Here is a 72,089-nt window from a genome sequence, read left to right as displayed (position 1 = left end):
ACAATCATACATTTGAATGCACAATTGCATTAGGAGCCACACAATCTATATGTTAAGGATATCCTTGGAGCATTTTGCACTATACAAAGGCAAGGTATGGAATATTCCTAGGGAAGGGGAGGCCCTTACCCTCATGCTTTCATTATATGTGTATATATATTGACCATACATTAGTGGTCACTTGTACCCAGATAATTCCAATGCTCAAGATATATGTGCATGTAGTGGTCATCAATGCACAAATACATTCAACAATGGTGATGACATGTGCACATATAGGCTATCCACACACATGTGAGGACCGTATATGTATCTTCCAAAATATTCTATTCCTTCAGTATATATTTGCACCTTTATGGACAACTGCTATTGATTTAAAAATCATAAATGGTAAACATTTTTTATTTTTTATTTTTTTTAATTATTTTTTGCCACAAAAAGAAACCTGTACTTTTATTCATAAAGATGTGAAAATACATTTTTCATATACACACATGATGTGTGCATTCCTCAAGGATCTACCCAGGTCCTTTTGTGGCAGAAAATAGTAAAGAAAATACTATCATAAGTATGCTTACAATCTCCAATATATATATATATATATATATATGTGTGTGTGTGTGTGTGTGTGTGTCTATATATATGTATATATATATGTATATATATATATATATATATATAGTACAATTAAGTTGAACGTCAACTTCTCGGAGTTGTAACTTTGGCATATGATCTCTGTTTGGTGTTCACGATAACCCATTAGAAAGGTATGTCTGAGGAGAGCAACTTTCGAATACAAATGTAGTTAAGACTCACGTTTTCCCATTTCCCTAAAAACACCATTCATGGCCTTAAAATCGACCCAAAAGTTCAAGATTTGAAAACTGCCAAAAATATAAAACTGCCACAGTAGGAAACTATGTTGTGAGCCAAGTGGAATAGGTGGGTGGCCACCAATATCCACCTGGATTAGCAATGTAGACTCTTATGGTGCATGGAAGTGATAAATATATTGGGTAGTTGATCTAGGTGGATATTGGTGGGCACCCGTCTATTCCACTTGACTCACAAAATAGTCCTATCTTTCAGCACATTTTCCTATATTGCCAATTTTCTATTTTTGGAAGTTTTGAGGTCCTAAACTCTCAAAGCTGTTTTGAGGCCCTAAATATTGTTTTTGGGAAAAAGGGAAAGCATGAGTTTTTTACTATGTTTGTATTCAAAAGTTGTCCTCCTTGGATAAACCCTTCTAATAGCCTATCATGCACACCAAACAAAGATTGTATGCCAAAGTTGCAACCGTGTGAAGTTGACGTTCCAACTTATCCCATCGAGGCCCATTAGCCTTTGGCGCTTCATCTCCTAGGATCAGAGTTTTTGATATTTATGGGTTTTCATTGTTTCTACATGATAAAAAGGCCTTTGAGCCTCATTGTAAGACATTTCGAAATTCTTGTAGCCATCACATCTCTTCTCAAAGATAAGCTACCACCATCAGGCTAGTTTTCTTTCATTCTTCACGTAAATTGTTTCAACATTTCTATTTATTAAATGAAGTTCATTTTCATTGTATCTCTGTGTTTGGTTTTAAACTTGTATTTTATTTCATTCTCTTCTTAAATACAGATCAATAGCATGTGGATAAACATATCTCATATTGCAACATGGAATGTGGATACTGGCATTTGATATACACTATATGTATATACATTTGATATACACACCTGCATATACATTTGGATGGCACATGTGCATATGTGGGTGTTGTTTGCTTCCATAATGGATTTCTTGGTGATGGTACTTGTGTAAATTCAACTTGCACACATGTCAGTTGAAAGTTGCTTGGGGACTAATATTTTCTAATATGTTAAGCCTGCATCGTTTAGATGCATTGGTGCTAATTTGTAAAATAAGATGGATATCGCATATGATAAGTTTGTTATATTGAATTTTGCAAGTTACGATAAAACACTATGAGATTATCTACTATGTAGTATTTATTTATGATTAAAATGTAATATTACAAATTTATTATTCAGAATAATAAAATGTATGAATAATTTATGAAAAAGTTATAACTATAAAATGATTATATTATTTACATAATGATAAGATATATTTTGGAAAAATTGTTATGGAAAAATTTAATCAAAATGTAAAAAATATGTTTTGTTCTTTTCTTCTTACAGATAAAATGCAAATACAAATAAGATCTTAGGTCCATCTTAACTCTAGATTTATAAAGCGCCAAGAGGGATCAAATCTCTCAAGGTGCAAACCTCTTTTTTGAGTGCAAAGCTTGAGGAAAGGTTTGCACCTCAAGAAATTTTGACCTCTCAGCGCTTGATATATCCAGAGTTATGATGGATCTAGGCTAGTTTCAAATACACACATACATATATAATATTTAATTTCATTTTTTATTTGTTTATTTTATTTTTATTTGACCAAGTCGAAATGTTTACATAACATTACAACATCTCTTCCATATTAGGCTGGAGAGCACCTCTTGGCGCAAAAAATGACTGAGTGTGGAGTTAAATAGGTAGTCTGCCTTGAATGGCTATTATAGGGTCTTCTACTTCCTTTGATCAACACATAATATCCCACTTCTTTTCTCTACTCATTTATGGAATGATAAATCAATATCTAGGAATCAAACTCCTTCCTTTACTTGTGGCTTAGTATTTAATATGAAGTAATCATTATCTAGGGCTAGGGTTGCAATTTTGCATACCATAAGTTCCAATTACAATCAAGTTTTTTAGATGTTCCAGGATATTGAACTTGAAATTCCAAATGCGATTAGCTCCACAAATGTGGGTAGTGGGAGTTGACATGGCAACCGGTTAGTAGTGTGGTGGTTAAAGTATATGTCAACTTGCAGAAATCATAATCTCCCTACATGGAATTCAATTGAGGTGATATTTGGTTTGGCCCATTAGAAAGCTCTTCACGAGTAAACAATGTCAAAAGTATTAGGAACTTCATTCACAAAATTTTGATCCCAAAATGATTATTTAATGACTAAGAAAATTTTAGGACCCTAAACCACCAAAATAGGATTTACCCTTAAAATGCGCCCTATAGGTCTGTGACTCAAATTTTCCACACAAAAAGTACCAAAATATATGATGAATTATGTGATGATATATTTTATATGAGGTGTATGGTGAAACATTGCCCAAAAAAGAGTCATTGCAAATAAGTGTTGTAATGGAAGATAATTGTGTGAGAAGCTTGATGCATGATCACATATGCAATGGTTGCTAACAATTAAGAGAAATATCATGATAAGTTATTTTTGGCATGGCTAAGAGAGGCTTTGATGATGCAAAAAGACTCAATAAATGCATGATTGTGGTGTCTTCAAGAGATGGTAATGGATAAGTGCTTGGATTGGCATTCGTCTCTAATGGTTTAACATATTTCAAAAATGATTTGTTGTGTTTGTGCAATGGAATTAGCACATTTTCATATTCATGTTATTATTGCAAAATGTAAACAAATTCACTATCAAAAGTAGCATATATAACCTTTGGTTTAGACATGTAAGGAATGGTTAACAATTAGATTAGCTTATCACTTGAAATGTTGTTGATAGTCTACACCATGTAAGGGAGGTTGTTCCCTATTACAGAGTTGTCAACATTTGAGAGTGACGTAATCATGAAACCTAGGTGGAATTAATAACTTTAGTTTAGATAAAGAATGAACATAATACTTCTAGATTGTGACGCGGAAAGAGTCTTTAAACTTTAGGGAAGCGTTTTTTTTTTTTCTTTTGTAAGTCAGGCACATATTATCTTACTATTCAAATGGAAGATGAACAAAATTAATTGTTTCTACTAGTCTACCACTTGGGAAACCAGACCAATAGAAGAGCAATAAAGTCTTTAATAAAACATACTGCTTGAACTTAAAAACAAAACTAATAAAATATTTTAGTCTTTGCCTATTTGCCTCACCACTATATAACAAATAGTTGTCCATGACTACATTTTAAAGTCTGTTGCCAACCAAATACCTGACACAAAAGAACAAAAGATTCATTTAATGAGATGATGAATCAAGTTATATAGTGTTAGGGTGGAGGTCCTCTTCATTAGAGGCAGGAAATTCTAAATCTTCCAACTTTTTTGCTATGATAGAAACTCTTTTCATATGTTCTTTATCTCTCTCTACTTTTCATCAATGCATAACAAATTTTTCTATTGAGCTTCTACGCATTCCATAGAGAACTTTTCCATCATCTTCTTCAATTTCCAGTAGGATGTCTATGTTTTGTATACATTGTGTGCAAGGTTTTGGTGTTCCTGGGACCCAATGTTCCACTTTAGCCTCCACATTTCAATCAATTATAAACTAACATTTTATCCTTGCTTTTTTCTCAACCTCCTATAATTTTTCCTATATTTTTGGAGGTATGAAAAGAACATAAATAATTGCAAAGCACTCAGTGTAACATTGAGCCCTTAAGTTGGAGGGAAGGGAAGTAGATCCACCTCCCCTACGACTAGTCTTTGTCATGGGTAAAATAAACAATGATCGAGAATAAATATGAGAAAATTTTTGAGGGGGAGGAGTAGCTTCATAGGAGAGAGAATAACTTAGAAGGAACTTGTTGGAACATAGGTGGAGCCAATGTTAAAATAGAGAGAAATCTTGATTTGCTAGAGAATTAACTTGATTAACTCAAGTATGCTTATCAAATAAAGAAATTGGTCTTCAATTGATAAAGGCATCAACCCCTAAGAGCAAAGAAAACAACCACCAGTAAAAAGAAAACTAATAATATGGTATAAGATAGGAATAAAGCATGCGAAAGTAAGCTCCAAGTAGGAAATAGGAATTGTGACATCGAAACTAAAAAGCAAAAATAAGACAAGATTCATAAAAATGAGACAAAAAGGATTAGGAGCAACCTGTGAAAAGAAACACCAAGAGTGACACACTTGATCCCTCGAACCTGTAGCCAACTCAAAGCCAAGGAGAGACCTAAATTTTAGAATTGTAGAGTTAGATAACCACTCAAGCCTTGAGAAAAGGAGAAATTCTCTACTAGAATCCAAATCTAGCTCAAACTCGTCACTATGCCAAAATATAAATCTACCATACCAGAGGGGCTCGACAATCTGAATATAACAACAAAGCTGAGAACTTATGAGGTTTTGTGGATTTGTAAGCATTCAAAAATAAAGACAGAGAGTGCTAATGTCCCAGAATCTTATTGGTATCCACATTATTTGCTTCCTCAATGTTCTGAAGATGTCAATACCCTTCCCATGATGAATCGTGAGGGTGCTCTATTGCTTCACGATTCCTACACAATTTCTAGTTAATGCCAAGGTTTTCACTGTCCAATTCCACTACCATACATGAATTGTTCATCTCCAAAAAACTATGCCTTTCGTGGATTGATGTAACTTGTTGTATCTATCCTTGGAGACAATTTTTGGCTAGGAAAATTGATGTGACCCAGCCCACACTCCAATGTATAACTTAACACTTGAGTCTATCTGACACTATTGATTAATCTAGATTTGGTTTATTATTAGACTTTTAATCACCATTTAATCAATGGATATTTTATGTGGTGGTTGCAATCATTTATTACGGAGTGTAAATGTGACAACTAACCTGTCCTGCCTTGGTCCTTGTTTCCCGCTCGTTCACTTCGGCAAAACCCTTTGGCATTTTGTCATTTCGACATTTTTGTTCTGCTATGTGAGCTCCGCGAGGGTTTCTATGGTGTTGGTATGTTTTGGTTCTGTTTGCGAATGAATGTTGGATTACAGGCTTGCCTGGGCTATTGGCGACCTTGTTCTTTACTGTGTGGTCCTGTCACATGTTCTAGAGGTTGGTTTTTTTTTTTTTCGTTTCGTGGGCACAACTTGTTATTTTGTCTGCTCGAACATGGAACCGACCACTGGTTGGTTTGGTCTGGCTTCCAACTGTTACTGTCCTGCTGCCTTTACTTTGCTACGACTCTGCTGCTAATTTTTTTTTGTTATTGTCTTCGTGCGCTCAGGTTACAGGCACGGTCGCTCACTCTGCTATGACTTCCCAGGTAACTCATCTTTCCATGCTTTACTTCTGTTTTCAACTGGTTCCAATGCTAACCAAGGGTTTGCTCCTTCATCTCAGGTAACTCCCGTGTTCTGTGGCTCACTAGTCTGCGGTTTCTTTATACAAACACATTCCCAGGTAAGGTTTTGTTCTCCCCTTTCCTGAACTATATCTCTGTTCGTTTTCTCTTATGCGAAGTCCGACTAACAGTTGCTTGTTCTGGCTTCGCAGGTCAAGGCTTGACCTTGGACGTGGGTGGCTCCAATTCTTCGGTTCTCAAACCCTCTGGTTTTTTCGTGGTAGGCTCTGTCACCGTAGTCTTTAGATTGTCACGAGGCTTTATAGTTTCTGTTGGTTGGTTGCGCTTCAACGTTCATTTGATTGGCTCTTACTTGCGTCGTTATACGACCTGGGCTCACCTTTGTTTACAATGTTGGTTTGGTAATTCATGTTCATTGAACTTTTTAGTTGGACACGAGGGTTTCACGATGTCAAACCCTTGATTAGGGTCTACTCTATCTCTTGGTCATTGTTTCTTCTATTTATTCTGACAATGTAATACTAGACTTTTATGTAATAACAATCATTTATTTTTCTGTTTCGTTGGAAATGAAAAGAAAGGGTTTTTAACAGACTGTAATGAATTACCTCTGTTTGGGATTTGTTCAACCGATATTCAGATTCTGATTTCTCGTTCAACTGGTTTGCTGTGTTGATTTTCTTCTAGCCACGAGCTTGTTCACTGTTTGTCCGTTATGGTCTTGGAAACTTGTATGCGTTCAACAGTACTCTGATTCTTAAGAGAGGAAAAACGTAAGGTTGTATGCCTGCACTTTGTTTTTCATTACTGAATTGTTTAATGATCGAGAAACATAGATACACAGTATGAAGACAATATTACAGATGGATGGATGATAAATTTGCTCTTTGTCCTTCTTCTTATTACTTGTATGCAAAAAATGCTTAACCTTGTCAATGATTTTTGATGTTATATTTATGTTCTCGATCTATAGGGACTTGAACTGTGTAGTTACTTTTTCAGTTGTAAGTCTTATAGTTACATAACTATTCAAGTATTCGGTTTTGCCTATACGACAAGATTTTACATTGGACACATTTGTCTTTTTATTTTAAAATGATAGAACAATTATTAACTTATTGTTGATTAAAAATAAACAAATAAATGACCCTAACCGACCAAACTATCCTTGACTAATACTGAGATTAAAAATAAAAACAAAGTCCTACATCCTACTTTGACAAACTATTCATAAAGAAAAATAATGTGCTAATATAACTCTCCACCCTGGTAGAGACCAACACTCGGTCATGGTGCCATAGCTGGATGCTCCTGCATAAAAAATGTGGCAAGACAACAAGTTGATGGGTTTGTTGAGAAAGATGGTTGCTAAGGGTTTCAAAATCCTTGCTTAGGTAAATAAAGCCCCACCTTTCATAGGTCTAATCAGAGTGCTAGCATCCAACTGTGACAAAACAATCAACAACTCGAAAGATGGGGGATAGAAGACTTAAGAAAATGTCAGATAATATTTATATTCAATCTGAAGATATAAATCATCTGATAGAACTAGAAAGCATAAAGAAGATCTTCAATAGCTCAACAATAGCACACCTCTCAATTGTATGGAATCAGGGCAATAATCTCAAGATTCAGATGAACAATATAAGTAATTTGTTTATATTATCTACTTAATGATTACTATAATTTGCAAAGAAAAGTAAAAAAAAATGATTCTTAACCTAACATCGCTTATGTTCCACACAATTGCAAAATGTACATAAGATTAGATTATCAAAACACAAGAAAATACTCACACAATAAACAAATTTGTCATATGCTAAGACTATAAACTTGTGATTAAACTTTATTTGAAAATAAAATGCACAAAAACTCAAACTTCTTATTTAGGCGCTTCAATGGTTTACAAAATGGGGAAATAATATTATTTTTTTACTCATTTTTAAAATTATCAAAAATTTGATCATAAATACATAATAAAAACTCAAACTTCTTATTTATCAATTTCCAACCATTAAAATATATAAAATAACAAAGCTGCATAGCTAGTGTTTCCTGCCGCTTAGTTCAATTATTGAATTTTGAAATCTATTAACTAACTATTGTATTTGAACAAGGGCTACTTTGTAGATATTCTTACTTATTTTAAGTATCCTTAAATTAGAGTAAGGAACAAATAAGACATACATGAATGAATGAATAAAGTGTTTTTAGTAGCCATAAAATACTGTTAATGACCTAAGACTTAGTACTTGAAAGTTGAAACCGAAATTCTAGAACCATACTTCCAAACAAATAAATGTTTCTAGCCAAAGTGGTAAAAAAATATTGATATGGAAGGTTGAAACCAAAATTCTAGAACCATACTTCCAAACCAAAAAATGTTTCTACCAAAAGTAGTAAAAGAAATGTTGTTATCTTACATTGGAAATCTGCTAACTAAAACTCCTAACATATACATATATAAATAACCTCTCATCAAATTCTATTTTTACACAATATTACATTTTTTCGAATACATTTGAATATGCTCAAGATAAACATCATAAATATATATGAATATACTATTAACGTTGTAATGTTTTATGTAAAAAAGACACAATTACCTTATTAATTTTAGGTGATATCATTTTTAACAAAATTATGATATATATTTTTTTAATAATGTGTTTTTGAATGCACAATAATTTAAATATATTTCAATTATTTTTTATATAATTTTAAGCAAAATTCACTATTGACAATTTGACCATGACTTAAATAACTAGATTCCAATGTATGGTAAAAAATATAAAAAAATTACTTGCATTAATTACCTTATGACATTTCAAAATGAATAAAGTATTTGTCATTTAAACAATATAAAATTATAATTTAACTAACCATTATATCAAAGACTTTGAAAATAAATATGATTAAAAAATTTTGGGGTGAAAAATGGGTATTTCAAAGTGTATTTCAAGAACCAATAGATTAAAAGTTATGTAATCTAAGCACTATAAAATAATAATTTAGCTAACTATTACATTTTTTAATAATTTCTATATTTCTCAAAATGAAATGCTTCGACAAGACCTTTCAGTTGCAAGTCTCTTCTGAAATCTTTTGATCAGAGAGTAGGAAGAAGTTGCAAGTCTCTTCTGAAATTTCTTGATCAGAGAGTAGGAAGAAGCATCGGATCGTGATCCAGCTGACGTCGTAGCTACCAACAACAAGGCCCTCTGTCTGATATATTCAAGAGATTTGCTAGGTTTCATTAAAGTACTAGAGAATTCTCTTGAAACAGTACCTGTCATTGCATTGAAAACAGTACCTGCCATTGCATTTGAAGTTTCAGAAAAGTTAAAGCTCTAGTAATATCAACTAAGGCTGTACGCTGCCATTAATCAGTGGATGGTAACAATGTATAGCAATGTACAGCTGGTGGCTGTACACTGATTACCAGCTGTACATTGTTATTAATCAGTCGATGGTAGCAGTGTATGGTTGTACACTGTTATTAATCTGTTGTCAACGTACAGTGTTATTAAACGGTCAAAGTACATATTATCACATTATACCAAAAAATCGCATTATAGATAACTCCTTATACCATGAAATAGTCTATAACGCGACTTTTTGAAAGTCTTTCCGGCGGGTTTTTCCGGTCAAAATCCGGGAGGAATTTATTGGAATCGTAAGTTTGATAGCTAGTTTCTGCACAATGAAAGCGTCCCAGGGGTTTTCGAGGGTGCTGAATCCAAATATGCAATTAAAAAACCATTTTAACTGCAACAAATCAAGATTTAACCTCAATTTCTTACGCCGGATTCTGTCACCGGAATCTCCAAAAAATCGCATTATAGACAACTCCTTATACCATGAAATAGTCTATAACGCGACTTTTTGAAAGTCTTTCCGGCGGGTTTTTCCGGTCGAAATCCGGGAGGAATTTATTGGAATCGTAAATTTGATAGCTAGTTTCTGCACAATGAAAGCGTCCCAGGGGTTTTCGAGGGTGCTGAATCCAAATATGCAGTTAAAAAACCATTTTAACTGCAACAAATCAAGATTTAACCTCAATTTCTTCCGCCGGATTCCGTCACCGGAATCTCCAAAAAATCGCATTATAGACAACTCCTTATACCATGAAATAGTTTATAACGCGACTTTTTGAAAGTCTTTCCGGCGGGTTTTTTCGGTCGAAATCTGGGAGGAATTTATTGGAATCGTAAGTTTGATAGCTAGTTTCTGCACAATGAAAGCGTCCCAGGGGTTTTCGAGGGTGCTGAATCCAAATATGCAGTTAAAAAACCATTTTAACTGCAACAAATCAAGATTTAACCTCAATTTCTTCCGCCGGATTCTGTCACCGGAATCTCCAAAAAATCGCATTATAGACAACTCCTTATACCATGAAATAGTCTATAACGCGACTTTTTGAAAGTCTTTCCGGCGGGTTTTTCCGGTCGAAATCCGGGAGGAATTTAATGGAATCGTAAGTTTGATAGCTAGTTTCTGCACAATGACAGCGTCCCAGGGGTTTTCGAGGGTGCTGAATCCAAATATGCAGTTAAAAACCCATTTTAACTGCAACAAATCAAGATTTAACCTCAATTTCTTCCGCCGGATTCCGTCACTGGAATCTCCAAAAAATCGCATTATAGACAACTCCTTATACCATGAAATAGTCTATAACGCGACTTTTTGAAAGTCTTTCCGGCGGGTTTTTCCGGTCGAAATCCGGGAGGAATTTATTGGAATCGTAAGTTTGATAGCTAGTTTCTGCACAATGAAAGCGTCCCAGGGGTTTTCGAGGGTGCTGAATCCAAATATGCAGTTAAAAAACCATTTTAAGTGCAACAAATCAAGATTTAACCTCAATTTCTTCCGCCGGATTCCGTCACCGGAATCTCCAAAAAATCGCATTATAGACAACTCCTTATACCATATAAACCATTACACCATATACACTATGATTGGTAAAAAGAATAGTTTGAAAAAAAAATTAAAAAAAAATATTTTTTTTTTCAAAAATATCAATATTAATATTTTTAAATACTTTATTATCAACAGAAAATAATAATAAAAATTAACAAATCCCAATACTTTACCATGTCTAGATTAAAATATGTTCAACGGTTTCTCGTCCTTCGGTGGCAAGAAGCCTATGGTTTTCTCAATAATGATATGTGCGTTTGAGTTTCAAATTTATCATGGTATTTAAGATAAATACTAATTATTATTTAATATAAATACCAATATAGTATTTAGTATTTACATACACCAACTCAACTATTAATTCCATTACTGAAAATGATAGGAATATCATATTTTATTTTGAACCGCCACGATGGTACCACGCGTGTCGTAAGTAGATCGACGGTTAATATTAAAGTAAGCCTGTCGATCCGTGCCGAAGTTGTCGACCAATGGAATAACATATTGATTTCGTACAGATACGACAGTGGCCTTTTCTATTTTGAAAACGCAAGTTTATCGCGGACGAGTCCAATTTAAAGAATTTGATCTCTCCAGCCTCTGGCGTCCAAGGCAGCTGAGAAAAAGATCGCTGAGAAGAAAAACTCTGTATCAGAAAAAACCTGCTCCCAAGGCCGAGAAGAAGCTGCCCAAGGAAGGGGGAGAGAAGAAAGGAAAGAAGAAGCATAAGAAGAGCGTGGAAACCTACAAGATCTATATCTTCAAGGTTCTCAAGCAGGTCCACCCTGACATTGGCATTTCCAGCAAATCCATGGGAATCATGAACTCTTTCATCAATGATATCTTTGAGAAATTGGCCGGTGAGGCATCGAGACTCGCTCGCATTAACAAGAAGCCCACCATTGCCTCTCGGCAGATTCAGACTGTAGTGAGGCTTGCTCTTCCAGGTGAGCTCGCCCAGCACACCGTCTCTGAGGGAACCAAGGCCGTCACAAAGTTCACCAGCAGTTGATTTAGGTACTTTTCTAAGTTAAATTTCATGGTGTCTTTTGACACCATCACTGCTCTGGGATTTTAAAGATTGCCTTTAATTTTTGGTATTTCGGTGGACTTTAAATGCATGGCTCTGGTATGGTTTGGTTTTGTCGTGTTGAAAGTTTATTTTCCAGCTAATCTTTTGATCAACTTTCTTATTATTTTGTGGGCTATGGCTGTAAAAGTTTTGATGCACTGGTTCTACTTGTTTTATATTTACCAGTAACGAATGTTTTCTTGTGAATTAATTCGGTCCCTTAGATTCTTGGTTCTGAATTCATGTTTTGGTTAATTTTCTGGTTCTGTTTCTTTTTTTTTTTTTTCTACAACGTGGAATATTGCAGTCATGAAGTTTTGAACCTTCTCATTCATATATTAAGTATAGTAAAAAGTTTGGATGGATATTATAAAACAATGGTATGACCTACTGTTGGTTTTGATTTCAGATTTTTAATTTATGTGATATGGCAACTTCGTTTACAGCTGGGTAATAGATTGTATTATTGTTTTAGCATTTGAATTTTAAATAACGAATAAGTGAAGTTTTCGACCGTTTGATTGATCCAGATATTGACAGCTAGAAGAGAAGTTTTTGTGCGTTAGGATTATGGAGCTAAGAGAAGTGGTGGTGTCACAAACATCATTGTAGGATTTTAATAACCTTTAGGATAAATTAAATGAGTTTTTGATCTATTTTTACAATAGGTTACATTGGAAATGAAAATCATGGATAAAATTATGGGTTTTCATAAACTTGGAGCCTAAAAATCATTGGTGACTTGATTGAGTCAAGTTTATTTGAATTTCCCTAACAATCCCACCTCTTAAGTATCTCTTAACAACTTAAGTGACTTGATTAAGTCAAGTTTACTTAAACTTCCCTAACGATCCTACCACTTAACTTGATTGGGGGAGATTAACATAATCTTAATTATTCATCAACCATCAACAATATCAATCATCAACCTTTTCACTTAAGATTTCACAAACCCACTCAAGCTGGAATATCAATACATTTGCCATTTTCGTACCTATCCATGTGGTTCATTCTACAATTTGATGTCTCCATGTGCCACTGCACTAAATCTATATTTGATTGAAGTTTAAAGGCAAGTTTAAACTTTGCTCTTGTGCAACATGTATGTTTGAATGATAGGCTTTACAATTTTTTTGGGGAAATATGCTTTCCTTGGACTATAACCTTTATAATGCTTATGCACCATTGGTTCATTCTACAATTTGATGTGTCCATGTGCCATTGCACTGAATGTATATTTGATTGAAGTTTAAAGGCCTTCTAACAATCTTTGCTCTTGTGCAACATGTATGTTTGAATGATAGGTTTTACTAATTTTTTTTGGGAAATATGCTTTCCTTGGACTAAAACCTTTACAATGTTTATGCACCATTGATGTTATCATATCATTGTGGCTCTCATCACATGTCCGCTTCTTTGCTATTTGCAAACATCATTGACACCATCTCTAAGTTTTTGTCCATATTATCATTCTCTTGCTACATTTCTAGCTTTGTTAATCCATATTTTGACTTGGCCATCCAATACGATTTGCATTCACTAGTCCAAGAACCTCTCATTAATGTAATTATCAATTTAGTAGGCATTATTCTACTTTATCATGGCTACTAGCTCGCTAGTTGTTTTCAACCTTTCTTAACTCTTGCATAACCATTCTAGCATTTTTCTTTTCCTACACTCATGCCTCAAACACTCGATTTGTGGATCATGTGGCAATTTTGATATTAATTGTTAGGATCACAAAACTAAGAGAAATGGTGGTGTTTAAGAACACCATTGCTTGGGATCCTAATAGCCACTATGACAAATTAACAAGGAGTTTTTTTTACCTTTAAATAAGCTACATTGGAAATGGAGTTTTTTTTACCTTTAAATAAGCTACATTGGAAATGGAGTTTTTTTTTACCTTTAAATAAGCTACATTGGAGATGGAGTTTTTTTTACCTTTAAATAAGCTACATTGGAGATGGAGTTTTTTTTCCCTTTAAATAAGCTACATTAGAGATGCAGATCATGAATAAAATCATGGGTTCTCTTAAGCTTGGAGACCAAAAAACATAAGTACTTGATTGAACCACTCAAACATTCCTCTTATGGATTGGTAATTGAGAGAAATGGTGGCGTTTAAGAACACCATTGCTTGGGATCCTAATAGGCACTAAGACAAATTAACATGGAGTTTTTTGGTTTTTGAATAAGTTACATTGGAGATAAAAACCAAGGATAAAACCATGGGTTTTTGTAAACTTGGAGCCCAAAACTATAGATAACTTGATTGAGTCAAGTTTACTTGAACCACTCAAACAATCCTCTTATATGATATTGCCTAATATGACATTTGGTTTCAAAACATTTATTTTGCATTTGATTTCTAAACTTTTATTCCCTATATTTTGATTTTGATTTGAGCTTTTAATAATTTTTTATCTTTTAAATATTTTGTTTTATTTTAACTTTGAAACTTTCAATATTATTTATTTATTTTTAAATATCTTGTTTTTCATATTTTTTTAAAGATCTTGTTTTTCTTTATTTGGGATTGGAATTTGGGAATTCAACTTTAGATGCTATACTTGTAATATGTAGGTTGATGGAACTCAACTTGATTCAAGAATTGTTTTCTAAAAGTATTTAATTATGTTTTATGTTATGGGTTGAGTTTGTGTTTGATTTCAGTAATAATGTAAACATTAAGGAGAGGGTGTAGAGTATTAATGTTATGTGTTGAGTTTGTGTTTGATTTCAGTATTAATGTAAACATTAAGGAGAGGGTGTAGGGGTTAATGTTTAGATTTGGTTTATGTTTGTAAACCAAATTTAGTTATTTGTACATTAATATAAACATTAACTCCAACACCTTTTTGTTTAACATTTCAATACACCTTTTTCCTTAATGTATATGCTATGGAAACCAATATTAAAATCGAATAGAAATTAAACACATAATATGAAATACAATTAAACATTTTTAGAAAACAGTTCTTGAATCAGTTTGAACTCCATAAGTTATTGAAGTGCTTTGAGTTGAATTCCTGAAGTCACTCCTGAAATCCATGGGTCATTGATATCCATCAAATTGTTGATGTGCTTTGAGTTGAATTCCTGAAATCACTCTTGAAATCCATGGATCATGGGTTATCCAAAAATCTGACTTTTGAATTAATTAAACAACTATACATATTGAGGTTTGAGGTTTTACCTAATCTCTTACTTTTTAATAAAAAGTTTGAAAAATTTCATATTTCATTTAATTATTTTTAATAAAAATTTGAGAGATCTCATCTTTCATTTAATTCATTATAATCTCAAAATCTGGTATTCCTTCACAAAAATATATATATATATATATATATGTTTTTTTCTCCTTAAAAGATCACTCACGACTATCGCTTGACAATCAAATATGCCTCATTGATTGCTCCAATGAAATTTGTAAATACCATAACATTCTCCTTAACCAAGAATTCATTTCAAGTTTCCCTCAAATTTCTCCTTATTGGCCAGCTCAAATTTCTCCTTATTGGCCACCTTAATCTGATCATAAGTATGAAACGTTTCAAGTCAAACCGTCAAATCAAAAAACAACTGAAACATTTGGTGTGGGTAGTCGGAGGGCCATAAGAGAATTGGTAAAACATTTTGCTCAGGATTTTTGAAACTTCATCTTTCTTCGAAGACTGAAGTTTTCGAGTCTCGACCTTGACTTCATAGATTTTTCATTGGCTGTGGTCATATTTGAACATATAAGGTCATAATCTGTAGAAAGGAACATATAAGGTCATATTGTCACGAGGTCAAAACACTTAACTACCAATATTTTATTAAAATTGGAATGAATATAATAATGTTTGTGTTTTAGTAGCTTTGAGACTTGACTCATTTCAAATCGGTACAAATATAATAACGGTATAAATATAATAAGTTTAACTTATTTTAAATTGGTATAAATATAATTAATATGGATCCATAAAGATTTAATATGAGTGGAAAGGGTTTAAATTTCTTTGTGTGTAAATTTGTTTAAAGTGTTAAATATAATGCGTTATTTTTATTGTTTAAATTGTATTTTTGAATGTTAAATAAAGTATATAAGACCAAATAAAAATTTTACCCATAAAAATTTATTTTTTATTTTTATTATATAGATATATATGAAGTTAATACATAAATTAGTTAATATAGACATTATTTTTCTATTTAATACATAATTTTTAATTTTTAATTTTATTTTAAAAGAGTATGGACAGACAAATGAACTTACACATCCCTTCATACTGGGATGTAAAATGAACCTCTAAGCTCAATAATTTTTTTTTTAAATTATTATGAAGTTCAACTTATTTTAAATTTATATTTTTAAATTGCTGTGAATTTCAACTTATTTCAAATTTATAAGAAATGGTAGGAGAGCCATCTCTACAAACATAAATCAAATTTAACTCTTTGATTATTACATTAATGTGAACATTAACTCCATCATCTATATGATTCATTAATTTGGTTTTAACACTCTTATTTTATGTATTTGAGTTACTTTTTATTTATATATTTGAGTTAATTTTTTGTTTAGGTTAAATATAATTCAGAGCGACATTTTATTTTTTCTCCAATTCCTTTGAAACCAAGTTTCCTCTTCTTTATTATAATAACCAAGTTTCCTCTGTAGTTCGTGTTTTCTTCTTTATTATGCCGAGGGTAATGTGACCCAGATTTAGAAGATTTCATTTCAAATGTGTTTTTATTTTAAATTTCATTTTATTTTACATAGATTGAGATTTGTCGTAGAGTTTGTAGTTTGCTATTATGTTGGGGTTATAATGTTAATTCTCTTATAAGATGAGATTAAGTGATCAAATTTCGTTTTGTTTTCTGAATTTTTCACATGAGATTAAGTAATCAAATTTCGTTTTGTTTTCTGAATTTTTCATTGTTGGGATTTTTGGTTTCTATTTAAGAACTTTTATTCATGGCATAACTTCTCATACCTTGTATATACATGGCTTTGGAACAGAAAGACAACACCGCGCGTAGCAAAGCAAGTATGAGTAAAGCCAACTGTCAGTTGTTTATGCTGTGGAAGGAGCACTGGTTAATTCTTGTTGTTCTACACCTATGACTGCTGTTAGAAAGGTTGGTTCCTGAAACTCTATTTGCATCATGATTTGATTTGGAACAACATTCTTTTACAATTTTTATTGGCTTGGGCCCTTTGTAATGTAGCTGAACATGCCTTTTTTTTTTATGTCATTATGTTAATAGGCCATTATATTTTAGAGTTACATGGAGCTTCTATATTGAAGGGATACATTTAATCATCATTTATTTTTTAATTGTAAAAATTAATATAGATTATCTATATATAATGTTAGAAAGAATTTAGTTTGAGTTAGATTGTTTTGGTAAACAATTTGTTTCCCTAAACTCTGTTGGTTTAAGTCTATAGAGACATGTTATAACTATCCATTAGTAGCATATATGAATAGTTGTATTGGGTGTCATAGTGTCAACCAATATATAAAAGTTATGGATTCTCTATAGATTATCATTTTTCTTTTTAAACAAAAATGAAAATAATTTATATTAAAATATACTCCTGGACGTAACAAGTACTCAAGAAATGAGTTACAATATGTTATAATTCTTGTGAGCCCGGTGATTAACTTCGACTAATGGCACATTTAGACAAAAAAAAAAACTAAGAATCAAGCTCTTTCCAATAAGAGCATATAAGACAAAGTTCCAAAATTGAGTCGTATGTTATTTATGCCTACTTATACCTATTGCTTTAAGAGAGCAAAAGTATATTTTAACAAATTGTTCGCAAAAAAACACAAAAACAAAGAATTTTTATAAATTATTTCTATTGGTTTGGTGATGCATAGAGTATCATTACTATCTATGTTTATTAGCCATTTAATTTATATGATTGTTTTAACTTTTTTTTTCCCTTTTGCACATATATTGTTGAACTAGTTATATAGTGATATATAATAATAAAAAGAAAAAAATATTTATATAAAATAATAAATTTTCGGTGGACCGGTTTTGCATCAGCGGTAGGAACTCTGGTATTAATAGTTATGATTGCCCTAATATTAATTATGGTATTAATACTTATATTACTAATAACCTAATTAAGAATTATAATGGTAATATAAATCATCACATTAATTTGAATAATAATTGTAACATTATTAGTTACGATAGTCATAATAATAGTTATTGCATTAATAATAATAATAATTTTAATTTTAATATTAATAATAACAATAATGATAGTATTAATGATATCAACAAAAGATTCTCTAGCTTGAAATATAATAAGAAAAAGCGGACTGCTGGTATTACCCCTTCTTCTCCTTCTAGCAACAAGGTTATTAATCTCCCCAGTTTCGTTTTTCCCCTTGCTGTTTTTGAAGTTTTGGGCAAAGGCTTAAATTTTGCCTTAGCCTCTAGAAAAATCCCAGTGGAGGATATTATCTGTGATATTGAGTTCGGGATACGAGGTTTACCTGATAGGATCAAGGATACTATCAGGCAGGATTGTGCAGTGGCCTTGAGAAAGGCTAAGCCGCCTAAGAGTAACCTCAGCAAAGAAGAATCTTTAGCTCTCAGATTCTTAAACCAGAACAAGGATATCATTGTTCTTAAGGCAGACAAGGGTGGTGTTGCCGTGATTCTTAACAAGGTTGATTACCGCAACAAGATGTTGGATCATCTTGATAATAGCGGTAGCTACAAAAAGCTTTCCAAAAATCCCTTGAAGAAGGTTGCTAGAAATGTGGCTTTAGCCATTAAATCCATTGGCTTGTTGAGTTCCTTGCACCATAAGCTCATTGAAAGCAACCCTATTACTCCTAGAATCTATGGCCTCCCAAAGATTCACAAGGAAGGAGCCCCCATAAGGCCCATCGTCAACATCATTGGAGGTCCTACCTATCTTCTTGCGAAGTTCCTGGCTTTAAAGCTTAAGCCCCTTGTTGGTCGGACAAAGTCCTTCGTAAAAGACTCTGCTTCCTTTATTGAGGAGCTCAAGGACATTAAGCTTGATCCTGGGGACATTCTTGTCAGTTTTGATGTTGTCTCCTTATTCACTTGCATCCCTATTAATGAGACCATGGATATGATCAACCGCCTAACAGATCCTGACACGACTAGGTTGGTCGAGATCTGTCTCACTTCCACCTTCTTCAGTTTTGAAGGGGAGTTCTTCGAGCAAACATGTGGTGTTGCAGTGGGATCTCCCCTTTTCCCTGTTGTTGCTAATCTGTTTATGGAAGATTTTGAGTCCAAGGCTCTGAACTCTTCCTGACTCCTTCCTAAACTATGGAAGAGGTATGTGGATGACACCAATGTCATCTGGTCTCATGGCCAGGATGAGCTTGATCTCTTCTTTGATCATCTTAACAGGCAATCCTCAGCCATTAAGTTCACTAAGGAGCAGGAAGTTGAGGGATGCCTTCCTTTCCTTGATATTCTTATTTCTAAGAATGATGATGGTTCCCTCGCCCATCAAGTTTTTCAAAAGAAAACTCATACGGAGCAGTATCTTCATGCCAGTTCTCACCATTTCCCGGCTCAAAAGATGGGTGTTCTTAGTACCCTTGCTACTCGGGCCCTGAGGATCTCGGACAAGAAGAGCTTTGAGAAGGAAAAATCCCATCTGTTGGATGTCTTTGTGGAGAATGGTTACAATAGATACATGGGTCATAGCGCTTTCCTTAAAGCTTCCAAGAATTTTATGGCGAAAAGAGAACCAAAAGATCGTGTTCCTGGTGTCCATCTTCCTTATGTTCAAGGGACCACTGATAGAATTGGTAGGATTCTAAGGAGACATAGTATCCTTGTGTCCTTTAGGCCCCTGAACACCATTTGTTCGTCCCTCAGATCGGTGAAGGATCCCATCGACCCTAAAGATATGAAGGGTGTTTATATGATCCGTTGTTCCTATGGGACCCCCTATATTGGGGAGACTGGTCGTTCCATTAATCAAAGGATTAGCGAGCACGCAGCGGATTTGAAGCATAGGAGATCTAAGTCTTCCACTTTGGCTGAACATGCTGAGAAAACCAATCATCATGTTTGTATTGAAGAAGCCAGTGTTATTGCTAAGGTTTCGCATTTCCATCATCGAAAATTCAAGGAAGTGCTTGAGATCGAAAAGAGACGAAGCAATCTCAATAGAGAGGATGGTTGGAAAGTCAGTTGGTGTTGGGTCCCAGTCCTCTCTTCCTAGTCGGTTTTCCCTCCTCTTTGGTTTTTTGTGTCTCTTATCTTTATTTTTACTTATTTATTTATTTTATTATTATTTTTATTTTTTTAAATTTATTTTTGGTTATTTATTTATTAGTTTTTATTGGTGTGTATAGCAACCTATTTCTTCTGATATTTCAAGGTACTTTATGCCTTTTTTTCCATTTTAATTCCTATTATTTTTATATATTGATTATTTTTATTTAAGGGCCTCCATATAACTAATTTTCCTTTCTAATTCTTTACAACTTATATTTTTAACTAATTTCCGATCTATCTTATCATCCTTTGATTTTCTTTATTACCTTTTATTAACATACAATTTTTATAATATTTTAAATAAAATTAATTTATACATTACTCTATACATCTAGGCATCTAACTTATCCTTTATTATAAGGTCATTTAATTAACTAATTTTCCATTTAAGGTCCTTTTTACAACTTAATTACATTTTATTATTTAACATACATCTTTAATAATACTTTTATATAAAATTATTTTATATATTACTCTATCCTTGTTACAAGGTCATTTAATTTACTAATTTTCCTGTTAAATTATTAACTAACTTATAATTTTATTAACCTTGATTCTCTTTATTACCTTTTATTATTTTAATTATCATACAATTTTAATAAGACTATATTTTTATTCTTCATTTAACCAATTTCCTTTTTAAATTATTATTTAACTTATAATTTTTTTTATTTATTAGGTCTAATGTTAGGTCTAATGCCAAATATAATTTTTATTCATCCATTAGGTCATTTAATTAACTAATTTTCCTTTTAAATTATTAATTAAATTATAATTTTTAATTATTAACTTTGTTTTTCTTTATTACTGCTGCTTTTCTTTATTACCTTTATTACTAATAATGTATGTTATTATTTAACATACATTTTTAATAATACTTTTATATAAAATTAATTTATATATTACTCTATCCTTTATTACAAGGTCATTTAATTTACTAATTTTCCTTTAAATTATTAACTAACTTATAATTTTTATTAACCTTGATTCTTTTTATTACCTTTTATTATTTTTATTAACACACAATTTTAATAATACTTTTAAATAGGATTATATTTTTATTCTTCATTTAACGAATTTTCCTTTTTAAATTATTATTTATCTTATAAATTTTTTTATTTATTAGGTCTCATGCCAAATATAGGTCGTATCTAGGTGAAAGTGTTCTGAGGCTCGGTGAAAGAGTTAAAAACATACTCTATATGTTTTTGGCATATATTCTTACTCTATATATTCTTCCCATATATTCTTCGGTGAAAGTGTTCTGAGGCTCGGTGAAAAAGTTAAACACGTACTCTATATATACTTCGGTGAAAGAGTTCTGAGGCTCGGTGAAAGAGTTAAAAGCATACTCTATATATTCTTGGCATATATTCTTACTTTATATATCTTCGCATATATTCTTCGGTGAAAGTTTTCTGAGGCTCGGTGAAAAAGTTAAACACGTACTCTATATATTCTTTGGTGAAAGTGTTCTGAGGCTCGGTGAAAGAGTTAAAAACATACTCTATATATTCTTGGCATATATTCTTACTCTATATATTCTTCGCATATGTTCTTCGGTGAAAGTGTTCTGAGGCTCGGTGAAAGAGTTAAAAACATACTCTATATATTCTTCGGTGAAAGTGTTCTGAGGCTCGGTGAAAGAGTTTGCAGGTTGCGGTGGGCACGGGCGATCTGCAGTCAGTTACCAAAGATTCCAAGGGCAGACGGGTGATTTGCAGTCAGGTTTTCTGATATCAGGTGCACACATTCCTTATCTTTTTCTTTTTCTAATACATATTTGCTCATATAATTTCAAGTATGAATATTTCACCACAGTTACCAAAGATTACCAAGGGAAGACCTAGCACAGTTACTCTACAAGGCTTTTATGAGTATATAGAGTCTTTAGAGAAACGTAGAGAAGAAAGAGAAGCCAAGCTAGAAAAAGAGTTAGAAGCCATACTGGAAAATAGATTTGCATCTATTGAAGACACGATTCAAAAACAAATAGAAAATAAAATAGAACTACTAGAGAATAAAATGGAGGCAATGGAGACTAGACTGCAGGTTATAGAAAAACATAACCAAGATACTAACCAACCATCCCAGCAAGGATATGCTGATACTTTAGAGAGTCTTAAAATGAAAGACATGATTAAAGAACTAGAAGAAAAAGTTAATAGCCGCCTCACCCTAAATAATGTGGTAGATAAGTTAGATATCAAACCAATTAAAGATGAAATGAAAAAATTAATAGAATTAGACCATGAACGTAACAAAAGGGTCTTAAACCTTATAATATTCGGTTTAAAAGAGGAAGTAGATGAGGATACTTTAGCCTTAGCCCCGACAGAACTACATAATAGATTACAAATTGAAACATTGTGTCTCACAGAAACAACAAGCTTGGGGAAATTAACCGAGAATAAAGGAAGACTAATCCGCATAAAGGTGAGCTCCACTGATCATAAGCATGACATACTTAGTAAAACCTCAAGTCTAAAAGGAACGGGAATATTCATAAATGAAGATTTCATTCCAGAAGACCAAACAGAATTAAGAAAGGAGGTTCAAAAGGTAAAAGAAGCTAGAAAGGAAGGAAAATGAGCAATAGTCAGAAACAGAAAAGCCTTTATTCGAGATAGAAACAAAAAAGATAGTAATCAATAGCAATTAAACATGCTCCGGATCCTTTCTTGGAATTGTCGGGGCTTCCCATGGAACAAAGGCCCCAAGCTAAGTTGGATTTCAAATGATGTTGATATTATTTTGCTTGTTGAAACTTGGGAGCACGAAAAATCTAAGGTCCCTAACATAGATGGCTTTACGCTATGGTCTACCTGGAACAAGCGATCCTCCCGTAGAGGCATTGGGGGAATAGCTTGTTACATTAAGAAGAACATCTCCCCCCATTAGGATTTATAAAAACGACCCTCACAACCAATGTAGTTGGATAGAGATCAAAGACATTAATAATAAAAAGTCCTACATAGCAATATGTTATTTTCTCCCCATTAATTCTAACTTCTATAAGAAGAAGAATCTAGATAAAACTAACCCTTACAATGGTTTAGAGAATGATATTTCTAGCCTAAGGAATGACGGTAATATCCTTTTAATAGGTGACTTTAATGCTCGAACTTCAAACAACCAAGCTATTATTCTAAGCAATCATTCCAACCCTAATCCTCTTTGGTTAGACGAAGACCCTACTCTGGCTAGCAGGTACAAAAGGAACTCTGAAGATCTCGGGGAAAATTTGTTTGGGTCAGAGCTAGTCAAGCTCTGTAGTGCTCAAGATCTCATAATTTGCAACAGTCTAAAGAAGTGGCCCAATTCTAGCAAGATGACCTGCATCCATGGACTTGGTAGCAGTGTGGTAGACTACGTTATTTCTGATTTCCCATTATACAACGAAATAATAAATTTTGACATCTTAAACGACCACGACCCTGACTCTGATCATAGGTCTTTACTTATAACTCTCAATTTTGTCATGCATAGAGTTCCCATAGAAAATAATACTTATAGCCAAAAGAACTTAATATTTGATAGAAATAAAAATGATCTCTTTTTAAATGAATTAAAAACTAATTTGCTTCCTTTATCTAATATAGACAACATAGAAGACCTTTATCATAATTTTACTACAACCCTCTCATATTCTATTAACAAGTTCTCAATTGAAGTTTCAAATAATAAAAGAAATAGCAAAACCAATCCATGGTATGACAAAGATTGTAAAAGTGCAAGGAGAGCAATTAAGGAAGCTGTTGATGAATCTCTTAAAATGGACAAGATAAAAATATACAAAGCCCTAACTAAACGGAAAAAGAGGCAGTGCATTTGTCAAAGACAGGAGAATCTCTTACACCTCTCTAAGGTAGCTCCTAAGAAATTTTGGAGGCAGATTCTAACTACGAAGACTAAGGATAATAATAAAATTTCTCTTCATGATTGGAATTCCTATCTTAAAAAGCTTTATGAATCTCCAAATGTCATGAATAATTTGGAAACCCTTCTCACAACAAAAGAAGTTTTCTCTTTAGAAGACATTAAGTTTGGGGTTAATCGCCTCGCTAATGGGAAAGCTAAGGACATTGAAGGTTACCAAGCGGAAATCTTAAAAATTGGAGGTCCTGTCCTCATCCCCCACATCCACAAGCTTTTCAATCAAGCAGTCAAGCAAGGGTTCCCTAAACCTTGGACTGAGAGCCTCATTATCCCTATTTTTAAAAGTGGGGATACAAATAACCCCTCTAATTATCGAACAATTATGATCAGCCCTCTCTTAGCCAAGTTATATGGTAGTATTTTGGAAAAGAAGTTAAACATATGGCTTGAAAGTGAAGGTAAGCGAGCTAAAGGCCAAGTAGGTTTCAGAAGGCATCACTCAACAACAGACCACCTTGTTATGCTTACGATCATTGCGGAGGAATGTTGTAATGATAAATCCAATTTATTTTGTTGCTTTGTGGACTTTAGAAAGGCTTTCGATACGGTTCCTAGTTACAACCTTTGGAATAGATTAGAAGAGCTAAAGGTTCCTTTCGAGTTGAGAGCTGCCGCTATAAGGTTATACGAGAATGTAATTGCCACGCTAAAGAGCAATGAAGGGTGGTCGAAAGATATTAAGTGTAACATCGGAGTTAAACAAGGTTGCCCCCTCTCCCCTACCCTATTTGGCATTTACATCGATAAGCTCGAAGGCTATTTAGAGGAAGCAGGATGTGATGGCACGATCTTAGCTGGGATAGTCGTCATCCTTCTTCTTTATGCTGACGATATTGTTCTTTTGGCAAGGTGCCCATCTGATCTTAATAAGCAACTCAGGGTTTTTAAGGATTTCTGCTCTACCATGGGTATGACTGTTAACACTGACAAAACAAAAGTTATGATTATCAAATTCAAGAAGGACATTTACGCTAATTTTATGTATGACAATAATAACTTGGAGGAAGTGTATTCTTACAAGTACCTAGGAATTGATATTCATCACAAGCTCAACTGGAACCATAACATTGAGAAAAGGATTAATGGGGGGTGGAAAGCTTACTTTGGTCTTGAAAATAATTGTAAAATAGTAAACCTTGTAATGTGGGATAAAAAGAAGTTCCTCTTTGAAACTTTAGTCACTCTTGTTATCTTATATGGCTGTGAGGTTTGGGGTTGCAGCGTCTCCAGAGAATCATGGAGAAAGATTGAGCAAATCCAGAAGCGTTTTATAACTTATAACCTGAAAATTAAAAGTAATACACCCTATCCTATTCTCTTTATAGAAGCAGGTCTTTCCCCTATTGAGAGCCTAGCTATGCTTAGGTTTTTATTGTACAAGCACAAAATCAGTAACATAGACGATCATAGACTTCCTAAGCTAGCTTTAAATTCTAGCCAAAACCACCTAAGGCTCAATCGAGGGTGGCATAAAGACACAAGGGCCTGGTTAAACTATTGGGAGATCAATGAAAATGATGCATTGCAAAACATAAATAACATTAAAGATATTGTTACTTCTAAGTTCAAAGAAAAAATGTGGTGTGAGAAAGACTTAGCGGCTAAAAGAAAATTAAGTTATTAAAAGAAAGTTATCAACCCCACCCTAGAAGATCAAAAGTATCTCTCTATTTTAACTAGCTCAAAAAAGAAAATTAATATAGCAAAGATTAGAACGAATTCTCATGAGCTCCATAGTGAAACAGGTCGTTGGGCAGTGCCTAAAACGCCATGGACGGAAAGGATCTGCCATATATGTGAGAATAGGAACATCGAGGATGAAAACCACTTCCTCTTAGAGTGCCCCGCGTATAACCACATTAGATCTCAGTTTCACAATATTTGTTACAATACTGACCTTCCTAGCCTTTTACAATGTCAAAATTATAGTGAGCTCGGGAGGCTTCTCTCCAAGCTTTTTGAGCATAGGAATAAAATCTTAAATCAAAATAGATAACTTGTTTCTTTAGGTCCGATGGACCATTATTTGGTCTCAGTGGACGTTAACCATCATCATCATCATCATCATAATTTTTTATTCATCCATGAGGTCATTTAATTAACTAATTTTCCTTTTAAATTATTAATTAAATTATAATTTTTAATTATTAACTTTGTTTTTCTTTATTACCTTTTATTTTTAATACTTTTAAATAAAATTATTTATATTTTTTAGGTATTTCAAGGTCATTTATTTGACTTATTATTAATTAACTTATATTTGTTAATTATTAGGTCTTGTACCATTTACCTTAATAATAATTTATTTATTTTTACGAATTAAACTATTATAATAATTTTGACCCCTGTCCTTGAGTCAAACTAGCTGTTAGAAATGATCGCTGTTGGAGGCTCCGCTCAGACTATTTAGCATGATGAGCTAGATCTGTTTCTTCAACTTGTTCTGATAATGAACCACGCTAGTTGGTTCGAAACGCGTCGACAAATAAGATTCCATGTGTTAAATAGAGAATCCATACAGGCTGGTAGAATTTTCCATTAGCAATAAAGATTCCATGTGATTTTCGTCGAAAAATCTTTCTCTAACTTGATATAGATCACATAAGCCTAAACTCTATTAATAAATTTTTAATTATGGTATAATAATTCTCTATAAAAATTGTTGGTTTGTAAGTAATTTAATCCGGAGTTGTCTTTAGTGCGACTTTTTGGAGATTTCGATGACGGAATTCGGCAGGAATAATTGAGGTTAAATCTTGATTTGTATTAGTTAAAATGGTTTTTTAACTGTATATTTGGATTCATCACCCTGAAAAACCCCTAGGATGCTTTGATTGTGCAGAAATTACCCATCAAACTTGCGATTTCAATAAATTGCTGCCGGAATTTAGAGAAATTTGACCGAAAAAACCCACCGGAAAAACCTCCAAAAAATCGCACTAAAGACTACACCATTTAATCCCATATGATCCAATAAGAACACAAAAGACATAGTTCCAAAAACCAAGGCATTTTTTTATTTACGCCCATTTATACGTATTGCTTTAAGAGAGCAGAGTATATTTTAACAAATTGTTTGCAAAAAAAAATGCAAAACATAACATTTCTATAAATTAATTCTATTGCTTGGTCGGTGCATAAATTGTCGTTACTATCTGTGTTTATTAGCCTTATATGGTTGTCCTGTCCTTTTTTCCAAGGAGATTGTTGAGTTAGTTATACAGTGATATATAATCATAAAAGGAAAATAATATTATTATATAAAAGAATGAACTTTTAATTATGGTATAATAATTTTCTATGGAGGTTATTGGTTTGTAAGCAATTTAATCCCACATGATTGCATTAGTGGTTAGAAATAGTTGCTTTTAAAAATTTAATCCCATCTGATTGCGTTAGTTGTTAAAAATAGTGGCTTTTAAAATTTTATTAAAAATGTTTGTGGGCGTTACCACTCTTCCCTTTCATAATTATGAAGAGACCACTTACAATGCTCTAGATCCATGAGGGGAGGAATGGAAGAGGACAAAGGCATAGAGCTAGTAATTAATACAGAAACTTGGAGAGCTGACATGAAAATCGTTGCTTTTTGCATGCCAAGAAAACTTAGTTCTGGAGGGCTAGTAGTAGTAGAGAGAAACGACAAAGTGTAAGGAATGGTATAGTCAATCTGCGATCAAAAGATTTTACCACATGCGAGACTGAGCTCCTAATGCACGTGTTTGTCCAATCCACCGTCCATTTGTCAATCGCGGCGAAGTGGGTGAGAGTTGTAGTGTAGATTTGGACCACAAGATGAATGGGTGTATGATTTTGCAAGACAATACTCACGTGCAATGAAGGGCCCAATATCTGACGAGGATGTGGAGTTTCCACAAAGGTGTTCCGTTTTGATGGTCGAAACAATGACTAAAATAAAAGGCCTTTCTCAGTCCTCATTCCCCCGGCTCTCTTATTTGCTATTTAAAATTGATTATATTTACACAAATAAATATTTGTATTAATTTTAACTTAAATTTATAATAAAGTATTTATAGTTTTTATTTTTTTATGGTATTTTCATTTTATTATAAATATGATTAAATGTATTAATATTATGTGTAATCACCACAATATGGCTAGGATCTTCCTACTTATAATGTAAGATTTTAAAGTATTTTTTGCCGTACATGATTTTAAATTTGACGTAATGTAACATGTTCCCTACTATCATTAACCCCTACTAAGCTAGAAAAAGGGCAATTACTAAGTTAACCAAAGTTTTAATTATGGAAATGGGGTTTAATTTTTTTTTTATCTTTTTTCAAACTCTTCAAAACTTAAAATGGACGACACCAATGAAATCGTCTCATTGTGCCCTTTCCAACAATATAAATTTAATCTTGATTATACTTCTAGATCAAAAGATAAGATCTTTTAAAGTCTTTTCCAATAACTGCATGCCATGTCATCAAGACTGGCCATGTGGTCCCCACATGGTGCTCACATGGCACTCCAAGTCATAACATTATTCGTTGCTGACTTGTTCATGATGATTGATACTCATAGGATCCTCATTCCACAAGGCTATTATATATAACATGTACATATTATTATAATATAAACCCCTCGTACACATTACCAAGCAACACTATATTAAGCCGAGCGAGACCTTCAATGGCACGTCATCCTAGGGATAAAATCTCGGGAGATTCCCTTCGAAACCTTTTACAAAAATGCAACACTATAATAAGCCGAGCGAGACCTTCAAGGGCACGTCATCCTAGGGATAAAATCTCGGGAGATTCCCTTCAAACCCTTTTACAAAAACGTTGGGATGCCTTTGGTTGAAATCATCGAGGTTACGAGGAAAATCTACATGGTAAAGGTGCACATACACTTAGGCATTTCCCGATAGGTTATTACTTGACTTGCATGCGCTGCTTGGCATCTACTCCATTCCATAGGACCCACGAGTTCCACGTACTCTTGGGAATAAAATCCCAGTGGGACTACACTAGCAACACAAGAAATCTCCAGGGTAGGGGGTATCAGGGTGACATCACGATCTCTAATCACAAGGTGATGTCACAAATTCTATATGTCAGGGTGATGTCACAATCTCTAATCATTGGGGTGACATGGTTTGGTCCCACAAGACCTCTGACCCTTTGCCATTGTGATGTTAACATTGCACGAGGTTTTGGAGTCTTTGCGTCATTGCAAGGGTTCACGAATCGAATAGGCCCACAAGCCACATCATTCCTGGAACTAAATCCTAGAAGTTTTAAGGAGAGCCTCTTTTAGAAACCTCTGGGTTAATACTTCTAGGGTTCATCAAATGATAGAGATTCCTCATCACATCCAATGGCTCAGATTTCTCTTGGATTTAGGTTTTCATCTCTTTCGCGTGCTGTCAAAATTGAAACTTATATATGCATGCATTCAAAGCCTTTGACTGTGCCTCCACGCCATAACATATGCGACCTTATTGTAGGCCCAACGAGTTATCCCTCTTGAACTTTTAGTTGTGTCAACCCATCCAGACTTTTGGCTTGCAAAATATAAATATATTACATATTTATATATGAGAACAGGGCTATCCCTCAGCTTTCATACTATGAAATAAGGCATGATGGCCAAATTATTTTAATATAGGCATTGGATTTTTTTTTTTATCAAATATTGTCTCTCTTTATTACCACACACAGGTAGTTAGACAAATCTATGGGCTTAGAGTAAACACAGGAATAAAACCCATTCCTTAAAAAAATAATCAGGGAATAAACCTCTCATTTTTACACAAGAAAGAAGACATTCCCTGCTATTAATTTAGGCACATTAATAGCACTGCAAACATAAACTAGATATCCACATGCAATATAATGAAAGACTTCAAGATTTTAGCCACAAATGCATGGCTTAGATTCATCAAAAGAACCATAAGCATTCAAGAATTTCATTAATAAGTTCATGCACCAACATCATGTAGTAATGAAACATTTTTCAGAGCCATACATTAAATTTCACTAGGAGATCATTAACTTCACAACTCTCAACTAAATACATGCCATTACAATAAATTCAAAAGCCAAATCGAAGGTGGGACTTCAAATTTCCACCCAACCATACACCCACTGTAGCTAGAGTCACTTACAACAATCACCCCTAAGCCAAATCCACGCTCTGAGGGGAATTTCTTTTTAGCAGATTTTGTAGGAAGACATCTTCAACACATTGTTGGGTGCGGGGTCCCCCAAGGGAAGTTTTGGGACTTAGAGCCTAGATTTTGGTCAAAAATTGTAATTCCAATGTAAAGACTCCACATTTTGTGGGCATGGAGCGTATAGTTTGTTAAAGAGTCATAGGGTTGTCCGCCCTTAATTTTGTTATTGTAATGTCAGTTGTAGAGATCTACCCATGGTTCACGGACCATGGGATTGTATAAATAGAGCGAGGCTCTAAGTAGTTTGATAGGATAATGAAAATGAAGAACATATGATGTGTGCAAGATAGATCCAGAGTGTAAAGTCTAGTTTTGGTCGTAGAGTAGGAGAAGGCTCTGCTGCTGAGTGCATAGAGGCCTAGTAGTCCGCAGCTGTGTGCGTGGACCCCTACAGCTGAGTGCGTAGGGCAAGTCGAGTTTGTAACAGTTGGAAGTATTAATAAAGAGAAGTTTCCTATCATTTCTGTGTATTTATTCCCTGTTTTATGCATCTGTTATTTTGGGTATGAAATTCACTTCTAATACTTATATGATGTGCGAATGTGTATAATTGTATTGATTAAGTGAATGCAAAATAGAATATCTTTTTATGCAAAGTTAACTAAGATCTGTTAAGAAGATAAGTAAAATACGCGGTGTAGTTTGGGGAAATAGTGTAGTTCACTACTATAGCAGCGCGAAAGCATCTCAACCCTTGGTTAGGGCTGCATGAAAGACGATTGTAACAGATCGCAAAACAACTTGTGCGAAGGCAAGCATAGCTGGACTAAATCGGCATCATAGACATCTCAAGGGTGCATAAACTTGGTTCCAGCATCCCCCCATACTGCTTCAGGTGAGACTTCAGTCCACGCTTCGTGGGTTAATGCCGAAAGGGCCAGTAGTGTAGGGATTTGTTTAGCTAAATAACTCCAAACCTGGGTCAGGCCCCCATAAGCCAACAAATGGTTCCGTTGTCGAAACCAGAATCTGTATAGAGATGTCTGATGTCGTATCATTGGAATCCAACTAAGAAAGAAATTGAAGGCTGGTTGGGCAAAAGAATTCATGAATTCGCAGCGCAGGAGAACAGAAACCCGCGGCTGTCAAAAGAAGAGTGGCTAGACAACTATCTATATACATAGATCCACGAAATCTTTTTGCGTCCTTCTCCACTGAGTTATACGAGTGGATCGCGAAGCTAGCAGATAACCAAGGAAGGTGGAAACTTGACGATCCTATTATGTTAACCCCAAAGCTAGTGCGAAGATTGGAAGCATCAGATGATAAGATCGCGCGCCCCGTTGATCATTGGCTCGATCAGATTATAGGAGGATTCATTATTGAGTTCGCGATTGACACCTCAGTCAACTACAACGAGGCAGAGTGACGCTTTCTCAAAGGACCACGAGGTAAGTACGTAAAGTCTTTGAATACTTGGATTAAAATGCTATTGTGCGAAAAGAGGGTTATGCATTTACCTTGATGTTCGGGGCTACGCGAAGTGGAAAGGTTTACAAGAACGAAGGAAATAAGGCTCCAGAAAATAGCCCCTTCATTTCACCTCCGTGAGGAGACGAGAAAGAGCTCGCGAAGGTCTCTCTGCAAAGTGACATTCATCTAATAAGGTAAAGAATTCCGCGAATACCACCTACAACCACACCACCACCGACTTCACCACCATCACCTATATCTTCACCCGTACCAACTCCACCACCACTGCGATTCAATATAGCAAGCACAATGAAGTTGCTTGTGTTCAAAGGTTTGGGAAATGAGGATTCAGACCAATTTTGGTTCATTGTAAGGGCTGTAGGGGAAGCGTAAGGTGTTACAGATGACCATATAAATAAGGCGACACTGGTTAGTGCCCTGCAGGATCGCGCGCTGACCTGGTATATTAATTACTCCAATGATAACCCGAATGCGAGAATCACAGATATCCAAACAACGCTAAATAGAGAATTTAGCTGACATAAACCTGAGGCGCAGTCGATCATTGGATTTAAAGAGATTACAATGCTACCAGACAAGACTCCTTGGGAGTTGGATCAAAGGATGAAATGTATGATTCGCGAAGCCAATATGAATTTGATGGATGGAAAACATTGCGAGTGGTTTGTAGCTTTGCTGCTACCACATTTAAGGAGTGCGTTATTGCAGCAGAAGATAACGACTCAGGCATAGGCCTTAGAGATTGCTAGGAGGCTACATGAGACCCCGATGCAGGATCCTAACCTAGGAGTTCAGCAGATCCACGCGCAGTTGAAGAATCTGTGCCTTGAGACGCAGACTCTGAAACAGGATAGGACGGTTCGGCCAGAAGTGCGCGAAGAAGTATGGTGTGTGAAATGCAAGGGTCAGGGTCATGACAATGACCACTGCCCAGTTTGAAAAAATTACCTTGCAGGAGGGGGACCGATGCCTTTAAGGCCAAAAATGCAAGCAGGACCTAGTCCGGCGTCTGCTTTGTGGTGCGCAATTTGTCAAATAGCTGGAAAACATGCCATGGACAATTGTCCCCTGCTATAGAAGTCTACGCAAAGTTCGCAACAATTGTTTCGCAACTTTTGTAGGTCAGTGGGACATGACGAGCACACTTGTAGAAGCTATGAGTTTATGATGGATAGAACTCCCACCTATCGAGGTCAGGCCGAAACACGACCTTTTGACCAGAATGCAGGAATGGCGCGAACATGATTTTCAGTGGCGCGGACGAGGCCGAGGTGGAGGAGGACCTAGAAGAGGTCGAAAACAATTGATTTGCTACAATTATGGAGGGCCAGGACATTATGCCCACGATTGCACGAATCCAACACGTCCATCATGTTTGTATTGCACGTTATTTGATCATGAGACAGAAGATTGTCCTACGTTGATAGCTAGGATACGTGACAAAGGAGCGCTACCGCCTCCCCCGACTCAAAACCTGCAGATGATGAGGCCTGAGCCGTGCAAGGAAGATATGAATGTGAACATTGTGCTCCAAAGTGGAATTGCGATGGGAGACGACAAAGGCAAACAACTAAAAGATAATACTTGGGTTCGCAAAGCTTCGGCGAAAAAAGCGGAGTTTGATTTGGAGCGCACTCGGGAAACCTTCATGGAAGCTAAGAAGAGCTTCACTGATGCCTCCACTTCAGGAAGAAAAGATAAATCGGAGCTGGAAATGGACCCATCTATGCTTACAACGTTCTTAGAAACTTGTATGAAGTTACTGCGTGATAGTAAGGCTATGAAAGGGTTACAGGAATTCATCAACAGATGCGCCGGTTCTATACCAAGAGAACCGCACGTAGTCCAGAAGATTGGAACGCATAAGACAAGGATGGGACGAGAAATGAAGCTAACTGCACAGATTGGAGAATATGAGATTGATCAAGTCATCTTGGATTTGGGATTGAATGCGAATGTTCTATCGAAATAGACATGGGAGCGAATGGGAAGACCTGCGCTGCAGTGGTCTCCAATTCAGCTAAGAATGGCGAACTAGCAAAAAATAATACCCATGGGGCGATTGCAAGGAATAATTGTGGATATTGAGGGAGCGAGCATGCTGGATGATTTTGAAGTGATAAAGATTGTTGATGACAACAATCCCTACTCCGTGCTCCTAGGAATTGACAGGGCCACTGACATGAATGGGGTAATTAATCTGAAAAAGCGAAAAATGATCTTTGAAAAAAAGTCACTACGCATAATTATACCCCTGGACCTTACTGAAGGATCGTGTTATACGGAGTCGGTCCGCGACTATGAAAGTGATGATGATCTAGATTACATCTACAAGATAACAGCGTGAGACCAAGACTGGGTGAATCCCATCGCAGATGGGTGGATTACATGGGAGCGCAAGAGTTCCTGCACTTCGAATTCCGATGAAAAAGTAAAACGATGGCAGAATCAGTTACACGAAGTAACTACGCTAAACTACAATATGATGACAAGGTTGCTGTGTTGTGTGTCGACAAAAGTAAGAGATCTGCCTACTTATGATGGTCTAAATGAGGTAGATACCTTCTTGGATGCATTTGAAAGGGAGGTGCTGGAAAAATAATGCTTCCAGGCCTTGGACTGGGTACTACGCGCTATGCCCGCGAGATGGTGGGTACGCGCAAAGGAAGCTTTAATGATTGGCGTGAATGTAGGAGAATGATGTGCACACGATTTGGGAAGCCTAAGGTGCGACTGACAGACAAGTATGATGGGCAGGATGATCCGCACGCATCTGGCCAAGTGGACGCAAGCATATGGAGAAGAGCCACAATCTGCGCAGAAGCACACAAACTCCGCGCTAAAATACATGGTAAAAAAGCATGTGTTGGGGGAGGGGGGGCGACCTTGCAGATGGCTCTTAATGTTAGGAAGACATTATCCAGGAAGAGAAATCACGCAGAAGATTCTACGCACAGAAGCGTTTAACAAGGTATGCAACAGACTGACCAAGGTATGCAACACGTAGCGAAGTGATTGGGACCTACGCATACCTACAATGTTATGGGCTTATCAGACGACATGCACTAAGCTGACGGGACATATGCCTTTTACGCTTGTCTATGGAGTAGAAGCCGTAATGCCTATATAATACATCGTGCATAGTCTGCGCATATCAATGCTCACAGGTATCACGGATCGCGGGGCCCTGGAGGAGAGTCTTGCGTAGCTGGAAGAGCTCGAAGAAGAATGATTTTTTGTCGGATTCCACCAGCAGGTCCAAAAGTAGCGCGAAAAGACTTGGCACGATCGACATATTAAGCTGCGCATATTCAAGTTAAACGATCTAGTGTTGTTATATGATAGTAAGTTTGATAAATTCTCGGGGAAATTCAGAATGCATTGGTTAGGGCTGTATGTTATTAAGGAGATTACAAATGGAGGCGCAATACAGTTGCTCAAGTTAAATGGAGAGCCTTTCCCAGGAAAAGTGAATGGCAGTCATTTGAAGCCATACACAGGTGGCCCGGCCACCTAACTAGCCGACTGAAGCACAGTCTTAGCGCTCCAGGCAGCTGAGAGGAGGCGCGGGATTATAAACTACTCTGCCCGGGGACTGCGCGCAGTAGCGAAGTGTCACAGGGTCCGTGACAATGCGAGGGTAGTTGTGCTGGCGCGCGGGTCAGCTAGAAAGTGACCGTTAAATTCACTATTCACGATGTGATGCTTGGTTTGAGACCAAATGGAGTGGGCGATAGGCATTTAAGGCGAACTTTATGGGTTAGATTCTTGAAAATCTGCCGCCAATCTAGCATTAATGGACCGAATGTGGGGGGAACGGTCGAATTCAAATTCAAAAGGCGCTATAAATTACAAAGGGTTGTCCAACAAGCAACACTTGGAAATTTGAGGATTGAGTTGTTGCGCGCACAAATATTCATCAACCGAGACTTGTTCGATCTTCTGAAGGCGAATTCGTTTCTTGAGCAATTACCCAAGATGTTGAGAGAATTGTGGAATCACATTATGGCAACACCTGAAGAAGCCATCGATACCGAAGCAATGACCCGTGAGGAAGCCGCGCAAGTAATTACGAAAGTGGAAGCCCCAGAGAGCACCGGGATAGTTGCTGAGATCCCTAAATCATCGCGCACGTCGAGACCCAAGAAAGACAAGTAGGCCATGGTACCGGTGTGCATATCATCTAGAAATCCACTAAGGACCAAGCTCACCATGGAAGAAAAGGGGAAGGCTATCAATTTGGAGGCCGATGAGGAAGAAGAGTTCGAAGAAATCCTGGTTGACGAGGAGGATGTGGAGATGGAGGTCGAAACCTAGGGTGCGGACCCTCCCACCAGGTTACCTGCATATGTTCCTCCACGAAAGGGTAAAGCAAAGGTGCCCAAGGATATAGATGAGAGCAAGAGCTCTTTGCAGACTCCACTGCTCCTTGACGACATTATTTTTGAAGGAGCACACTTGGGATGGGTGCCCTTGCCGAAATTTTACGATTGGGACCTCGCAGACCACGAGAAGTTCCCGCATCTCATGACTGCGCAACAAATGTGGCAGAAGATAGACACATCGACTAGAATGATAGATTTGGAGTTGCGAAATGGCTGAGAGGAGTTGAGAAAGCAGGGTTGCTAAACCTACTCTGTGTGCCGCATTACCATCATGCCCCAGTGACCATTTTTGTCATCACACAACTGCTCTGCTTGGTGCATGATGGGTGCTTGTGGCTGGAGGAGCCCATCCCCATCAGAGACCATCTGATTTATAGGATTACTCGACTCCCTTGCGCAGGGGAGGACCCAATGAACATTTCAGAAGGAAAGAGTGATGATTTGGCCATTGCGAAGGCCATGAAAAAGAAATTTACACTAGAGAAGAAGAAGCGAGGGTACGCCTTTTCCAACATCAACAACCCTATTGTCAAGGTCGTGACACAGATATAAGATAGTGCCGCGCGGATGAGGTGCCCGCATCGGTGGTTGCATTAGCGGTGCAATGCGCAGAAGGGGTCCAGTTCAACTGGGCAAACTATCTATGTGGTGAGTTCCTTGAGCACTGTCGCGAGGCACAGGAGCAGGGTGAAACATTCCATTATGTATGGCTCTTGTGGTTGATAGAACTGGTGGCATGGGAGTTGCCTGAAGATAGCCAATTCCCGATGATCACGCAGGACCTTCCAGAGGCAACGAAGTATGCTTCGCTGTGGGCAACCAGGGATGCACAAAGGATAAGGGAAAGAAAAATATTCTAGGTGATCATGGAGATGAATATCAAAATGGGGATTAATCGTAAGTCGCGGTTATCGCCCATGGTCTACAACAATCTACAGAGCTTCACAGAGTTCAAAGCAGACTTCCACCATGTCTTCATCAGGGCACGGAAGGACCCTACGAAGACGTGGCATGAGCTACCCTATTTGGCGACCGATGATGTAATTTTTGCGGTCCTTGAGTCTTGGCCACCGGAGTGGCGTGCTCCAGCTGGCTCCGCGATGGAAGCAGAGAAGTCCGTCGCGTAGCGGAAGAAGGAAGAGGCGAAACTGTGGATGGCACAGCTGGTGGAAAAACACAGGAAGGAGGAAGCAACAGCTAAGGCCTAGGCAGTGCGCGACACTGCGAAGTTGGCAGAGGAGCAACATAAGAAGATCGCGAAGGACAGAAGTTGCCTTCGCCTGAGTCGGAGACTAATACAGAACAAGGTGGCGTGAACCTGCAGACAATGGCCACCCAGCTAAAACGTTCGTGCTCAAGAGAGTAGGTAGGGCCGCGAAAGAAGACGAAGACCTCAAAGACTTTGTTCGACCCGATCACCCTCACTAAGGGGGATCTACATGATATTGACGAGATAGTGAGGGACGTCACCGCAGAGGCCCTCCAACAGTTTGAGGAGCAACATCAGATGGTGTTTGGGTCTCTCCGGATGCAGATACAAGAGTTGTAGGTGCGCACTCCATAGGCTGGCACGGTGTCAACCAGCCTCACAGTAGGCATGTCCGTGGCCGAGGAAATGTTGCGCGCCTGAATGTCCAACATAATAGTGCTGCCAGATGGAGCACTCATTATAGAAAATGAGGCTGACAGCCCTATGGTTAGTGGGTTGAAAGGGATCGGTTTAAACATGGCTGCACTCCCTCATGAGACGCTCTATACTTTACAGGATGGAGTCACTACAGAGCTTCGAGTCAGGGAGAGCTGCGCGATACAAGTAATGAGCGGGCAACACATCAACATTGAGCAGTTGACCCTACAACGTGCTGAGATAATGGCACAGAACAGACAAATAGTGCAGGTGGTGGAGGAAGCCTGCCAGATGGTCCCAGAGTTTACCATCCCAACAGAAGAATCAGTGGAGGCGCGTGTACGTAAGTTAGTAGCAGGGGTGCGTGACACAAGAGAGTAAATGACCAGGGTTTGAGGGGCACTCGTAAACCCACTTTATAGGGTTCGGGGCAGTGCTCCAGAAAATTTTGGTTTTGGACCCTATGTTAGGTTGGGCAGATCCACCTATGGTTTTGTGCATGATTTTTGCACATGTTTTTTTGGACGCGATGGTTTTTGGTCTATGGTATTGGATGCTTCGGCATGTATAAATATGTATTATAACATTGAAAGGAACATAATGAAAAATCAAGCTGGTAGTCCCGGTTTTGGGATCAAGGGGAAAATCTCCGTGTATATGTGTTTTATGTGTTATGCTCTCGTATTGTTTATTTCTGTGTTTTAGAATTTGTATGCAGGTAATTTCTTTACGGGGTTAAAAACTACAAACATTGAGCAGTTGAGCCTACAACGTGCTGAGGTAGTGGCGCAAAATAGACAGATAGTGTAGGTGGTGGAGGAAGCTTGCCAAATGGTCCTGAAGTTGGCCATCCCAGCAGAAGAATCGGTGGAGGCACGTGTACGTAAGTTAGTAGAAGGGGTGCGTGACACAAGAGAGGAAATAACCAAGGTTTAACTAGAGTTGAACCTTCAGATAGCAGAACTGCAGTTGAAGGCACAACCTTTAACTTTGCTAGAGGTTAAGGAACAACGCGCCACCGCGATCACAACAACAATGGTGGCGGTTAATAGTGCAGTGACAGACTGCACAAATTGTTCGAGATCCACACCACCCTGCAGGAGGACCCGAACATAGAGCGCCTTGAGACAGAGGCGCGTGAGCTGCAGCAAAGATACAACGAAGTAAAAGGGACCGCGCAGATGGTTGCCCTTACTCAGAGGCTCGAGAGGATGCAACAGGCTAAAGCACTCAAAGAGCAAGTGGATGCTGCTTGGCATAAGGAAGCAATTTTGAAGGCACACCTACAGTTGTGGATCGATGAGGCTTATACCATTACAACCTCCATTGAAGCAAAGCTCACACAGCTACAAGCAACACAAGAGATGATTCAGGTAGCAGTTCAGCCACATCGGTCACTGAACAACGCGTAGAGGAAGTACAACAGGGATCCGTTCAGTGCTTTGTTGAACTTGCAGCGATCTAGTCAGAGTTGGGAGGTCTTCGCACAAAGATCTCTGCACTGATAGAGTGACTCCAGGGCGAGTCACGATATTTGTGTTGGGGGCCTGTTGGGCGCGGAGTCCCCGAAGGGAAGTTTTGGGGCTTTGAGCTCAGATTTTGGTCAAAAATTGTAATTCCAATGTAAAAACTCCGCATTTTGTGGGCGCGGAGCACGTAGTTTGTTAAAGAGTCATAAGGTTGTCCACCCTTAATTTTGTTATTATAATATCGGCTGTAGAGATCTACCCATGGTCCGCAGACCATGGGAATGTATAAATAGAGCGAGGATCTAAGTAGTTTGATATGATAATGAAAATGAAGAACACTAAAGTGTAAAGTCTAGTTTTGGGTCGCAGAGTAGGAGAAGGATCTGCAGCTGAGTGTGCAGAGCCATAGTAGTCCGCGCCTGAGTGCGCAGACCCCTGCAGCTGAGTGTGCATGGCGAGTCGAGTCTGTAACAGTTGAAAGTGTTAATAAAGAGAAGTTTCCTATAATTTATGTGTATTTATTTCCTGTTTTATGCATCTGTTATCTTGGGTATGAAATTCACTTCTAATACTTATATGACGTGCGAATGTGTATAATTGTATTGATTAAGTGAATGCAAGATAAAATATCTATTTACGCGAAGTTAATTAAGATATGTTAAGAAGATAAGTAAGATACGCGATGTAGTTTGAGGAAATAGTGCAGTTCGCTGACATAGCAGCGGGGAAGCATCTCAGCCCCTGGTTAGGGCTGCGCAAAAGACGATTGTAATAGATCGCGGAGGTACCGAAGGTTATAACAGAGCGCGAAGACATGCATAGTTGGATTAAACCGACATCACAGAAATCTCAAGGGTGCGGAAACTTAGTTCCAGCATCCCCCCATACTGCTTCGGGTGAAACTTTAGTTTGCGCTGTGCAGGCTGATGTCGAAAGGGCTAGTAGTGTAGGGATTTGTTTGGCTAAATAACTCTGAACCTGGGTTAGGCCCCCATAAACCAACACACACAAAGGATAGAAAATACGTATGATATTGGGTGGTTTATCAACTAGTGAAGCACAACATAATTCACAACAATGGGTGGTTTATCAACTTTCTTTTAGCAAGCACCCTTCTGCATGTGGTTTAGCAACCCCAACTAGCACCTTGAATGATTTCTTAGCCAGTCCTTGGTAAATACTCATTCCCATTTCCTTATTAATATCCTCCAACAATTCATCAAGTAGATGAATGTTGGATAAGGTGATCCGAAGAAGGTGATCAAGATTATTTGTGCATTCGATTAAGGCTAGAGCCATTCAAAACCATGAGAAATGACGATGTTGTTGGAGTTTAGAGCTAGAGCCATAGTTTGGTTCTAGACCCATTCAAAACCATGGAAAATATGATGAAGAATTTGGTCTGACATGGTTTTGTTTCTCTGGTAAAATAATTCTTTCCGATATGTTGTGCTAGTATCTACCAGCTGAGTGTCTGCTTTTGAGAGTGCATTTCTCTCCTCAATATGTATAGGTTGGATAGTAGGTTCTTAATTCTTGATACAATGACGTGCTTAGGGAGAACTTAGGTCTGACAAAAACTGTGGCATGCAATAAAAATATATAAATATTTCCATTATTAACAAAGTGGACCAAATCTATCTTGATTTAATAACTTCTTGTTCCTTAGGAAATGAAAGGTTTGTTTCTAATTTAGGTTGATAAAAATTTGGAGTGTCATGATGCAAATCTGGTTTAGGAGGAGAATTTACCTTTTTTATGCTATATGATTCTTTTACCAATGTTTCAAAGTAATCATAAGCTTTTTGTTGAACAAAATTTATCTTTGGATTTTTTGTTGTAGAAAATTTTGGGAGCACCTCTGTCTCTCTTTTCAATTGGTATGGTTTTGGGTGGATCATTGTGAAACATTTGTTTTTTAGTTTTATATGTAGATATGGATAATTGATCAAATTTCAATTTTAGTTTTGTTTCTGAGAAGAGGTGCCATATGAACATGAAGGTAAATATAAACACAACACACAACGAGACTTACCTGATCATTAAGACCCTTTGTTTAGACACACGGTCTATCAAAACTTCATTGGGCATAAAATCAAATCAATGATTTATCTAGTTCCATATTTTTTTGATTAGTTACTATTCATGCTTAAGTACATTCTAGAAATACGACAAGACTTTAGAATCTGAATCCTGATGTCTAATGTTTTCTTTTCAAATAAATTTATGTATTTTTATATTAATTTATGTTTTTATATTTCTTATTTTGTTTATTGATTATAATTTATAGGTATAAAAAGCCATCTCTTAGACGTCTAAAAATAAATAAATTGAAAACAACATTCACTTGACAATGCATTTAGTATCTCTCAATGCACTAATTAGTTGCACATTTGTAAAAATGAAGTATATGATCATTTACATGAGGACCATGAATTAGATAGTGTAAAACTTTTTGAAAATGCGCCAACATCCAAGAAGTCCAAAAGACTATTCAAGTTCAAATAGAAAACGAGATTTCCATGGACTTATGTTGTAAAAGATTGTAATGGTGTTGAAATGATAAAATGTTCATGGTATATAAAATTTATAAGAAAAACTCTATTTGTTAAAGATGAAAATACAAATCTTCAAGTTATTGTTTTAAACATCCATGCAACATCAGATACTCATAAGTTTGCTTTGTAACTTTTAGATGGAGATAAAACATAGTATTTTTCCAATTACAAAATATGTAAAGCTAATGGTTGATGCTCGAAAATAGATAATTATATTAGTTATTGAAAAAATGTATTTTGTTACCATACATGATTTAACTTTAGAAGCATATAAGTTAATCTGTGACTTGAATATGTATAAAAACACTCCATACATGCCTCTAATAGATGAATACTCAACATATACAATTAAAACAAGTGTAAAATACTTTCTATAAGCTGCTAAGGAGGTATATTGAAAAAAATTAAAAGATGAGATTTTCCAAAGTGCATATTACTCACTTTTAATTGATGAAGTATTGATTGGACTATGGTGCATCATTTATTTGTTTATATTAGATATTTGACAAATGAAAAAAGAAGTCTGTGCTACAAAATTCATACACTTGTTACAAATTAGGGATGAAACATCACAATTTATGTATGATGTTGTGACATTTCTTTTAGCAAAAATGAATTTCTGCATGACAAATTTGGATTTTGATATGCTAGAACATCGTCCATGAGAGGTAGTCGTGAAGGTTTAGCTACTAAACTTCATTGACATGCCCCTCATTTATTCGATATGAATTTCTACATGACAAAGTTGGATTTGGGTATGCTGGAACATCTTCCATGAGGGGTAGTCATGAAGGTTTCGCTACTAAATTTCGTTGACATGCTCTTCATTTATTAGATATCCATTGTATATCTCATTAAAAAGCATTAACAACAAATGATGCTTCATCTTATTTTGAAAAGTTACAAACTATTGACACGTTTGCAAACAAGGTCTATTCATGGTTAGAGAAATCTACTAAAAGATGTGGAGAATTAAAAGAACTAATGGAGTAATTTAAAATCACAAGGATAGAAATGTTACAACTTAATCATCTTTGATGAATTTCTAAAAAGAAAGTCATGGAAAGACTCGTTAATCTCATGCCTGCTTTATTAAGAAATAGAAAATTAGTGGAGAAAAAAAAATATGAGATTGCTGCAATATTTTAAGTTCAATTTTGCATCCACTTATTGAGTTAAATAAGTTGAATCAAAAGTTTCAAGAAGATCATATTGACACTACATTTGTTGGAATGATTGAATATCACTATTAGTTTGCTTCATAAGCAATTTCCAAGAGAAAAATTTGGGGCATGTGCAATACACACAATCTTTTTTAAATAAAACACGACAATGAACTTTTGAGTTTGCAGATTGCATATGTATGGTACATGTACATGAATTGAGGTTTATGAGTTTTCCAAAGTCATAAAGATCATGGACACTAGATGATTAAATTATACTAGAAAAATGTTTTGTAATGAAAGTGGTTGATTTTTTAAATGTAAGGTTTGCAAATTTACCTATTTTTAATGTAGCTAAGTATTTTAGCCCTAGTAATTATTATGAGAATATGGATGATAAAGTTTCTTAAATAAGAAGATGTGACATGTTTATGTGAGAAATTTAGTGTTGGAGACTTAACTATTGTGCACAATGTTAAATGCATGGGTGAAATAGATGAATTTATTTGTACTATGTATAAATATTACAAAAAAAAACATATGTTTGGAGCATGAGGTCTATATGAAGGTGAAATTGAATGGTTTGAAGGATTTCCATGTTTAATGTAGCTATGGAAAATTATTTTTGTTATTCAAGCAAGTATAACAATATGTGAAAGTCGTTTTTCAAAATTAAATCAGAGAAAAAATGATGGTAGATAAAGACTTCCTTTAAAAACATTGGAGATTTTAATATTTCTCTCTATCATTCTACTTCATGTCGAAATGACGTAGATTGGAATGCCATTTATGATGAATGAAAAAGATGAAAACTTGAAACCCTCTTCCACCATGAAAATAGATTCATATCTCTAGTGATTTAAGATATAGTAATTTTGAAAATTGCAGATTTGTAAGTTTTAGATTTTATTATCATCATTATTTTACTCTATTGAACATTTGAAAAAACCATTTTGGTAAGTGAAAATTTTCAGTGTTAAATCATTTTACTTTTAATTTTGGTTTCATAATATCTCTAAGTTTTACTATCAACCTATTTTACAATTTTTTTTGAATTTGTAATTTGTTAATGTACTCATTTTTTCCTTATTTTTATTTCATTATAAATGCATTTGAATGGTTTCTTCCTCAAATTTTATTTTATAAAAATCTAATGATTATTTAAATAGATATGTTACAAACTGCAACTTTAGATAGACATGCCTTTCAGCAAAATCTGAAAGGTTAATTTTTTTTGGTAATCAAATGCACAATTCATTACATACTAATTTAAAATTTTAGATCATAATTAATGTTATCAACTGCAATTTGTGGAAAACATATATTCTAAGACAAGATTAATATTTATTTTATTTATCATTTTTTTTGAAGATGAGATTATAGATAAGTAATAAGCATTGTATATGAACGTATAATCATATTTTTTCAAGTTTGTATGTGAAGTTTTTCTTTGACATATTGAATTTAATCATTTTAGGGTATTGTGCAATATGCTAAGCTAGAAGATCACATTATTCAAAGTTATATAATCGGAAGAAGCTACATTTGATAAATTTTGTGGTCTGGTCTAGGGACTGTAGTTCTAATTATTTGAGATGTGCTGATCCTTGAATCCATTCTCTAAGGATTCACAACATGTTCCATAGTTTTGAAAAACACATGAAAAATCTTGTAAGTTTACAATTGTCGAGGTTTAAAACTCACATTGAAAGTCTCAGCCTTCAAGAAGAATTTAAATAGATAATAAAAAAATGCTCTAATTAATATAATTGAATGATAAATTTATAAGCCAAAATTCCACTTATATCTCTCAATTAAGCTAGAATTTATTTTTAATTTTATAAATAATACTTTTCATATACTTTCAGTATAAGTATTTATGTTTTGTCATATTTTTGTTCTTATGCCAATCTCATTAAGACGTAGTGATGTCTATATGTTTTTTTTTTTTCTTATTTTAGACTCATAAGAGAGAAAATATTATGGGATACGAAATCTGTTAGTAAAATTTGATCTTTCAGATTATTCACTAAAAATGTGGTATATTTTTTAAAATTCTGCTATATGTAACAACCTTTTATTAACACACAGATTACTGATTTTTTCTTCTTGAAAATTAATATAAATAAAAAACAAACTTTTAATTTTATAAATAATACTTTTATTTGAACAAACTTATAATTTTATAAATAACATTTTTCTTTGTTTTTAATTTTCTAAAGATTTTGATTCCTTTTGGTTTTTTTATTTTTTATTTTTTATTTTTTTGTAGTTTTATTTTGTAATGAGATACAATTTACTTTGTTAAATATGATAACAATTTACAAACATATATCTTCTCAAAACATACTTAAATTTATTTTTCAAAATTCAAAATTCAAAATTCATAGCCAGAGGGCGGTGTTTTTGGATGATCAAATTTGTTAACATTTTTATTTCTGCCACTATCTGACCAAAGAAATAAAGAAATCCTCACTTCTCCAGTCTAGGGCGACAAAAATTGAGAAAGTTTTCAATGAAAGTATTGAGATATGGAATAGTGTTCGAACTGCAAGAATTCTTATGCCACATAAAGAAATTAACAAAACTCAAATAAGTTTGGTCAATTTGAGCTATAACACTATCTCCCATATAATTTTAGGGATTTAATTTATTTAATAATTTTTTTTTATTATTAAAAATAAAATGTAAAGATAATGCATTGTTGTAAATTGGAACACAGTTTTCTTAAACTTTTTATAATGGCAAAACGACATGAATATATACCATTTTCATTGAAATTATGACCAACTCTTCAAATTTTATCAACAATAAGAATTATACATTCCTCACTATGAACACTTTTTAAACAATTTAAACCCTAGAAAAGCTATAACACTATCTCCCATATAATTTTAGGGATTTAATTTATTTATAATTTTTTTTTATTATTAAAAATAAAATGTAAAGATAATGCATTGTTGTAAATTGGAACACAGTTTTCTTAAACTTTTTATAATGGCAAAACGACATGAATATATACCATTTTCATTGAAATTATGACCAACTCTTCAAATTTTATCAACAATAAGAATTATACATTCCTCACTATGAACACTTTTTAAACCAATTTAAACCCTAGAAAAGCTAATAGCCATTATAAGTATTCACCAAACCTTCGTTGGCTATACATATTAACAAATTTTAAATTGTGAATTAAATAACTAGTTGTGAATTAGTCATATGTCATTAGACTTTAGATATGGTTCAATGATCGATTACAAGTTTTGAATTGTGACTTAAATAACTGGGGAAATAATCATAAGACTCCAAACCAATGTTCAAATTTAAAATTAAACACGTCATAGACCGTCTAGACCGTCTAAGCTAAAATTGTGTAAAAAGAATTTAAATTTTGATTTTTATCGATTTTTTTTAAAAATAGTATTATAAAAAACATTATGAAAGACCGCTGGTTCTCAAATAAATTGCCAGATATTTATTATTTCCAGAGATTAAGAATTTGGATAGTGGACCCTTGGGTAATGATCAAATTTGAAGGAGTGGTCTTAATTTCAATTATTTGGTCATGTGTTCATGTTATTCTTCCATAATAAAAAGATTTAAAAAAGTATTTCAATTGGAAAAATATTATTTTCATATTTCATTTTCAACCAAATTTACTTTTATTAAATAAATTAAATTCTTAAAATTAGATGGTGTTTTAGCGCAAATTGAACCAATCAATTTGAATTTTGTTAGCTTTTTTATGTGGTTTAAGCATTCTTTCACTCCGAGGACAATTCCATCTCTTAATGCTTTCATCGAAAACTTTCTTAAGTTTTGTAACCCTAGACTGAATAAATATGATAATTTCTTTATTCAGATAGTGACAAAGGTAAAAGTGTTAATAAATTTGATCATAAAAAAATATCGCTCTCAGACTGTAATGTATGAAAATTTTGAATTTTGAAAAATAAATTTAAGAAATTTTTAAGATATATTTGTAAACTATTATCATATTTTAACAAAATAAAATATATTTCATTACAAAATTAAATTACAAAAAATTTAAAAGAAATTCAAGTTTTTTAAAAATTAAAAACAAATAAAAATGTCATTTATAAAATAAAAGTTAGTTCAAATAAAAGTGTTATCTATAAAAGTAAAAGTTTGTTTTCTACTCAAGTTAGAAGTATCATTTTATAAAGAAAAAGCCAACGATATTTATATTAATAAAAAACTTTCATATAGATGAATTTTAAAAATATGCCAAACTTCTGGTAAGAAATCTGAAAGATCAAATTTTACTAACATATTTTATATCCATAATATTTGCTCTTTTATGAGTCTAAAATGTGAATAAAAAATAAACGTATAGACATCACTACATCTTAACGAGATTAATATAAAAACAAAAATATGACAAATCATAAATACTTATATTAAAAGAATATAAAATGTATCATTTATAAAATAAAAAATAAATTTTAGTTTATATGATAGATATAAATGAATTGACATACAACTTTCATATTTGACTAATATTAATCAAATCATAATTCTATTATCTATTTAAACTCTTTTGGAAGACCAATAATTTTTATGTGAGTTTTAAACCTAGATAATTGTGTGTATAAAATGTGAAATTGTAGACTTATGAGACTTTTCCATGTGTTTTTCAGAGGTATGGAGCACACCGACACTCCTTAGAGAAGGAGTTATGGGATAACTCATCTCAAAAAGTTGGAATAACAATTCCTAGACATGATCGCAAAATTGATCCATGGTAGCTTCTTCTTTTGGTTACAAAACCTTGGCAGCTGTGGTTCTCATGTTTTGCATAATATCTCACAATGATTAAATTTAATATGTTTGAGAAAAACTTCACATATAAACGTGAAAAAAATATGGTGATACTTTCATATACAATACTTACTAAACATATAATTTCATTTTCAAAAAATTATGATAAACAAAATAAATACTAATATTTATCTTAGAATATATGCATTCCACAAATTGTAGATGATAACATTAATCATAATCTAAAATTTAAATTAGTATGTAGTGAACTATGCATATGATCACAACAAAAATATTATTTTTTAGATTTTTCTCATAGACATGTTTATCATGCATTATTAAAATTTCAGCTTGTAACATCTCTATTTAAATCATCATTGGATTTGAATCAAACAAGATTTAAGGAATAAACAATTTGAATGCGTTTATATAGGTCTGAAATAAAAATAAACAAAAAATAAACATATTGACAAATTACAAAATTCATTTTTTTGGTAAAATAAGTTGATAAAACATAGTAAAACTTAAGAGATATTATAAAATAAAAGTGAAATGCTCTAAAATTAAAAAAATTCATTTACCAAAGTAGTTCTTTCAAGTATTCGATAGAGTAAGACAATGATGATAATAAATAATGAAATTTACAAATTCACATTCTTCAAAATTACTAGATTTTAGATCACCAGAGATATGAATCTATTTTCATAATGGAAGAAATTTTCTACTTTTTGTCTCTTCTATTAATCATAAATGAAATTCCAATCTACCTCATTTAAAGCATGAGTTGCACCGAGAGAAGAATATTAACATATTTAATGTTAAATAAAATCTAAAGCATGAGTTGCACCGAGAGAATAATATTAACATATCTAATGTTAAATAAAATTTCGATCTATCATAATTTTTTATCTGATTTAATTTTGAAAAGTCTCTTTCACATAGTGTTATATTAGATAGAATAATAATATTTGCTTGTCATAGATGCATTAAACATAAAAATACTTTAAACCATTCAAGTTCACTTCCACATAGATCCCATGTTTCAAATATATATATATATTTTTGTAAAATTTATACATAGTACAAATAAATTTATCCATTTCACCCAAACGTTTAACACTGTCCACAATAGCAAAACTTCTAAGATTAAATTTTTCACTTAAACATGTCAACCATCTTCTAATTTGTGAGTCTCTATCATTTATATACTCACAATAATTACGAGGACTAAAAAATATAGCTACATTAAAAATAGGTAAATTTATGAACCTTGCATTTAGAGAGTCAATCGAATCTATTACAAAACTTTTTCCCAGCATAATGCAATCATTTAATGTCCCTAATCTTTGTGACTTCGACAAACTCTCAAACCTCAATTCATGTACATGTATCATATCTATGTAATATGAAAACTCAAGAGTTCTTTGTGTTTTACTTTAAAAAGATGATGTGTGCATTGCACCTACTCCAAATGTGTCTCTTGTAAATCGCTTATGAAGCAAACTGATAGTGATATCCAAAGTTATTTCAACATATGTAATGTCAACATGATCATCATGGATTTTTTGATTCAACATTTTTAACTCAATAAACACATCTACAAGTAAATGGATGCAAAATTTAACTTGAAATATTGTGGTCATCTCATATGTTTCTTTCTCAACTAACTCTAAACCTCTTAATAAAAAAGACATGAGTTTAACAAGTATTTCCATGATTTTGCCTCTAGAAAGCCATCCAATATGATGAATTTGTAACAATTCTAACTTTGTGATTATAAATGACTCCATTAGCTCTTTCAATTCTTTATATATTTTAGTAAATTTCTGTAACCATGAATAAACAGTGTTTGCAAACTTATCAATAACTTGCAACTGTTCAAAATAAGATGAATCATCATTTGCTGTTAATGCTTATCGATGGACTATACAACATATATATAATAAATGAGGGGCATGTCGATAAAGCTTAGTAGATATACTTTCACGAATACCCCTCATGGATGATGCTCCATTAGGCCCAAATCCAACTAACTTCGTCATGGATAAATTCATTTATGCTAAGAGAGATGTCACAACATCATACATAGATTGTAATGTTCCATCCCTAATTTGTAGCAAATGTATTAATTTTGTAGCACATGAAACTCTTCCTTCAGTTGTCAAATACGTAATATAAACAACCAAATGTTGCACCATAGTTTGATCAATGCTTTCATCAACTAAAAGTGTGTAATATGGGCTTTGGGAAATCTCATTTTTTTTTTTTTTTTTCTCAATATTCCTCCTTAGTAGCTTGTAGAAAGTCTTTTCCAAATGTTTTCTTTGTATATATTGAGTATTCTTCTGTGAAAAACATGTGTTCAGTGTTTTTATACCTTATTCAAGTCACATATTTAATTATATACTTTCAAAGCTAAATCATGTATGGAAACAAAATATATGTTTTCAACCATTGATATAATTCTCTTTCTAAGCATTAACTATTAGCTTTACATGTTTTGTAATTGGAAGAGTACTCTGTTTTTTTATCGTTCTAAAAGTTGTAAAACAAATTTATGAGCATTTGACGTTGCATGAATGTTTAAAACACTAAATTGAAGAGTTGTACTTTCATGTTTAGCAAATGGAGTTTCCCTTATAATTTTCACACACGACGAATATTTTTTTCTTTCAACACCATTACAATTTTTTACAACATAAACCCATGAAAATCTCGTTTTCCATTTGGACTTGAATGTTTTTTTGGACCTCTTGGACGCTGGTTCCTCTTCAAGAAGTTCTACATTACCTGATTCATGGTCCTCATTTAGATGATCATATTTCATTTTCAGAAATGTGTCATTTATTATAACATTGAAAGATGTGAAATGTATGAGCAAGTAAATGTTGTTTTCGATCATTTTTTGGACAACCGAGAGGTGACATTTTATATCTATAAATAATAATCAATCAACAAAATAAAAAATATAAAAATATAAGTTGATATAAAAATACATAAGATTCTTTGAAAAGAAGACAATAGACAACAAAGTTTAGATTCTAAAGCCTTGTGGTATTTCTAGAATGTACTTAACTAAGATATAATAAGCAAACATAAGCATAAATAACAAACTAATTAGAAAGATATGGAATTAAATAAGGCGTTTATTTGATTTACATCTAATGAATTTTTGATAGACCCCAATCTACCTCATTTAAGCATGAGTTGCACCGAGAGAAGAATATTAACATATTTAATGTTAAATAAAATCTAAAGCATGAGTTGCACCGAGAGAATAATATTAACATATCTAATGTTAAATAAAATTTCGATCTATCATAATTTTTTATCTGATTTAATTTTGAAAAGTCTCTTTCACATAGTGTTATATTAGATAGAATAATAATATTTGCTTGTCATAGATGCATTAAACATAAAAATACTTTAAACCATTCAAGTTCACTTCCACATAGATCCCATGTTTCAAATATATATATATATTTTTGTAAAATTTATACATAGTACAAATAAATTTATCCATTTCACCCAAACGTTAACACTGTCCACAATAGCAAAACTTCTAAGATTAAATTTTTCACTTAAACATGTCAACCATCTTCTATTTTGTGAGTCTCTATCATTTATATACTCACAATAATTACGAGGACTAAAAAATATAGCTACATTAAAATAGGTAAATTTATGAACCTTGCATTTAGAGAGTCAATCGAATCTATTACAAAACTTTTTCCCAGCATAATGCAATCATTTAATGTCCCTAATCTTTGTGACTTCGACAAACTCTCAAACCTCAATTCATGTACATGTATCATATCTATGTAATATGAAAATCAAGAGTTCTTTGTGTTTTACTTTAAAAGATGATGTGTGCATTGCACCTACTCCAAATGTGTCTCTTGTAAATCGCTTATGAAGCAAACTGATAGTGATATCCAAAGTTATTTCAACATATGTAATGTCAACATGATCATCATGGATCTTTTGATTCAACATTTTTAACTCAATAAACACATCTACAAGTAAATGGATGCAAAATTTAACTTGAAATATTGTGGTCATCTCATATGTTTCTTTCTCAACTAACTCTAAACCTCTTAATAAAAAAAGACATGAGTTTAACAAGTATTTCCATGATTTTGCCTCTAGAAAGCCATCCAATATGATGAATTTGTAACAATTCTAACTTTGTGATTATAAATGACTCCATTAGCTCTTTCAATTCTTTATATATTTTAGTAAATTTCTGTAACCATGAATAAACAGTGTTTGCAAACTTATCAATAACTTGCAACTGTTCAAAATAAGATGAATCATCATTTGCTGTTAATGCTTATCGATGGACTATACAACATATATATAATAAATGAGGGGCATGTCGATAAAGCTTAGTAGATATACTTTCACGAATACCCCTCATGGATGATGCTCCATTAGGCCCAAATCCAACTAACTTCGTCATGGATAAATTCATTTATGCTAAGAGAGATGTCACAACATCATACATAGATTGTAATGTTCCATCCCTAATTTGTAGCAAATGTATTAATTTTGTAGCACATGAAACTCTTCCTTCAGTTGTCAAATAGTAATATAAACAACCAAATGTTGCACCATAGTTTGATCAATGCTTTCATCAACTAAAAGTGTGTAATATGGGCTTTGGGAAATCTCATTTTTTTTTTTTTTTTCTCAATATTCCTCCTTAGTAGCTTGTAGAAAGTCTTTTCCAAATGTTTTCTTTGTATATATTGAGTATTCTTCTGTGAAAAACATGTGTTCAGTGTTTTTATACCTTATTCAAGTCACATATTTAATTATATACTTTCAAAGCTAAATCATGTATGAAAACAAAATATATGTTTTCAACCATTGATATAATTCTCTTTCTAAGCATTAACTATTAGCTTTACATGTTTTGTAATTGGAAGAGTACTCTGTTTTTTTATCGTTCTAAAAGTTGTAAAACAAATTTATGAGCATTTGACGTTGCATGAATGTTTAAAACACTAAATTGAAGAGTTGTACTTTCATGTTTAGCAAATGGAGTTTCCCTTATAATTTTCACACACGACGAATATTTTTTTCTTTCCGTTGTTAAAATGGAGTTTCCGTTGTTAAAATGACTTAAATCAGAACTATTTTAAGTGTAATAGTAGCAAAAGATTTGCATCTTGAGTAGTTAAATGTAAAGATGACCTTTCTCTATGGGAATTTGGAGGAAGAGATCTATATGCAACAACCACAAGGGTATGGGGTCAAAGGGAAGGAGAAACTAGTGTGCAAGTTGAAGAAGAACTTATATGGCCTAAAACAGGGTCCATGGCAATGGTATCTAAAATTTGACAGGTTTATGTCTGAACAAGGTTATATTAGATGTCACTCTGATCATTGTGTTATCTTAAAAGGCAAAATGATGGCAACTATATTATTTGTTATTGTATGTAGATGACATGCTTATTGCAAGGTCTAACATATACTAAATAAATGTGCTCAATGAAAAATTGGAAAATTCATTTGCAATGAAGGATTTGGGTGCCGCGAAACAAATCCTTGGTATGAGAATAACTAGAGACATGAAAAATCACATTAGAATCGTCTCAGAGTGAGTACATAGAAAATTTGTTGGAAATATTTAAGATGAAAAATGAAAAACTAGTTAGTACACCTTTGGCTAGCCATTTCAAACTAAGTAAAGAGATGTGTCCCAAGACACAGGAAATGATGGATTATATGTCTAAAGTTCCATATGCATCAATAGTTGGAAGTTTAATGTATGCAATGGTTTGCACAAGTCTTGATATTGCACATGCAATGGGAGTTGTAATTAGGTACATGAACAATCCAAGAAAAGAACATTGGACGGAAGTGAAACATATTTTTAGGTATTTGAGAGGTACCACAAATCAAGCATTATGCTTTGGTGGTTCAAACATTGCTTTACAGGAATATGTTGATGCAGATATGGCAGGTGATAGAGATACCAGGATTCTAAGTGATTCTAAGTTTTAAATTCTAAGTGATTCTAAGAGATATGGCAGGTGATTCTAAGTTTTAAATTATCCTTAATTAGTTGATAATGATAAAACAAAAACGTTTCCAACTTCGCTTTATAATGACTCCTTTGTTATAGGTAGAGCCTCTGCTGCCAACAAACGTTTATAGTCTCGACAGGGATACCTTTTAACCATTTGATCATTCATTATCACATCCATTTCAGAGTATAATTAAAAGAATGAATCCATAAATATGTCTCCATATTTTGTATCACTTTTTCCCTTTTTCCTTATTTTGTAAGATAAAAAGCCATTGTCTTGGTTTGGTGGCCAACTATTTGACAGTGTCATTCACTAATTGTAATTTAACTGAACAAGCTCGCTCATGATGAGACCCCTTGTCTTATAATTATAAGCCATTACCTTGTTTTGATATGCAGTATTGGTAATGTCAGTTGAATTATTCCCCTATGATCATGGTAAGCAGGCTTGTAATAAGACCTCTTATCTTTTATATCAAATATATTTTAAAATTACACTCTAAGTAATTATAAACTTTCATGAATGGGATGAACAATTTTCTCCTTAAGAGAACATGGATGACGGGGTAAGAATTGAAGATGCTAAGATTGAATCAGTTTCTGTTTTGTATTGATAACCGTTCTCAGGCTGCTTAAAAACATTAAAATGATTTACAGTACTTCTAAATCTTGAGAAGATTTCACAAAAATAAAATGAAGTTTTTCATAATCTACATATACCTTATTTCATAGAAATTTTCCTTTAGTTTTAGGCTTCCATTTCTCAAAAGTAAATATCAAAATTATTTCTTTTGAGTAACTTTTCAATATAGTAAAAACCAATGGAAGGCTTCATACAACTTTATTTTCCTAAAATTCTAACAAATAAACTATGTACAAAAATTTTGTTGAAAATTGAATATTTACAAAGGGAGAAGGGGTTACCTCCTCAATTGAAGAATTTTTTCAAGATAAGGCGGTTAACAGGAAGAGAATCTCTCTTTCTTGATAGATCTTGCAATATGAAAGTAGAAGGGCCTATCTTCTCATTGATTTGAAATGGTCCGAGCCACATTTTCTGGAACTTAGTGTGTTTTCCTTTATCCTCATGGGATTTGTCCCATTTCAAAACTAGATCACCAACTTGTAACTGTTTTGAACTGATTGAAGTTGTATCAAAAGATGACTTGATAATTTGCTGATGTTTTGCATGTATAATTCTGGGTTTTTCCATTTCTTCTTCTAGTTTTAAAATTTGATCATGTCTTAGTTGAATAAAGGATGAGGGACTTTCTTCAATAAACTGCATTAAAGCTAGGGATGGAAGTACTAAATTTGCTGGTATGACAACTTCCTTTCCATATACTAGATTAAATGGAGAAGTGCTTATGGAGACCTTCTGTGTTATTCTGTCAGCCCATAGTGCAAATATCAGAGATTTATGCCAGTTTTTATGATTCTTCTCAATAATTCTCTTAATAATACTAATAAGATTTTTATTGGTGGATTCTGCTAAACCATTACCCTGAGGGTAGTAATTTTCAAAATACTTCAATTTAAATCCCCTTTTGATAGCAAACTCAAATATAGAATTTCCAGAGAAATAAGATGCATTATAAAAAACAAGAGCGTTTGGGACACCAAACCTGGTAATAATGAATTGATCTATGAATTCCATGATTGCCTCAGAGTTTGTTGTCTTCAAAGGAATTGCTTCAACCCACTTAGTAAAGTAATCAGTGGCGGTAAGGATATACTTATGCTGTTTGGATGAATGTGGAGTGATTTCTCCAATGATGTCCAATCCCCATTGCTCAAAAGGTTGTTCAATGTTCACTGGTTGCAAAGGGAAAGCTGGCTTTCTTTGTCTTCCACTGGATGTTTGACAACTTTGGAATTTCCTTACATATTCATGAGTATCTCTGAACAAGGTGGGCCAATAATATCCAGCATGAATGATTTTGTGAGCTGTTGTATCAGCTCCAAAATGTCCTCCTGCTGGTCCGTCATGTAGCTCCTGCAAAACTTTTTGTGCTTCAGGTTTTTCTAAGCATCTTAATAAAATCGAATCATAATTTCGCCTAAACAATACATCATCTACAATTATGAAGTTTTTCGCCTTCAATCTGATGGCACGTTTATTTTTATAGGAAAGATTAGAAGGAGCGTATCCATTTTTTAAATAGAAAATCGAATCTGCATATTGTGATTTAGGATCTGTGATACTTATTTGATTAATTTCTTCAGTATCTTCTGTACCTTCAGGTTCTTGAATATTGGATGCTCCTGCTAACAACCTGCAAAAATCTTGGCCTTTGAAAATCTTTGCTGGTTTGATTTCTAAGTCATATTCTTGTAATGCTGTGACCCAATTTGCTCTCTTTTCTCCTAATTCCCTTTGAACTAGTAATTGTCTTACTGCTGAAAAAGGAACTATAACTTTTGTGTGAGCTTTTAAGAGAAAGGGCCTGTAGTGTTTAATGGCTTTGTGCATAGCAAAGACTTGTTTTCAACTTCCGAATAATTTAGTTCAACACCTTGAAGATTTGAGCTGTAAAATGAGATTGGTGCTTCCAAGTTTTGATCATTAATTTGAGTCAATGCTGCTGCATAAGACGAAGCGGATGCGAGGGTATATAATATGAAATGACTTGAAAAATTGGGAGTGCTTAAAGCAGGGGCATTAATGATTTGATTGTTTGATAGAATCAAATGCATCTTTTTCTGCAGGTCCCCATTTAAACACCAAATTTTTCTTAATCATCATTTGCAATGGTAAAATAATTTGGGAAAAATCTAGAACAAATATTTTGACAAAGTTAATTTGACTCAAAAATGACTGCATGGATTTTCTATTATGAGGGAATGGAATATCAGAAATCACTTTAATTCTGTTTGGATCAATATAGATACCATCTTTTGAAACAATGAAGCCTAAAAGCTTTCCTTGATTAAGAGCAAAAAATGACTTCTTTGGGTTAAGCGAGATATCATACCTTCTGCAGCGTTCAAAGATTTGTTTTAAATCATGTAAATGATTAGACATTTTCTTAGAAAATACATTAATATCATCTAAATAGACAACTACTGATTTATTGATCAATCCTTTGAACGCTATGTCCATTGCTCTCTGGAATGTAGCTCCTGCATTGATAAGTCCAAAAGGTATTTTTTGGTAAGCATAAGTTCCCCACTTAGTTATGAAGGTAGTCTTAAGCCTATCATCAGGATGGACCAAAATTTGGTTATATCTTGAAAAACTGTCTAAAAAGGACATTAACTCAGAACCAGCTACTGAATGGAGTGTCTGCTCCATGGTAGGTAAAGGGAAGTTATCCTTTTGGCTTGCCTTATTAAGATTTCTGAAATCGATGCAAATCCTGATGTCGCCATTTTTCTTTCTTACTGGCACCATATTAGATACTCAGTTTGAATGTCTGACAGGAAAAATTATCTTAGCCTTCAAGAGTTTATTTAATTCAGCCTTTATTGGACTCTCTAGGTTAGGATGAATTTTCCTTAACTTTTGTTGGACTGGCTTTTGTTCAGAAAGCATTGGAATAGTATGTTGAATGATTGATGCATCGTATGGTTTCATATTTCCAATCGAAGACATTTGTTTTTCCGTAACAATCTAATGAATGCTGTTCTTTCTTCTAAATAAAGTCCTAATCCCAAATTGATGTTTTGAGGGTTTTCCTCAGTACCTAGGTTTATCAATTCAAATCTTAAAGTAAAAGTCTAGAGTTTTGAATTGGTCACATGTTTAAACCTGTCTTTAATATCATAAAGATCCTCAAGTTTGACCATTGGTTTAGGTATTGAGTTTTCTTCTTGTTTTTCATTCATTTGAAGGTCATGATCACTTTCATCAATGATTTGATCATCGTAGGACTTATCTGAAGTCAAGAAATTTAAAATGTCTTCATCATGATTTAACACTCGCCAATTGGTAACATTATCGGGAATTATGGTCTAAAAAATAATTCTACTGAAAATCTCTCTGGGCTGTAATCTTCCGATGGTAGGAGTTTGGAGGCCACGTTAGCTAGCAAATCGGTTGTTGTGTTTTTGGACCTAGGGATGGGAGAAATATTGAATGCTAAAAATTGAGATATGAGTTCCTGTACCAAAGACTGATAATGTTTGAGATGACCAGAAAGACAATGAATTGAATTTATAACTTGTTTGATAACAATTTCTGAATCACCAAACACCTTCAAGTATTTAACTTTAAGACCAATTGCTTTGTAAAATCCTTGAACTAAGGCCTCATATTCAGCTATATTGTTTGTGCATTCAAATTCCAATCTGCATGATAACATAGTTTTTTCTCCCTCAGGACTAACTAAAATACATCCTGCTCCTGCACCTTCACTAGATTTAGACCCATCAAAGTATAGTGACCAAAATAAAGAATTATCAACAATTTTATTTACAGTTTCCTTAGCGATATTAACACATCTTGACCTGTCTGTTTGTGAGAAGTTTTCGATTTGAGATGTGGAGTTATTAACTGGGAAAGGAGATGGTTGGGCAATGAAATTGCCAAAGAATTATTCAGATGAGTAATTCCCCAAAATATTGTTATTGAATGCTATTGGTTGATTTTCCTATTCGAATTCGGTAACAATATGGGTCATGTGTTTCTCCCAATCGATCTTGATCTGATTTGACTTTCCTTTATAAGGTAACCACATATGGTACCAATCTGTGGAAATATAACCATGGAGTTTTTCAGACCAATCTCTACTTAAAATCAACCCATAGAATTCAGGTATATCAGCGATTAAAATATCAATTCTCTGAACCACTCTTCGATCAGCTGATAACTTGATAGTCACTGAGTTGATTTCCCCTAAAACCTGGACCTTAGTTCTATCCAACTGTACAATTGAATTGCAGACTTTTGGGGTTCAATGTTCAGTTTGGAGCAAACTAAAGCTGGCATTATATTAGAGGAAGCCCCTTAGTCAATCAAACAATTGTGTAGATTTCTATTATAGATCTCATACGTCAAGAGGAAAGGAGGAGTATGAGAATTTGATCTATCCCCAATTAAAAGTGCATCAGTAGCCTCTACCCTACCAGGAGGTGGTTGACCTGAATCATTAGCAGCTTTGGACAATACAACATTAGGGAGAGGTGAAGATACAACATTTAGCTCCTTAAGAAGTAATTTCTGTTGATGTTTGAGTTTTCTTAGTTCAAACATAGTAATATTTGCCTTAGTCTTCTTCATGTCTTCGATAATATTGTAGTCCATAGAATATGTAAATATTAATGTCTTAGATGTTGAAGGTGAATTTGAAGATGATGGCTGATTTTGGGATGGTATTGCTACAACTTTTTTTGTGGAAACCTTTTCTTTGGTAGTAGTGGTATTTGCATTCCTTTTCTTTGAAGTTGCCTGAACAGGTTCAGAAGTACCCTTACTTCTGGTAGTCACAGGAAAAGCTTCTTGTTCATTTTCTGTATCGGAGTTGGGTAAAATAAAGTCCCACATCCCATGGCATTCAACAGTCTCCTCTTCTTCTAGTTCCTCGGATGGCAAGACTGTTTCATCCTCTTCTTCCTCTTCAGGATCTGAGTCTGCATTGGATATAGTATTTGGTGGTTTTGATTCAGGTTTCTTAAAATTTCTAAATGGTCTTTTTGTTGAAGTTTCAGCTACTTGCTTTTTGATTTCAACCATTTCATTTGACATAGTCTTGAGGACTTTTTGTAGACCTTCCATATCATATGGATCTTTAGGGGTTTTCTTCTTTGAATCATCTTTAAAAGAAGCTTTTTTGGATTTTCTATCTTCAAGAGCAGCTTTCTTTTCTAAAGCAATAATGCGTTTCTCTACAACAAGCGCATCTTTCATGTTCTCAACTAAATTTGGTTTTGCAGCTCTATCTACAAAAATAGCTATATTTGAAGGTAGGGCTGTTATATACCATTCGCTTCTGATTTGCTCACTTGGTTTAGAGGCGGTTGGAATCTTATTCAAGAGTTTATTAAATCGTGAGTTGAATTCCTTAATAGGTTCTTTAGATTCTATCCTAAGATTCGAGAGATCATTAATTAACGTTGCTAAAGATCTATCATCGCCATACTTAGTCAGAAACTGTTCTTGGAAAATGTTCCAACTAGTAATGGATCCAGAGGGCAGGGAAAAATACCAAGACCCAGCTGATCCTTGTAAAGTATAAGGGAAAAGCCTAACAACAACATCTTCCTCTGTCACTCCTTTTAAATTAACTGATAACATGAAATTTTTAATATGCTCCTCGGCTTGTGTCCCTGTATCTGGATTAAATTTCGGCAACCATTTTTCAGGAGAATCTAGCAATGGGTGTAATGGTGCAGGCATATTGACCGCACCAGGACTACTCCATGGATTTTGAGCCATTGTCAAATTAATAGTAGATGATATTGCTGATGAAATTCCAGATGTTTGAGAAGGAGTTGATATTGAGGTTTGAGGTTGGGATGTCGAAGTTCCTGATCCCTGTTGAATAACAATGTGTAATGGAGGAGTGGATGGTTGACTTTGCACTGGGGAAGATGAAATGGAGGATGATGATGAGAAAGTCTCACTGTCAGATCCTTCAGTGTTCCTTTTTTCCCTTTTCCTTTTGGGTAAAGGCAACTCAGTAGGTTCAATACCGAGCTTTCCGCTTTGAAGTCTGGTGAGAGGGTGAGGTAGATTGAATTGCGAAGTCTCACTGCCTTGAGACACTTCAGATTTCTGTGGTCATATCGAAAAGCCTTGAAGTTTCCGGATGAGAGACTGCTTCAGGGAACTCAGGACTTAATCGGTCTGAGGTATGGTGGGTTTGAGCAGTGGTAGTTGACTCCTCTTCTTCTCGTTTGAATACTGGTGTTCCAAGATGCAAACGGGAGGTCCGAGGTGAGGTGGAGGGAGATTTACTCTCAGAATGGGCTATAGGTTTGGGTTTGCTCGCCATTCACAGTTCATGCCCTCCTTCTAGTGCCAAAAATGTTGATGCCTTGAAAATCGCTGCAACAACCTCGGGGAAAACCACCCGGTCCGGACCTTAAAGGCAGATCCTTTTCCGTTTGGTGTGGTGGCTCCGACTGAAAATAATGGGACCAGTTTCCCAATGATTGGTAAATAGGATGGATAAGTGGTTGATTCTCTAATATATAATGATAATGGATAAATGATTTAATCTAAAAGTAAAATTACGAACAACTATCTTATCTCGGGAAATTTCCGTTTTAGTGTAACTTTTGATGATCTTTATCTACAAACAGGCATATAGATGACTATATTGGTAAACAAAAACATTTATTCATATGATAATTACTTTGTTCAAGTAGTTGAACAAAGTAATCATGAAAACATTATTATACTATTCTTCATATATATCATAGACATAAATATGATTGAAAGAATAACACTCCTTAGACATTCAATAGTGATAAGTATAAGGATTGCTGTTAAAACACATACATATATATCCAATGATAGCAAGATTAAATAAATGTTGATTCACATGCAAGAATGATGCAAGAGCATAGATAATAGTACCATATGTTACTCGTATCACTCCCGATATGAATCACATTCAAATTCCTTTTTCTAACTTAGAAACACTTCCACAACAAGGCAATAGTGCACATCTCATCAAAGCTTTCTTCGTTAAAATTCAGAATACTGGCCCAGTCTTTATAAAAATTATATCAGAAGCACAATAGTGTGACTTACTGATTTGAGTTCATATAAAAACTGAGGACCCTTTCTAAATGCATGAAAGGGTCTATAAATATTAATTAGGCTAACTAATTACAAAATAAAACTGCTATTAATTGGTACAACTAAATTATGAGTATCTCCTCAAAATCGGCTTGTTTGCAGTCGGCAACATGATTCATTGTTTCGGATGATCTCCCTTCAGCTTGAGCTGGCAGATAGCAAGCATCGGTTGCAATTCTGGAGGACGACTCAGACAAGAATGTAGTTGAGTTGAGTATGTGGCATCATGGATTTCGGGAATCATGCAACTGATGGCATCGGTTAAACATTTGAGTGCGGCCCTCTGACTGTATGGTTTAATTAAGAAAAACCAAAAGGTATCCCAAGTTAAACTTTGGATGTTGGCGATTAATCTTCCATTCTTCTCCAATTCTTGATTGCATGTTTGTTCCAATGCTTTGGCTGACGTCAATTTACTTGGAGAGCACTGTGAAATCATGTTAGACAGATAAAGAGTGTCATTGATTAACTCAATTAAATTACTTGTTGATAATCTGCATCTTGAGGTTTCTCTCTCTGCTTTCATCAGTTGTGACTGCCATTCTAGAAAAAGGATTTCTTTGTGTGACTCTAGAATTTTAGGCAGATTCATGGCTTGCCCTTCACTAGTGTCTTGCCAAGCAAGAAAGTTGGTTAAAGTCTCATCTGCCTGTTCTAAATCCTGCTTGGCATCGACTGATTTGTCAACTGTTGATGCAGTAATCTCACAAAGGGGCTCAACCAAAGAAATGTTATGACATAGCAGTTTTAGCTGTGTAATCAATGCTTTATTGATTTGGAGAGCTTCGGACCTGAAATCTGTTGGTTGCAGAAGACTCTTGTACTTTTCTACTTGGTGTGACAGTTGAGCGATTTGCTCATCTTTCGTCTTACTCATTTGTTCATTCATTGTCTTCAACCTGGCCAATGCTTTGGATAATTCCTTTTGTTTCTGTACTGTGCTTAAGTCTATCCTCTGCTTCTCCTTGAGAAATTGCTCATTTAATTGATTGTTTATCTGTTGTTGTGTTGATAGTTGCTGTTCTAATTGTTCTATTTTTTGCTGTCTTTCGAACACCTGTGACTGCAATGAAACAATTGTTTGGTCTCTTTCCTTAAGTAGATTGCTTACTTTCGAGGCTTTATCCATGGTGGCTGCCGAATAGGCTCTGACATACTGTGAAAGTTTTGTAGTGTCATCGGAAGGGTTAAATTCTTCCTTCCACACCACATTAGCCATCTCTGTTTTTTTTGGTAAAAGGGCAGATTGATCAAGTCTGCTCCTTTTTCTTTGTCTTTTCACCACAGCCCTGTGTTTGGGACTGCAAAAGACATCTAATGGTGGTATGTCTTCTATCTGCAAAACAATATGATCGGATGGATCTTTAGGAATTATTTCTGCATCTTTGCTGATGGATAGGCCACTGGTCCCTTCAATTGGAACCGTAGTTGTTGTTGTTTCTTGACCGACTGTTACTTGAACTGTGTCGAACTCTTGTGAAGTCTCAGGATTGCTTATAATAGAGTCAAATTGTTGCCACTCTTTGAGGAGTTTGGGATAAATCTGAATATCTATATCAATATATTCACTATCCTGTTTCTTCTTTTTCTCCTGCTTTGTCTCCTATTCTGGCTCTTTTCCTTCTTCGGGAATTTTCTCTGTAGCAGGAGGTTTGTCAATAATTCACTGTTCAGGCTCACTTGACTGAGTTGTAGGGGTAGTAGCTAATAAGTCTAGACGCAGAGTTTGCAACCTATGTTCTCTGAGCCTATTGAATTCTACCAGTCCTTCATCTTTATATTTCATTTTGGCCAATGTTTTTACCTGAAATAATGATTCTGATGAAGAAAACAGGTCGTCAAATTGATCTTTTTCGTGGTCAAACTTTGTAAGTTTGGCTTGTTCAAGCACGTTATAGGCAACTTTCCTTTGGTCGTATTGCCTGTTGGGGATGGTTGCAAGGTTGAGCATGTTTATTTTTTCTGTCTCTTTCTCCACATGTTAGTAATCATGTAGAGTGTAAACACCGCACTTCAAAGGAAATGTAGGCCATGACTGCTTTTTAGAATTCCTAAGAGTTTTGGATGTCCCTGTTGTGGTTGTTTGGTAGGCCAACTCTTGAGCCAACAGTTTATCGGGTATATACAAAGGAAGGACATGGGGTCTTGCGAGGCTACCATAAACCCTTATATATGTGAACTTTTCTTTCCCAAACCAATTCCCTACAACAGTCAAGTCAATCGCTGCTTCCTCAGAAATCCTTGGGGCAGGCTTATCAAAAATGGCATAATATATAGGTAACATGAAACCATTACAGATTTGGTACAAGTGGTCTTTATAGTGTGCCTTCCATAACATCTGATGATAAATGTGGATTGGCTTAGGGTCTTGTGCAGTCCATCTCCACCCGAGTACCGGGTATTCGGAATTAAAGCAAAGAGTATCCATAATATAAGCACTATAATAAAAAGGGGGAATGGTTATGGTGGTTTTACGTGCATTTGATCTGAAGTCAAGAATTGCAGTGGCTAATTTATTAGACAATATGTTTGCCCAATCCATCACATAACTATTAACCACTGCTTCCATTAAAGGAACCATTTCAATAGTAAACTTTGTTGAATCATGCAGTCCCCACATTCTACACATCATTGCCCCAGCATAACAGTGAGGAGATGACAATGAATCCACAGAGTACTTACCTGATGATTCATGTTTGTGCTTTGCGGGATTCTGTCTCCATTGCTTAATTGGGGCCGATTCAGTTTCGTTCTCTGCTGCGAATTTCTCTAGAAAGGCTTTGTTGTATTTCTTTTCAGGTTCGGGCAAGTGATACATATTCCTTAAGTCATCAGGCTGAAATGAACCAAAAATTCTTCCATCAACTGTGCAAAACGTTCTATTTGAAACTGGAATTTCTTCAACCACCCATCTGACTACATCAGTGTATGGAAGAATTTTCTCCCGTGCTGCTATCCTGTGTAAATATGAGTCAGCTAAATCTTTCAGGGAAGCTTCTGATTTATTAGTCGAGTTTGCAGTAGCTTCTTCCGACACTTCCTCAGGCTCCTCTGCTTCAATTAAATTGTAGATACTTTGCCAACTTGTATTTCCAAGGCCAAGACATGTAGTGTCTGAAATTAAACCTTTTTTACTTGGTCCTGGATCACTGGTTGGCTGCACTGTTGCTGTAGGAGCCGCTGCTGCCATGGATCTCTTGGATTTCTTTCCCATTTGCTTCAAATTTATTATTTCGGCAGAGTTCTACACAAGGAATGAAACTAGCGTGATACAGAGAATAGGTAGTATGAGCCAATATGAAAGAATTATATCAATTAGCGAATAATAAAGGCTTATAGTGAAACTGCCACAGATACAATCTAAGGGAAAATCTCGGCATAACTGCTTCATTAATTGGCCGTTTAACCTGTCAATCATGGTAAAGGAGTTTTTTAAATACCCATCATAACGTTTATATGATGAATGATCCATTCAAGCGTGGCTTAGATATTTGGCGGATAATCAGAATTAAATCGCAATTGATGATTGGTAACGTGAACGGGAAGGTTTTAATAATAATCCAAAATATCCTTCGATCACCAAAAGGTGATACAATGCATGGAAGCCTTTTAAATATGTTTCGAAACACACACCTTAATTTAATGCATCGCAGTCGGGAATGGGTTCGGGTCATATTGCTTATGCCATTGCAAAATCGCCGATCGCCGATGGCAATACGCCTTATCGCATCGGAGGATTTGAAGGTGTCACAATTCATGTGTTGGGTTGTTACGGCCGACTGCCAATGGCTGCCAATGGCGATACCTTTTATTGCATCAGGGAAATGGGGGAGGCGTTTTCTCTATAATATGTGTTTTTGCCTTTCCCCGATATCTGATAGCGATTTCCTTTTTTTGGATCGGAGTGAGTCAATAGGTCTTTTTATATGTTTTTCTTATTATTGCGATATGCAATCTTGCGATCACGGTAAAGAACTTTATAATTATTTAAAAGACCTATTTTATTATTGTTCAAAAGGTTTATTTTAAAATATATCATTTCCATTGGACTTTTTGAAGAGGGTTCTTCTAATGATGAGTTAATACCAATTTATTCATACTTCTATGTTTAAAAGGGACCCATTTCATATTATGATTTTAAAGAAAAATTTTATGAAATGGGGGGTCGTTGTACAACACAACACATAGGAAAAATGGGAGGCGATTTTATCAATAATATAATATGTATATATGAATTTTTTGGCGAATCTCTCACCAAATTATATTATCTTGTAACATCATGGCGAATCTTTCATTGAATTATAAAATCTTGTAAGATCTTGGCACATATTTCACTAAATAATAAAACATTGTGAAGTCTTGGCGAATGTTTTGTTAAAATATGAAACCATATATGATAATAGGAAAACATATTCATTAAACTGTAATATACTAACATACATGTTTAGAAAAAAGAAACATAATTTTCTCTTCCTACAAACAATGTTGCAAGTTTCAATGGTTGTGTTTGTCAAGGTTCTTGTTGTACACTCTTTCATATCCTTTTGTTAGTTTTGATAATATTGCACAACAAAGTTCTTGTAGGTGTTGATCTTGACCACCAGTTCTATCAAGGTAGGAGAGATTAATCTTTTCTATACCACTTTTGTTAAGCTATGAGAGATTAATGTTTGTACAAATTTTGTTTTACTTTTCTCCCAAATTTTGTTTCCTTCAGTGTTTCCATCACTACCTTGTTGATTCCATATCAAACCAATTTCTCAAATGCCAGCTTAGCTGTGACAAAGGACTTTCTTGCTTCTACAAATTTGCAACCTCATTGTAAGGAGAAGTTGTTATATTTTCAGGGGCAATTTATAAACACTTTCATTCGCTCTCCGGGTAGTTTTTAAGCCATCGACCTTCAAGTAGTTCATCCTTCCATATGATAATTGGTCATTACACTCTGTTCCTCAAGAAATATATAAGTTATGGAAGTCATTCTACCATGTCATGAAGTGTTGAATCGAGGGAATCCCATATCCATGAACCTTACATGTGGTCTTACGATGCAATCTTCTGTTTTGAGTCATTGTGTTAAAGTCCCTCCCCTTCAAGTAGGGTTTATGCAAGTAGGAAAATGAAACAGGTCCCCCTTACTTATCGACCTTCCTTTCTCGTACCAGAATAGGTGTATTTTACCCAACCAACAAATGGTTCCTACCTTGAATTATGGACTTTAATAGACCAACAATAAAAGATTTATGTAACTCTGGTCCCCACCACCTGAACACCTTATGGCCCAACATGAATGAAGGCATGTTAAAGATTTCTTCGTCAGTCTTCGTAAAGATCATTTCAATTCATATTCATCATGGCTTTCGCTAACCACTCATGTAGGGTCACTTGGCTTGGCAATGCAAATTTCTCATTAATTCTTCCCATCACTCACTACAAGAAAAAAGGTCATTGGTGAGGGTCATGCTTGTGATAGACCTTTAAGGTTCGTCACCAATGTGACATATGGTGACGGTCTTTAAAAAAGCATTGTTGTAAGTGTATATAGTGATGGTCCTTTAATGTTTGTCACGAAAGCCATTTTCGATGACACTTTTGGTGAGGGTCGTTAAAGGCTCGTCACTAATTCTCTCTTTGGTGACACTTTTGGTGAGGGTCATTAAATGCCCATCACTAATTATCTCTTTGGTGACACTTCTGGTGACGATATTTTATTGACTGTCACCAATGATCTTTTTTGTTACTTTTGGTGATGGTCAATAAATGTTCGTCATCATTGATCATTCCAATGAGTTTTTTATGACGCTTCATGCCTGTGACGGACCTTTAAGGTCTGTCACCATTGTCGCATATGCTGACAGTCTTTAAAAAACCATTGTTATAAGTGTATATAGTGATGGTCCTTTAAGGTTTGTCACCAAATCCATTTTCAATGACACTTTTGGTGAGGGTCATTAAAGGCCCGTCACTAATTTTCTCTTTGGTGACACTTTTGATGAGGGTCGTTAAAGGCCCATCACTAATTCTCTTTTTGGTGACACTTCTAGTGACAATATTTTATTGACCCTCACCAATTCTCTTTTTGGTTACTTTTGGTGATGGTCAAAAAATTTTCGTCATCATTGATCATTCCAATGAGTTTTCGATGAAGCTGTGTACTTGTTACTATATTTTTTTATCAAAAGATAACAATTTAAGACCATTGTTGTGGAGTCTTTTTTATTATGTGTTCAAGGTCATAGTGGTTATAATAGTCAGTCAATTTGTTAAGAATTAATTAGTGTGTATCATTTCCCTCAAGTCATAAGAATATAGTTTTCCTATGAGTCAACACATGATTCATCTCTATTAGTTTTATTATCTAGAAAATTTCCTTTAAATAAAGTTCCACTAGTGTGTGTAGGAACTATATTATTTAATACATAATCAATCTCTATCAATTCTATTAATGAGAGAGACCTAGCACTCCTCAACACTCATTGCACACCTTAACATGCTTTGGAACAATACACTAACATTCCTTGGCACCTCGCATGTCTTGGAACATCTATGTACCTAGAACATCTTGTCATGATTAGGATGCTCAAGCACATGTTGGCATGTCCTAGCATAGCATAACACTCCCCTATCATGTGTTAACATGCCCTGGAACACCATGGTAAAATATTGCATTGAAAAACGTTAGAACTTGGCACACATTGGCACTTGGCATATATTGGAACATATTATAAGTGTGCCTAGCATGCCCCTTTTGAAAAATATAAAGTCCCGACTTATTAACCCTCTTATGTGTTCATTTCCTTGCATTTTAGCTTGTTTATTCCTTTTATTGCCTTGAAACTCCTTGACTCATATTGGCATACTATGGCACCATGCACATCCTAGCATGTCCTAGCACCTAGAATGCCTTGGCACTATTTGGCACATGCTAGCACATGCCGAATATACCTAGCACACCCTAGCACTTCTTGAAATTCCCTGATATTATCTGGCGTGCCTTACCCGTGCTTAGCATACCTTGTCACTCCCTCCTTGGCATGACAGCTAGCACTCATTAACACTCCCCGACGCACCCTTATATTCATTCACTTCCATGCATTTTGACCTAGTGCTCCCTTGTGTTGTCCTAGTACTCCCTAACACTCCTCAACATGCATTGACACTCTCTAGCACACCTTAACACTCTTCGATATGCTCTTCCACTTCATAGCATGCATCACACTCCCTGATGCACATTGGCACTTGGCACATGTTGGAACTTGCCAAGTATTAGAATGTTTGGCATGCATTGAGATGACTTGGTATGATTTGGCATGGTTTAATATTAAATTTATTTGAGATCAATTATTGGAAACTAGGTGAGAAGAAACGGAGGAAGATTTGCAACTTAGAATGCATTGACATATGGAACTTGGCACCTATTGGCACCTAGTGTTGGTTTTCTTAGCATGACCCTCATGGAAAAGGTAAATTGATGACTTATTAACCCTATTATGTGCTCATTTACTTGTAGTTTAATTTGTTCCTCCGTTCTGTTCCCTTGATAGTCCCTATCATGCATTGTCACACCCTTGTACATCTTGGCATGCCTTCGCACTTGGCACGTCTTATCTTGTTTGACATGTCTTTGTACTATCTGGCACATGTTAGCATTCCGTAACACACCTTGGCAGTCATGACCTTACAACTAGCATTACATTTTTCCATGACTTGGGAACATTACATTCACTAGAACACCTTGGCACTCCCTAGTTTTCATGCCCCGTGTTATCCTCAACAATGTCCCAGGTTGATGAGGAGATCGATGGAGGTAATCACAGACCAAGATTTTAGTTTGGTAGCTAGCCCTACCGAACCAAAGAGGGCTCTCTCTATGAAATCACAACAAAGAAATGACTGGAATGTAAAGGATTTTAGGCTAGATAGCTAGGTTCAAGTGGGTTTTGGAAAATTTAGGGTTTTGTTGCTGGATAAGGGAGAAAAACCAAGTAGCTAGGTCAGAGGATCAAAGGGTTACAACAAAAAATACAAAAAGGAGAAATGTAGCATTACTTTTGTGATGGATCTTAGGGTTTTTCGGTGTAGTGTAGTGTTTAGAAGAATAAAAATGTATTAATGAGCATGAAACATGAATTCATTAAGCAATAAATAAAGTAACACAATGATTTTTCCATCAAAACAAAGCTTTATGCAAAGAATTTTGTTTATAAATTGTAAGGAAAACCATTTAATAATTGATGAATGGAAAGAGAAGATTAATATCTTTCATATAAAGCTATAACAGAGAAAAAATAACATCACAAAATTACTGCACATGAATTCCTAGATAATAGTTTCAAATTGTGTCCTTTGATTTCCAGAAAATGTCCAAGTACAAGCTACAATAGTTCTCTCCTCTGAAATCCAACCCGTTCTATCCCATAAATACCAAAACAACATCTCCCCACTCTTAGGGGTTGAATTAATGAATCAAGGAACTGTTCCATGAGGTGTTCTAACCAAACCCTAATGTCTAGGGAAGTTAAAAACAACTTCTACAATTAACTTTGACTCCAACCTCTCTCATAAATGAGGTCAAATTTACATCAAAACAAATTATAAATACTAACCACCCATTATTTACATTTACTTTTACCCCTCACATTCATCTACTTCACCCTTTTGACTTTTACCAGAGTCAAACTAGGAATTACAAAAAATTACACAGTGAAAATTTTACAAAAATCTCAGAAATTTCTAGGTGTACAACGAGCTGTTGGAGGCCATTTTTGAGTGCCTTTCTGAAGTCCAAATCCAGATCGGAAGCCTTTTCTGGAAATCTGGGAGAGTGTAGATGTCTTTAGAGTATTGTTTCACTCAAAATGACCAATTTTTGGCTAAGATATGGCCATTCTCCCAAGGTGTCTCCAGGTGCGCAATGAAATGGAGAGGGGCAGAAAGGTGATTTTTGGCCTTTTTTTTGAAAATTTCTCAAAACCTGAGCCCGAGACCAGGAAAGTAGGCAAATGGGGTTTGAGATGGGGTCATAAGCTTTCCAAAAATGCTTATTTTACATCATTTGGGGCCCTGAGGAAGAAGCAAAGTGTGAGCTTGTTGTGTTGCTAGACAAAAAATTGCAAGTCTGCACCAAAACACAAAATTTTCTCAAAACCCTCCCAAAATTTGTCCAAAGATGCCTCAGCACGCCCAAAACTTGCTAACACTCCCTATCATACACTATTATTCATTCATTTCCATGCAATTGAAACTAGTCCTTCCTTGTGTTTCCCTGACACTACCTAACATACCTTATCAATGCCTCCTTAGCACACCCAAAACTTGCTAACACTCCCTATCACACTCTTATTCATTCATTTACATGCAATTGAAACTAGTCCTCCCTTGTGTTTCCCTGGCACTCCCTAGCACTTGACACCTCTTGGCATGTCTTAGCACTTGACATGTCTTGGAATGGCTAACATGCCTTGGAACTTTCTAGCATGTGTTATCACTTCCTGGCATTCCTTGCACACCTTGGCACTCCCTAGTTGTCATGCCCTCATAGATAGCCTTACTTTTTTTGTGACTTTGGAACCCAACCAAGTCATTGAAAAAATAGTGTTGTCCCTAGACAAAAGTTTCCCTTTGTCTAAAATTGCTTTTTCCATCCCCTTATCATAATCGTAGGCTTACCAATTGAAAGTCCTATTATGAAATTATCTTAATACACTTCATCCTTGGGACACCTGGAAGACACTCTTATTCGTTTGTTTCCATGCACTTTGACCTAGTTCTCCCTTGTGATGCCCTCACACTCCCCAACACTCCTCGACATGCATTGACATTGTTTGGCATGTGTTGTCATGCCTTGTCATTCCTTGGCATGCCCTGGCACTCATTAGCTATCATGCCCTCATAACTACCCTTATTGGTTTTAAGACTTGGGAACCAACCAAATCCTACCTCGACTACAACATCTTGACCAAGTTACAATTACTACGACTATACATCCCTCGTTCACCTAAACATGGCCTATAACTCATCTTAGGTTACTCATGCCCAATCTTAGCTCATCTCACTTAAGAAGTTACCAAGTCAAGGCTGACGTCTAACCATGGCCATAAAACAACTAAGCAACATAGTTGACATCTTAACATGTCATATCCCCTGGCATGTCTAACAATCCCTTAGCAATATGTGGCACATGTTGGTATTCCCTGCATGCCATGGCATGCTTTAGCACTCCCTATCATACTGTACCACTCCTTGACATGTCATGGCACTCTTGCATGCCTTGGAACAACCTAGCATATAACTTTGTCACTCCCTCCTGAGCACACTTGGAATTCACTGACACTCCCTATCATACAC

The 72,089-nt window shown here is 34.9% G+C and overlaps 1 long non-coding RNA gene across 1 annotated transcript; it reads left to right on the top strand.

Annotated features, from left to right (window-relative positions):
* Positions 1 to 11,566: 11,566 nt before the first annotated feature.
* Positions 11,567 to 48,072, top strand: LOC149147389 (uncharacterized). The gene is made up of 3 exons (XR_016263083.1): positions 11,567 to 12,046; positions 17,113 to 17,231; positions 47,838 to 48,072. It is a non-coding gene; the product is annotated as an uncharacterized LOC149147389 (long non-coding RNA).
* The last annotated feature ends 24,017 nt before the right edge of the window (positions 48,073 to 72,089 follow it).

The sequence above is a fragment of the Pinus tabuliformis genome, chromosome 9 (assembly GCF_031772625.1).
Source record: "Pinus tabuliformis cultivar Carrire ecotype Pingquan chromosome 9, CPIR1, whole genome shotgun sequence".
Classification (NCBI taxonomy): Eukaryota; Viridiplantae; Streptophyta; class Pinopsida; order Pinales; family Pinaceae; genus Pinus; species Pinus tabuliformis.
This window is presented reverse-complemented; position numbering and strand designations above follow the sequence as displayed.